This window comes from Adiantum capillus-veneris, chromosome 24 (assembly GCF_014529385.1).
Source record: "Adiantum capillus-veneris isolate H3 chromosome 24, ASM1452938v2, whole genome shotgun sequence".
NCBI lineage: Eukaryota > Viridiplantae > Streptophyta > Polypodiopsida > Polypodiales > Pteridaceae > Adiantum > Adiantum capillus-veneris.
In genome coordinates, this window is record NC_140954.1 from 14,179,551 (window position 1) to 14,251,639 (window position 72,089).

At 42.8% G+C, this 72,089-nt stretch overlaps 2 protein-coding genes across 4 annotated transcripts; one reads left to right on the forward strand and one right to left on the reverse strand.

Annotated features, from left to right (window-relative positions):
* The first annotated feature begins 20,206 nt into the window (after positions 1–20,206).
* On the forward strand, positions 20,207–22,433 carry LOC147425982 (uncharacterized). Of its 3 annotated transcripts, none has more exons than XM_086498526.1 (4): positions 20,207–20,596; positions 21,152–21,429; positions 21,536–21,599; positions 21,688–22,433. In XM_086498526.1, the coding sequence occupies exons 2-4, from the start codon at positions 21,236–21,238 to the stop codon at positions 22,033–22,035; spliced, it is 606 nt and encodes a 201-aa protein (XP_086354652.1). In that variant the 5' UTR covers positions 20,207–20,596; positions 21,152–21,235; the 3' UTR covers positions 22,036–22,433. The 3 variants fall into 3 exon arrangements, with proteins under 3 accessions (XP_086354652.1, XP_086354654.1, XP_086354653.1); XM_086498528.1 differs by lacking the exon at positions 20,207–20,596 and adding an exon at positions 20,683–20,821; XM_086498527.1 differs by lacking the exon at positions 20,207–20,596 and having other exon boundaries at positions 20,702–21,429.
* Positions 22,434–27,376: 4,943 nt separating this feature from the next.
* Positions 27,377–52,807, reverse strand: LOC147425983 (DNA-directed RNA polymerases II, IV and V subunit 9A). The gene is made up of 4 exons (XM_086498425.1): positions 52,631–52,807; positions 52,479–52,554; positions 28,386–28,544; positions 27,377–27,813 (listed from the first exon to the last, which is right to left on the reverse strand). Exons 1-4 carry the CDS (start codon positions 52,657–52,659, stop codon positions 27,733–27,735), a joined length of 345 nt encoding a protein of 114 aa, XP_086354551.1. The 5' UTR covers positions 52,660–52,807; the 3' UTR covers positions 27,377–27,732.
* Between the last annotated feature and the right edge of the window lie 19,282 nt (positions 52,808–72,089).

The following is a 72,089-nucleotide window of genomic DNA, read 5'->3' on the forward strand; positions in this document are numbered from 1 at the left end:
ACTTCAAACCTGTTTCCATGGGAGTGGCAATAGGTTTGCAATCCTCAAGTCCAAACTTACATAGCAATGTCTCTATGTAACTTTTCTGACACAAGGCAATACCACCATCACACTGCTTAAACTGTATACCCAAGTAATGATGCAACAGCCCCAAATCTTTCATCTTGAAAGTAGCATTCAAATCAGCCTTAAATTCAGCAATATGTCTCTCATTTGGTCCAGTGATCAACAAATCATCAACATAAAGAACCACAATGAGAAATACATCATCCTCACGCTTTACATACAATGTGCTTTCTGTTGGACTGTTACGAAAGCCTCGTTTAACCAAATGAGTGTCAGCTTTCTCATACCAAGCACGAGGAGATTGCTTCAACCCATACAAAGCCTTCTTACATTTGCACACTTTGTCCTCTTGTCCTTTTATAACAAAACCGCGAGGCTGCGTTACATAAACTTCCTCAAATATGTCACCATTCAAGAAAGCAGTAACAATGTCTGATTGATGTACATCCCAACCAAAATGAGCTGCCAATGCACATAGAAAACGCACAGTAGTCATACGACAAGTGGGAGCAAAAGTCTCTTCATAATCTATGCCTTTTTGTTGTGCATAACCCTTTGCAACAAGTCGAGCCTTATGGCGATCGATCTCACCATCCGGCTTGCGTTTCAACTTGTAAACCCACTTCGTACCAATGGCCTTTTTGCCAGGAGGCAATTCACATAAAGTCCATGTGTCATTCTCTATAAGTGCATCATATTCTGATTTCATGGCAGCAATCCAATTTTCTGAATTCTGTGCTTCATCAAAAGACAGAGGCTCCTCAACATCATGTAAACTAGACACAGCCAAAGCATAACAATCTGATGCATAAGATGCATGGCGAGAGCCTGAACGAGTACGACTAGATAAAGGTGCATCCAATTTACTGTCACGCAAAGTGTGCACCAGCCATTTTGGCATACCTCTAGCCTGCTCATTTTCAGCCCTTTCCTCATCAAGTACATCATGTACATCTGCATCAGTAATAGGCTGTTCTAAAACATTTTCAGAAACCCCCATAGGCTATACATTTGCCTCATTGGAACTTACATTCGTATTTCCACCACTGAAAAGAGGCAACAAAGTGTCATAAATGTCCTGTGAGCTTACATTATTGTCTCTAGTACATGACAGCAAGGGTTGAACAGAATCTTCCACAAACACTACATCCCGTGAAACCAAAATACGTTTTGTTTGCGGGTGATACAACCTGTAACCTTTGCTTTCAGCACTATAACCAACAAAAATACATTTGACAGCCTTATCATCCAATTTTCTGCGCTGCACTTGTGGCACCAAAGCATATGCCAAACAGCCAAAAACACGCATGTGCTCAATAGAAGGTTTTCTATCATGCCATGCTTCATATGGAGTAATAGACTGCAAAGCTTTCGTAGGACACCTGTTAAGTACATAAGTGGCACACATGATGGCCTCAAGCCAAAAAGAATGCGGTAAAGCTTGACTTTTGACCATACATCGTGCCATTTCCGTTAGTGACCTGTTTTTCCTCTCAGCAACACCATTTTGCTGAGGTGTATAAGGCACTGTACATTGGTGTTTTATCCCACGACTAGCCAGAAATGCATTAAATTCATGAGACATATACTCCCCCCCTCGATCGGAACGGAGGGTGCCCATAGTACATTTTGAGACATTTTCAGCCATAGCCAAAAATTGTTTGAAGCACATAAAAACTTCGGACTTTGCTTTAAGCGGAAATACCCATGCATGCCTGGAGTAATCATCAATGAAAGTCACGAAGTACAGGTAATTGCCCAAGGACGGAGTTTGCATGGGCCCACAAACATCACTATGCACAAGCTGCAACCTGCATGTGGCCCTAACTGAACCATCCTTTGGAAACTTAGAACGCTGCATTTTACCCAGAATACAGCCTTCACAAACATGTTTGATAGGTGCTTCAAGAGGCGGCAAAGAAGCAACCATATCAGATTTCTGCAAACGCAGCAAACTGGCAAAATTCAGATGACCAAAACGTGCATGCCAAAGTTTTGCATCTGAAATAGCCCTTGAATCTGCAACAGCATTTGCAAAATTTTGTCCACACTTGTCATACAAAGTGAGCTTATACAGCCCACGGCACAAAAGCCCAGATGCAACAATTTCATCACCAAAACTGAGATCATGAACTGTACATCTGTCATCCACAAATTTGACTACAAGTCCAAGTCTAGCAAGTGCGAATACAGACAATAGATTCTTCTTGATCCCAGGTACATAAAGTGCATCAACAAGTGTGAAGGAACTGCCATTAGCAGCAGTGAGCACAATCTTTCCAACTCCCTGAACTGGATAAGAGGCGTTGTTGGCACAAGTGACTGAATTCCCATGATGGACAGACTCGAGAGAGGTAAACAATTCACGATGTGAGGTAATGTGCTTTGTAGCACCACTGTCGAAATACCACACATGTGAATCTGCAGCAACTGACAAGCATGCATCATGGACAGCAGGATTGTAAGTGCACTCTGCGCTAAAAGCCCATTCTGCATCAACATCAGCATCAAAATCTCCTTTCACAGAAGACTCAACAATGGCTGCATTTGTAGTGGAACCAGCATTTGCAGTGGAACCACCCTCTTTCTTCTTAGCCTCTTTGGCCTTCAACTTAGGACACGACTTGATCAAGTGATCATTGGCTTTACAATAATGGCAACGCATCTTCTTTTTGCCCTTATCACCAGAATTTCCAGACGAAGTGCTGCCAGCAGAAGCATTAGGAACAGAATTTTTGCCACTCGCAGCAGAACCATAAGAAGTGGCTGCATTACTGTTACCACCCTTTCTTTGAGAAGCAATAAAAGCCTGTTCGACTGCACGCTGCCTAGTCCTGTTTTTTCTAGAAAGTGACTCTTGCAACAGCAATGTGCATAATGCATCAAACTTGACAACTTCAGGATTTCCTTGGGTCATCAGTCTCCAAGTACTAGCAAAAGTCTGGTAGGAATCTGGTAAGGCATCAAGAACAGTCTGCACAAGGGAACTGTCAGAAATGACTTCACCTGCAGAAATGAGTTGCTCATTGATATCCTTGACACTAGCAAGGAAAGTGTCCATATCATCCTCCTCATGCATAATCTTCGACTCTAGCTCTTTACGCAGCAAAGCAATTTTAGCCTCATTGCGGCTTGCATAAAGACCTGCTAGAATATCCCAAGCCTGTTTTGCAGATTTTGCTGAACGGATGTGAGGAATAATGGTGCGCTTCACAGACAACGCAATCAATGCATGAGCCTGCGCATCCTTAACATCCCAACGAGCTTGTTCTGCTGTAGGCAAAACAACTCTAACAGCTGCAATCCTTGCAGCAAGACCTGCAACATCCTCAATATCGCCTACATCTTCAGAACCAGGACGTACATCAATGCCCTGCACAATGTTCCAGACACCTTTTGACACAAGAACGTGTTGCATCATATAAGCCCACATAGGGTAGTTGTCCCCATCCAACCTGTCCTCAGCAGCAAACATCTTGAACACATCTGTGTTGTTGTTGTCAGCCATGGTAAATGCTGCACCTGATGTGAAAACTGCCCGAAAATAGGAGAAATGGAGCGGGAACAACTTGTGCTATATAGCACAAACCGTAGAAGACTATAAGGCACCTGTTATGCAGAAAACGGCACTGACAGAAAATCTGCACAAAATGACGAAATAGCCTGTGCAGTACTGCCCGTAGTGGAAACGGAGGCCGAAATGAGCCCAAATCAAAATTCTGAGCAGACCGAGCTCTTCGAGCTCACCCAAAATATTTGTCGACCTGCGAACGCTTGCCAAAGCTCACTGAAATCGGAGAAAGTGAGCAGGCGTGTGCTGGAGCAGCTGGCGACTAAGCCCGGGAGGACGTGACCTGCTCTGATACCAATTGTTGGAATTAGGGTTGCAGAGAAACACACACAGCTTGGAGAAGACGAAGGAAGCTCAAGGCACACAATAGAGAGTGTATTCCTTAGTGTGCAATGGAAAGATAGATAGCCCTAGAGTGATGGGCGTATATACAATGCACGGGGGAAAAAACCTCCTAAAGAGGGAAAAAATGCCCCGGCGGTCCTAGTGTGTTCACACACATCACTACCACATGTATATGGTAACAAAGAGAACCAGGGTGTTCTCAATTTTTTAGAATTCGTGCATGATTCTCCAATTCTCTTGTATGCCTTTCCAACAAGAGAGACGGAGTTGCCAAGATTTTTTCCAGCACTTTATCCTCAACATCCAGAACCAATTGATCCCCTTACATACTTCAAGATTATTGATGAGCTCTAGGATTGGTATGAGCGATCGACTGTGGAATGGAAAACTTGGCAAACACTGTTCAATGATGCTCTCCAACTCAATGATATTCATGCACTGAAATAAGAGATGCACAAGATCCGGATATGTATGTGTCAGTAGAAGATTTAGATCAGGGGCCTGACCAAGATCACTAATCAACTGCTGCAACTTACTGTCGAATATTCTAAATTGCCTGAAAAGGATATTGCAGCTAAGGCGGGCCTAGCACCACAGTACAAGGAGATGGCTGAGATTCTTTTCGAAGCTCGGGTCAAAACTAATCAGCCTCTTCCAGAAGGATGGATCCATACTGCTTCGCATTGTCATAAGCTGGCCAGAACCAGGATCACCAAAGGCAGGCGCACACTCTATGATCCTGACACCAAAACCTATCATTCACTCATGCCTTATGAAGTAGAGATGACCACAGAAAGGCGGGATCAGCTTGAGCAGGAGGCTATTTACCAACTGATTCAGAAGGAGAATGCTGGTAGTGGGACTTCTCAGACGCCATCCAGGTCAATGGGCAAACAAAAGATGGTTCAATGGAAGGATACTGGGTAGTTCCATCTCAGAATTCAGTGGCGACTTTTCTTCCTCAGTTGGAAGGTTGATATCCGTTTGTGTAGACGATGAGAGCTCTACCTTGGCCTTTTCAATTGCCTCTCGCAATCTTTGTATGGCCACTCTATCATTGGTCAAGTCCAATCCCCAACATCAGAACCAGACAGTGGATTTTCCAGTCTCAAATCAGAATCAGACAGGGGAATTTTTCAGAAATTTTGGACTCTTGCCAAAATTCAAGAAAGAAGGGAAGAATGTAGATGGCTGAGACAGTTTCACTAAGTGGGAACGTTCTCTTATGAGACGGGCAACGAATTAGTCAGTAATTACTATGGTAAACCCAAGGTGTATAAATAGGGCCCATTACATTGTAATCAGGTTGGCATTTGGGTTAGCATTTCGGTGGTATTTGTACTTGAGTTGTCAATCTTTGGCAGTTGTTGTCAGTTGTATTCTCTCTGTAAATCATATCATACTCACTGTAATCTTTTATCTGTAATCCCAATCACAGCAGATATTCCAGTCACACTTACTCTGTGTCCAGTACTCTGAATCTGAATCTGAATATTATTCTCAGTACATAGTCTGATTCTCATTCCAGTAGATAAATTCCAGTTCAGTTTCTCATTCTCTGTCCAGTCGACTGTCTAAACTAACACATCATCAGTAGCCGAAATCTTCTAACACTGGAATTAGCTATCTCAAGAGATCAGCTCCAATTCCAAGGGAAGCCACCTCTATCTAAGAGTATTATCCAAGTCAAGGGTGTCAACAAGAAAAAAACTGCGGTTTTTGGAATTTGACACACTTCTGTCAGTTATGACAATGGGGTTGTAGCTCAAGACTTATGCTTGTTGGAACTATGGAGGGTAATACAAACCTAGGACGCACGTGGATGATAGCCACCAATTGCACTATCGATTGGGGGATTGGGGATGTCACAACGCAGAAACCAACTCTTAGCCCTGCCACTCAAGCCATAGTCCCTAAGATATTGCCTCTTAAGGAAATAAAACCCAAAACATTGCATGTCCAAGAGGTTGAACCATATGGCCACATAGCCCAACTCTCTAGAGCTTCAACTGTTGTGGTTGAAATAAAGCTTGACACACACAAGACCCATCCTAGTATAACAAAGAAAACATACAAGTGGGTCCCTAAAGCTTCTTTAGCGACCATGGCTAGTGCTCAAAGATAGGAGCCTGGTAAGAGACGTCCACTCGCCTCAAGAAATGTAAAGAAACGTTGCGTTGAATTTCCAAAAAACTATTGGAAGCCCAAGGCTACTATGAAGGAAATAATCAAATATGGGTGCCAAAACGTAAATTGTGCTCTTACTTGTGACCCAACCCATGTGAGCCCAATCCTGTAGCTCCAAAATGAATTGACAATCACGGAAAGAAAAAATCACAAAATGCTACACACCGGCTCCAGAGCTAGTTTGGGTACCAAAGAAAGAACAATTTGTTCCACCTAGCTTAGGAATAGGGAAGTCAAATGAAGCTTCTTGCTCTTCATGTAGTTCCTATACAGAAAGCTTTGACACAACCTCCACCTACCATTGTACATATCCATACAAACGAGGAAGAGTTTGCATCTCCTATTATAAGTTCACCACCTACAACAACGTTGCAAATAAAATCATGGGAGAGTCCCTTACCACGCTTGCAACTAGATGAAACGCATAGGCGGTCAAAAAATATTGATTAAAGCCTTCACCCATAACAACTCAGAACATTTGGTTTCAAAAGGTGACGACATCATTCCAAAAGGTATGATCTACCCAAGGAAGGGGGGATTGTTTGCTGACATCCAGCATTCACTTGCTTCCCTCTCAACCTTCCTCCCTAACCTCTCAATCTCCAATCTTAGGGAATGTATATATAAAGCCTTATACTCATAAAAACAAGATAAAAAGGTAAAAGAGCAAGAGCCACCAAACAATAATTTGGAAACTTACAAGTTCTATACATAACACAAAATCATAAAAACACATTATGCACAAGGAAACGACCTTTTGACACGACCCTTATAATATTTGCACTCTAATCATCAACTATCTGTGTGTAGAGATATGGCTAGTATGCTAGAGTCATCCACTCCTGTCTTGGGTGAGAGGTACCCTCGTTACTTTTCACAAGTGTTTCACATGGTCTTTTTGGTGCTTGCCTGTGAATGGGAATTGGTAGGTGTGCTAGCATGTGAGAGGAATTTTGGCTGATACATCTCTTGACCATGACTAATCCATACTTAGTAGAGAGCATCTCTCCCATTGCACAAGACTACCATCTTGACCAAGATGACTATAGGCGTCTAGTGACCTTCTTAGTAAACATTGGTGTCTCTAATGGTGAAGACGATTTACATGATTACACGGATGGCACATATGGTCTCACGGGTGATGACGTCGTTTTTCTGACGACGAGGATAGGGGTTTAGCCTTAGGGTTTCCCCCCCATCTCTACAATATCCTATTCCCTTGACTCTCTAGGGGGAGTGCAAATAATTAGGTTAGGGTTCCTTATGTTGTTTAATTGTGTTCAATAAGGATTGATACCTCTTCCCATTGATGTGCCTCTGGAAGGTAGATGTTTGGTGGTGACTATTGTGCAGTTTGTGACTACATAAGGATGCCTTTGAAGGACAATGACAATGGATGTTTTACATGTTATAACGGATGTTCTCCATCATATCAGGTGTACTACTTCCTTTTATCTATGCTTTCCACAGTTACATGTTTGCATCTTGTCATTTGAGATTCTAACAATGCATAAAATTATGAAGATGTGACATTGCCAATTTAGATGCTATAATTTTTTCAAACTTTGAGTACCTTGTTCTTCTCTTTGAGTTTGGTCTATTAGTTGGCTTTAAGTAGGTGTCAGAACCTTAGCTAAACTAGGCCACTTAATTGTTGACTTTAATCCTAGATAGTCTATTAATTGTAGTAACTTTAGTAATGTTTTAGGCTATGACGATATAGTTCTCTCTAGCTTATTCCACCTAAGTGTGACTTGTGTTGTGGAAGTCCATGTGTTAAGCTGGTATTTGAGACCTCGAGTCTCTCGACTAGTTTATGCCCAAGCTAGTATTTGAGACATCGAGTGTCCTAGCTGCTGGTATTTGAGAACCTGAGTCCCCCAGCTACAACTGTGACACCAACAAAAAAAAAAAAGACAATAAAGAAAAAAAAATAAAGCAAATAGCACAAACTTCCTTGTATTTTATGTTGGTCACACTTAAGTGGTATAAGTGACAAGATCACTAGTCTTTAGACCCCGACGAGCATTCCTAGGGTTAACTACCTCTTTAGTCGCGACATTTTTTTATTAACATTGGTCAATCTTGTACTTACTTTAGCCCTAGCTCTTGTGTACTTCTCTTAGAGTCAACCTAATAGACCTTAACTCAATTGCATTTCATTCAGGTACTATGCTTGTTCTAGTTGGCAATGTTACAGTTCATGAATTTTTCTACATTTCCTAGAATATCATGTATGCATCTCACTTATTGCACGCCTGCACATGCTGCCTTTGAGCTTTCACAATGTTGTTTTTCTTTTGCTACAGGTACTCCTATCGTAGATCCCAATGTTGCACTATTATATTCGAGGGCAGAATCTACATCAAGAAGGGGGGCATGTTAACCACTGGCGTCCACTTCTAGTAGTCATGGGGCGGGCTTGTCGGTCCAATAGGAAAAGGGTAAGAGTGATCACCGATGAGAGACGCACTCTAACTGGAACATTCAGGGGTTAGTTGTCTAAGCATGGGCGCCCAAGTGTGAATGGACGAGCTCATATAAAAGTCACATAAACCTAAAAATCACTCATTCTCTCATTTGTGCAATTGAAGAGTGCTCTTGCTCCATCTCCATCTTCTTCTTCATCTCCTTGTGTGTGTGAGTGTATGCATGAGTGTGTGAGAGAGAGTGTGTGATCGAGATTACCTTATTTATCTATGTCACTGGCCATAAGGTATGACTTGGGTTCTTACAACTAACACACACACTAGGTCTATCTTGAGCTTCGAAGGTCCACATTGTTGTCATGCCAAGGGTAGGACTATAGGAGGACACGGACCTGGCCAAGGGCAGACGGATACACATGCGGTACAGGGGCTATATATAGCTAAGAGCCAGAGGGCCAAGGCCCTATATATGGGTATGGTTGGGTGGTTATTGGCATGTCTATCTCCCTATGGTATTTCACTGGTATCAGAGCTCAGGGGAGGGGAGAGCTATGGAGGAGGCGGAAGGACTCTCTCTCTTTGGAATTCAGTATGAGGCATGGCTCTCTCTCTCTCTCTCTCTCTCTCTCTCTCTCTCTCTCTCTCTCTCTCTCTCTCTCTCTCTCTCTCTCTCGCTTCGGAGCCACTCTTGCATGCTCATGCAAAACTAAGGGATTGGAGACGGGCATGGCCGCCTGCTAAGCGATGAAGCCGAAGACGTGGGTATGGTCTCCAAGGACTGAGGCATTCTCTACAATATGAAGCCTTAGCGTGGGCAGCAACCCTAAGGGGGGAGGAAGGCAGGTTTTCGGCTGGCACTAAACGGTGCGCATGCGGGCTCAGTAGAAGCACGAAGGGGAGCTGAGGAAAAACCATCACAAGGGCGGGTGCTTTCGAGCAACAAAGACAACTCTCTCTCTCTCTCTCTCTCTCTCTCTCTCTCTCTCTCTCTCTCTCTCTCTCTCTCTCTCTCTCTCTCTCTCTCTCTCTCTCTCTCTCTCTCTCGACGGCTCTGCCCGAAGCGCCATCGATCACAGTAAGTTGCAATTTTTTATTTTTTTATAAAACAATTGTCATTAAATATCTAATATCTAACCAACCCAAATGATTTTCTCATATTAAACTGATCATTTAATATGGGATAATAAACGGGAACAAGGATTAAAATATAGACATGTGCTTACGGATCTATCTCAACACGGGGCCAATGGTAAAGGGGCCCAAATGAGAGATGGTCTGTCAAAGAGCAAGGTTACCTAATGAAGCTTAAAAGTCCTTAGGGTTAGCTTCATTAAAGACCTCCAATGGTTAGTGTTAAAAGTCCTTTGACCTTAAGCAAATTAGGGCTGAGCTTGAGGTGGGAACCAAACCTAAACTTAAGCAAGCTAGTGTAAAGTGTGAGCTTTGTCCTAAGGTGTGAGTCAAGGAGAGGAGAGTGGATTTATCCCACATACTGTGGAGCAAGGCCGTAGAGCTACTTAAATCTCATTCCTTGAATGAATAAACAACAACTTCATTTTGCACTACATGCTTGTCCATGGTGAGCTTGTGCTAAGCTAAGTCAATACTCAAGATTGTGTTTATGAGTCCAAGCTAATTCTATCTTGGAACCTAATTCACTTGAGTGATAACCTTGCTTACACACACTCACACACTTGCACCATGTTTCTCTTTTATCCACCATAGCTAGCACGATCCAATTCCTAACATTTGGTATCAGAGCCATGGTGTGCTAGCTAGGATTGTTGTTATGCATTTGTGTGTTAGTACAATTAGCATTCATTGATCATCATTAGATAGATTCATTAGGTTTACTCTTTTATTGCATAATGCATGCTTAATTAGTATTCCATTGGCTAGCATAAGCATGTTCTTGAGCTAAAAAGACTCTTGAGCCACTACTCACTGGCTTATTGGAAGATTAATTAGCGTAAGATTTCATTAATTTGTCATTAGGAACTTGCATTTTGCATTCAAAATCTGCTCCTCATTTTAGTAAAATTGGCATTTATGATTGGTGTGTGTGTGTAGCCTGTCTCAAGAGCTCTCTACCGACTATTTCCATGCTCAAATCGCACTTCATATGCACATTCTAGAGCTTGATTAATTTCCTCTTGAACACTCTCACCCTCTCGATTTTCTGCGGAAAAACTCTCATTGGCTTTGTTTAGTGTGTGTGTGTGTATGTGTGTGTGGTGCATTTAATGCCAAAGAGGAATTTCCCTCTTCTTCTTTTGTCTTGAGGAAGCAAACCTGCCAAAAAAAAAAAAAGTGGGAACCTCCACTTTTTGAAGGCGGCCACACCCAACTTTGGGCGCCCACTGGGCGGATTTCAAATTTGGCGCTAAAACCGCTTTTCATACGATTGTCGCGTCTGCCACCGGGCTGGCTGTGAATCGGATTTACCATTCGGCGGCCCTTGACCAGCTGGACGCGGTCGTTGCTGCCCGCGCTTGTGCCCAACTTGCCCAAAGTTGCCCTGACTGCCTGATTGTGCCCGGCCTTGCCCGCCTTGCCCATTGGCACTAGCGCCGGTTCTCATGAAACGGTTGCACCGAGAGCACAAAGATAAGCCCCCTCTTGGGCCCCCCTTCCCACGGCGCTGCATCAAAAGCCTTTAAGCTCGTCTTGAGCACGGGTTCCCTCGCCGACTCCCGATCTCAAGTAAAACTTCAAGAAGCCGCCTTTCCCACAGCCTGCTGCTCCAAGGCAAACCTCCAAGAGACTTCAAAGCCTCCAAGAACTCTGTAAGGGCTTGCTCCCACCAAGTTGTAGCAAAGACCCTGCCAAGCTTCAAGAGCTTCCAAAGGCAAATAAACCAAAGTTTTCAAGGCCTTCCAAAAGGCATTCAAAGGCGGATCTCATCGCGCTTCAAAAGGCATTTCCAACCAATTTAAGGGAGGGTGAAACTTCAAAATTTTATCGAGCATCCAAGGGCTGCCAAAGGGGCCGTTCTCACCGACCACGGCATTACCAAGCTTCAAGGAGTTCTTTCGAGCATCAAAAGGAAAAACAAAGAATCATTTTCCCTATCTATGAAGAGGGGCTTCACCGACAGTGAAGAGGAGCTTCACATTGAAGGGAAAATCCAAAGTACAAATTAAAATCTTGCAGCCAAGCACAACAATTTCTTGCAATGTATGTAATTGTATTTGTCTACATGGATGACATTATATGCTTTTGTAATGGGATAGACATTGGCATTGGAGAGTCTCCATGTGTGAAGAATTTGTGACAAATTGTATGAGAAAATTCCGCATGCTTGGGCTCTCTGAGTATGACCAAGATGGAAGAGAGCATTAATTTTTGCATAAACCTTTTCATAAGATATTTTAGCATATTGTTGCATGTCATTATGACGCATGGAATAAAGCCTGATTGTACCACAACAAGGGGGACAGAAGTACTCGTTCGAGGTGAGGATACGAAGTCAGACCATGAAGCAGTTGAAAGCAATAGTAGAAGCAACAAAGGCAAGAGACCTGACAAAGGATCAGCTCACATAGTAGAAGACAAAAAGGACGGAGACGAGAGCAGCGTTTGGGAAGACCCATTTTGAAGATGCAGACTCTCTAGGGGAGGACTTTTTCCTGTGTGGATACCAGCTTATCCTCCTGTGTGGACATCACCATCCTTTGTGGATCTTTCTTGTGTGGATTTTACCATCCTGTGTGGATATCACCATCCTTTGTGGACTTTATTTTCCTATGTGGATATCACCATCCTATGTGGATTTTGTTAACCTATGTGGATCATGCATCTTCAGTATCTTGTCTTAGTCCAAACCTCAAGGGGAGGATTGTAAAGTGTGAGCTTTGTCCTAAGGTGTGAGTCAAGGAGAGGAGAGTGGATTTATCCCACATACTGTGGAGCAAGGCCGTAGAGCTACTTAAAGCTCATTTCTTGAATGAATAAACAACAACTTCATTTTGCACTACATGCTTGTCCATGGTGAGCTTGTGCTAAGCTAAGTCAATACTCAAGATTGTGTTTATTAGTCCAAGCTAATTCTATCTTGGAACCTAATTCACTTGAGTGGTAACCTTGCTTACCCACACTCACACACTTGCACCATGTTTCTCTTTCATCCACCATAGCTAGCACGATCCAATTCCTAACAGCTAGGGCTGTGCTTGAGGTGGGAACCTTAAGCAAGCTAGGGCTATGCTTGAGGTGGGAACCCGACCTAAACTTAAGCAAGCTAGGGCTGTGCTTGAGGTGGGAACTCCACCTAATGTGCTTGTCATGCTTGATGACTAAGGTACTCGAGGTACTTGTCACATTTAATGAGGAAGTTTCTTGAAAAGCTTCCTATGCATGGGGGGCAAGATACTTGAGTTAAAAAAAGAACCTACACACTTAATGAGGAAGTTTCTTGAGAAACTTCCTATGCATAAAAATCTCAAAGTTATGGGAATTCTAAAAGAGCACATGTGACACATGTCAGACTCTCACTAAGCTTAACCACATGGTGTGCTTGAATGCTATTGGTTGGGCTAAAGAGGGGTCCAATGAGCTTCTAGTTCCATCCAGCAAATATCTAGATATTTTCAAGCTCTCTCTCTCTCTAAGGGTTAAGAAGGACACTTGTCAAAAGACTACCCATGTACTTGATTGCATGATGCATGTAACTAGCTAGGGGCAGAAGGGTCCAATGAGCTTGCAACATGTGGAAAGGTTGCAACTCTCCCCAAGAAAGCAAGGGGGGTGCTAGGGGGATATACTCCACACACACACTCATTTGGAAGGCCATTCTCACTTGGTGAAAGTTGAGGAACACCACCTCCTTCTCCAAGCTTGTGAGAGTGAAAACCTACACCAACACTCTTGGCTATGGAATGCAAATCCAACCAAGAGTCATGCTTCAGTGCTTAAGCTTGCCATCTTTTCCATCTTCATTACTATGCTATTATGTATGCTAGCAAGAAGAGTAATGATAAGTGAGGGACTATTTCTTTCTCCTATGGAATGTTTCTTCTTCCTCTTCCCTATCCTCATTCCCCACTAGCTCTCTCGACCTTCGAAGGTGTTTAAGGCCTTAGGACTGAGGCTTGGGATAGTTAATGCTTTCTTCAAGTTTATGTTATGCTTGTGATGCATAAAGCTTTCCATCTTCATTGCATCACCTAAGTTACAAGGAACACAAACATTGTATTGTACCAAGTCTCTCTTGATGGGAGAAACTATAATACAAATGCCTATTGGAGGGGGGACCGGCTCCATATGAATCTGGTCCTCAACTATTGTCATGTTCTCTAAACTCTCTCTCTCTCTCTCTCTCTCTCTCTCTCTCTCTCTCTCTCGCAAAAGTATTGTTCATGCCAAGTTAACTAAGTACCATGTTTATGTTGCCACCATCGATTAAGTTCACCCGCTATGCTCACAAAGTAATCTCTCAAAGTGCTTCACCTAATTTCCTAATTCCGCTACTCTCAAAGTTCATAGGCCATTTCCATTACATAAATTTTGTTATGCTTTAGGGCACCCGCTTTTGGGTACCCTCCCCCTGCTAAGAGACGCGCCCCATGCGGTAGAGCAGTCGAGCCCCATGACGATTCTTGATTGCACCTTAATTGTTTCATACGATGGCAAGGCCAGTAGGCAGGAGAATTTCATAAGTTTCAAGGACGTTCAACGGAATTCATTACATGTTAAAGGCTATTTGAAGAGATCGGGACACCATTAAGAAGCCATGCAAAGTATTCTCAGTAAGGGCATCGCATGAACAGCCTTTATCAAATATTCCATCATGGATGATTATAAGGTTTGAGATTCACCTTCTTGTATTTTTCATCACTTTTATGTATATGATTGTATTGCAGGGAGCATGTACTTATTTTACTCTTGGCCATGGTGCCCTAAGAGACTCCCTACGGGTCAATTATGACCATGGTCAGTTCATTTCGTTCGATTAAGATGGTTGTTACCACAATTCGGACTAAGGAGCAAGGCTCCAACAAAGCTAACTCATACAAGGGCTTTATGGTGCTCCAACAAGGCAAGGTTGCCTAGCAATACAAGTAACATAGGCCATGTCGGCAAGGTCGATTCAAAAAGGGGTACCTGAATCATGTTTTACCCAGGGAGCAAGGCTCCGTCCACCAAGACTACCATGGACTACATTCCTATCTATATATGTCTTGGGTGCCTGATCACGCCCAAGAATCTATAGCCTGAAGGGACATGCAAAGTCCATAGCTATGAGCTAAATCCCACGTCAACAACCATACTATAGGATGCTATGACTTTCACTGCCAAGGGCAGTCAATAGGTACATGTTTGCTATGAGCATTCAATATCAGTTCTATCTCATCTTACTGATAGACTTCTAGGAAGCAAGGCTTTGCTCTCAAACATATTGCATAGCAGTTTCCAAAGTTCGGCATATGCTATCAGCATACGAATTTGGGAGTCTTTGCAACATGTCTGCAAGTTTTCTCAATAGGATCACACCAAACCAAGTCAAGATGGCATCTGCGGGACATCCCACACAACTCTCAAGTTATTCGCCTATATGGATATGAGCCGGATTCGCGCGAACTCTCAGAAACCTAGCCACAAGTGGCCGACAAGGTTAGTCAATTTTCAAGTTATGTTTGTTCTTGTTTATGTTTTACTTTTCATTTTGGAAAAGATCACTCTGCTGTGAAAAGAAAAGTGCTTGGGCAGACTACATAAGAAGCTACTATACAAAGCAAAGGAAGCACGGCTTCTCTTCTATACCACGTTATTATCAATTGATTGAGAATTGATGATAATGGCATACATCTTTGGTACTATGTGGATATAAGCTCATAGTACGTAACAACACACTATGATGTATCCATGATAATGTAATTGTGCAAGGCACATATACAACGACTCACATGGTTGAGATTGTTACTACAGCCAAGGGCTTATCCTTCCATTTTTTTTATATTTATGCATGGCATACTAGTACGATGGCCGTACAACACCCATCATTACATATGCTTCTGCTCTAGCACTAGCTACTCTGCCAAGGACAAGCTCATTTATTGATGTTTTCAAACATTTTTTATGTTTAATCACAGGCAAGGTGCCATACACATGCACCCAGATACAGTCATGTTCACATACACGGTAAGTCGGTCAAGATGAGCCTTATGATACCTCTCTCTCCGAGGGCGTGATATACATGCACTGTTGTACGCTTATAGGATAAGCTAAGACGCAGACATGGTCTGCACTGAGTTATCTGCACGAGACATACAACACATTCGAATAAGGAGTTTTCCTCAGCCTAGCATTCTCTCTCTCTCTCTCTCTCTCTCTCTCTCTCTCTCTCTCTCTCTCTCTCTCTCTCTCTCTCTCTTCCCAACTTCTATGCGGGAAAGGTGAAACTAGGCATGATATTTTTTTGAAATCTTTTTATGTCAATACGATAACAGGAAGGGCTACGAGACGACAGAAAGAGCTAAGAGCAAACAGAAAGGGCTAAGAGCAATCTATTTATGGTCCATCAATGATTGATTTCAAGATCTCACACTTCTATCTGGTTAAATACCCATCGATTATAATGGACAAGCAAGAGTCTTGCCATTAGTCATTTTTTGGGTATTAAGTTGAGCAGTTTTCCTGCAAAATTTAACCAAGGGGTTTGACAATGTTGATTTTAACCAAGGGGTCTAGATTGCAAAGGCAACACCCAAGGTTACATGTGCAATACTACTTGCATTTCACTAAATTTCACTTAATGTTCCTAGGCATTTGCATGCGGGAAATTTGAGGCAGGATGTGCAAACTATGTTCTCCTTCATTTTTGCTCTTAAGAGAAATGACCAGGTCATGTAGGAGCGAAGCAATTTGGGCTGTGACATCCAAAATAAGTTTCTGTATTATGCAGTTATAGACCCACTTGTAGGGTTTGTTTGGCACATGTTGTCACATGGGATACAATATGATCTATGAACTCAAGGAGTTCGGTTTAGCCAGTGTGGAGCATGGATAATGAGGGTCTCTCTCACTCACGTTGCATGCATGTTTTACAGTTACCTCCACACCCAAGTACATCTCGTACTTGAAGGACGTTTTTTCAAACATCCTTACCTGAGACATATTCCACATGTGGAGAATATGAGTCTCTGGGACAGACACTGGCGCTGCTACTTCAATTATGTGTCGCAACGATGTCCCTAGGTGCTGGTCAAATCTGTTTTCTAGACCATTTTCACACGATGTATCAGGAGCAATTTCAGTGGCCAAAAATTCTTGGATACTTAGAATGACTTGTTACGGTACAAGTGTTGGTAAACAACATTACAGATGGTTGTTTATACATATAGCAAGGCTATGAGTTGTTAATGAAAAATTTTCATTGTTTGTACCTAAGAGTGATTTCTGTTTCACCTTCTATTATGGTTCATAAATTTTAGCAAGGCTTGCAAATGATGACAGTAGAAAGTATTCAGTTTCTTCTTGCAACTATTTACACTCCTCTTCAATGTGTGCTAGGAGAATCACATTCACCATAAGTATTGGCACGAACGATTATGGATATACAGGTTCAGATCTGTTTTTTGCTAAATGCATGCACACTAGGTGTTATGGGCCCTAGTGTTTAGGAAAGGCTGATTTGGAACGACATGCGTATTCATCAAGTTGTTGCTTTTCAAGTATTTTTCACTCTATGTGCAAAATGCAGTATCTCTATGAGATTACTTTTGGGTCTACGAATGACCAATAGAGGTCATGGCTCGGTTTGGGTGCTTGTGGATTTTTAAAATTAACCACAATGGTTATTCAGGACATTGTTCATTCCTCAGCAATGTTGTACGATATTCTGATCCCTGTTTACCAGTCATATGGGAAGACTGTCTGTAAACCATGGGGGAAACACACCTCAGTACCGTCACTTATCCAAGGGGATAGGCAGATTACAAAGTGTAATCTTGTGCTAAAGGATATACAAAGTGCGTACATTAGCACCAAGCAATCCAATTAAGAAGCATTTATTGCTCTACTTGGAGTCTGCTTACCATCAAATAAAGCATGTTTGCGACTAGGTTTAGTCTCTTCATGTATAAGTTAGGTCCTCAACCTTGAACACTAGTTATGGTGCGGTTGTTTACTTATGGAATTTGAGAACAAACCAAGGACATACACTTGGATGATGAGTTATGTCAACAAGTTACCTTCATGGGATGTAAAAAGCGGTACTCTTTCAGGTACATCTTTGTTGTGACAACTCGTTTAGCATGCTCATGTGCGTTCTAAATGGAGTCTACACACTCTGATTGGATTGGAACCGGTAACACAAGATGGTTGCAAATGGACAACAATGTGCAAAATCAAGATGTTATTCTTGATTATATTGGACCTCTTATTGCACCATGTTTCGGTCAAACAAACGGCTGGATCCATCATGGATACCACTATGGCAAACATTAGTCTTCTTATGAAGATCCTACCACTTTTGTTTTCGCGGACGAAAATGCTTCTCTAAGGAGGGAGTCATGTCATGCCAAGGGTAGGACTATAGGAGGGCACGACCTTGGCCAAGGGCAGACGGATACACATGCGGTACAGGGGCTATATATAGCTTAGAGCCAGAGGGCCAAGGACCTATATATGGGTATGGTTGGGTGGTTATTGGCATGTCTATCTCCCTATGGTCTTTCAATTGCATATGTCAATCTAAAAAAATTCTCTCTCTCTCTCTCTCTCTCTCTCTCTCTCTCTCTCTCTCTCTCTGAATAGATCCTAAGCTCCATGGACATTCATACATGTGAATCAAGCTTCATAGATGCAAAGATTGAGCCATCACCTCTGACCATTGGATGGTGGTGGGTGCGTGCATGGAGAGAGAGAGAGAGAGAGAGAGAGAGAGAGAGAGAGAGAGAGAGAGAGAGAGCACGAGAGAGATGGGTAGAGCACTAGCTTGCAATCATTGTAGCTACTCTAGAAGTTCCTGATTCTCTTTGATGAAGAGGTGACTCAATAATGAGTGTTAGTATGTTAGTGGGTGGCTAGACATGGAATAGGGCAAATTGGCCATTTACCCAACATGAGTGGCCAATCGTCTCCCAAGCAGGTTGATCGTGATTAGACGCTCTAAGGTTCCGTGATGATCTTTCGCCTTTTTGTGCAAATCATGAGGACACAATACCTCTAAGTGGGGCTTACTACCTCAACCACCCAATGACCCTAGCCTAAGGCTGGGTTCACGCAAGGTGAAGGAAAACTAAATGGAAGGGGCGTGGGGGTGTGGTGACTTTCATACGCTGGACAAGAAAAAAGAGAAGGCTTTTGAGCCTACCACAAGAGTGAGTGATTTTCCTGCTTTGGGAACTTGAGTATTCCACTTACCTAATGCAAGTGCCATGGTTTGAAGCTGGGAAACGATTAGACAAGAGCCACTCACCTTATCATAAAGGTAACTTGTATTGGCTAATATATTGTTTGCAAAATCTGTACAAGTCTTTGTTGCCAACTGCTGTGAGTGCACGATGTGGAGGCAATAGACATGCCTCAACTCTATTTAACATTGAATGGGATTGGGGGCTCGCATGCAAAGTGAATCGGGCACGTTTATTACCGGCCCTGTCAAGAGCTCATTTGGGCACTAGAGAATTATGCTGATGACCTCTAGAGTTTATAGATCTAGAGATTGGTGATCTGAATCGCATTATGTGAAGGCTCAACATTTCCCACCCTTGATCCCATTTCAAGGGTAGCGTGCCAATTAGCGCCGAGGGTAGAAAGGGAGCTGACGCCCGGTCTCAACAAGAGGTGGCCGTATAACATGTGGCCCATCACAAGAAGATTTATAAATTTTCTCATGTAGGAAAACGGAGTCTTTTTCAGTGTTTTTCATACAATGCATTACATCATGTGCTTCTGCTTGGGATGCACCGCATACCTAGCTAGGTACGATTGGGGGCCACCGGGCCGGCGGTCCTCTGCCCCCAATCGTACCTAGCTAGGTATGTTGTGCCTCCCTCAAAGGGTGCGCACGTGTACTCTGAGTGCAGTGCTGCCTGGAAATAAGGAAGCTGTCGCATAGGCCTCTTTGCGCACACAAGCTTCCTCTCTGCAGGGAAATCCGCTTTCTCACCCTCAAGCTTTGCCCTAAAATTCAGGCCGCAGCGTCCAACTATGTACAAAGCCCTACTATTACGCATTTGCTCCAACGGTTTGCCACATCAGGTTCTCCCGCTGCGGTGAGGTTTTAGCTGTGAGCATGAGGCAAAGGGAGGGGGCACAATATGCAGCTTTTTGGGGATTATGAAATCTTCTTTAGGGGTATAGGTAGTGAGAAAGCAAGATCCAAAGCAACGAAAAGGCAATGGGCCAGCTTTTTGAAGAGCAAATTGTGAGCTAAGGCTGAGCTGGTGGCTACTGGATTTTAACTCAGGTAGCCGAAAGCCTCACCAGGGTTAAGTCAAGGCGTAGTGGGTGGTTAGTAAGTTGCTAGTCTCTCTACAGAGGGAGGTTGACCCACCAACGACTCTTCTCTCTCCTCCCGATTTTGCTGTGTCAAAGGTCGCCATAGCCACCACAAACGAGAGGCTATTTCAAAAAAACACACACACACACACACTCATTCCACGCCCTCTCTCCCACGCGCTTCGCCATTTCTAACCTACTACTACATTTTCTTTTGTGTGTGTATTTTGTTGCGGTTCTCTCTCTCTCTCTCTCTCTCTCTCTCTCTCTCTCTATAGACTCTCTCTCTCTCACACACACACAAGTACAAAGACGCAGCATCATTTTGTATTTTCCCCTTGTCTGCTTTCTCCCCTTTCAAGCACGCCGGCCCCTCCCAGTGCCGTCAGGTCCCTGCACAGAAGATTGGCCAGAAAAGCGAGGCATTTCTAGCCTTTCCTGTCTTGTCATGGTCCGCCCCCTCCTTACCTCCCTTCTCGTCTTGTCCTCGTCGCCATTACCGCAGCTGCAAACATCTCTTACTGCACAATCGGCTCCTCTTCATGATCGACAGGTGCGTTCCCCATTTCGCACCTTCCAAGGTCTTTGCGTGCGTGCTTTCGTGGATCTTTAGTCTTTATCCAGCCATTTGTTTGGCAGGTCCTCTGTATGTGTGGAAGGTAGCTCATCTGTAGAATAGGCTTGTTTGCGCTGGTCTTCTTTTGCCATTCTTACAAGTGTTGGAGGAAGCTCTATGAAAGGGTTGCGTCCCTTCAACAGAGGCAGCTGACGGTGCAGCGTATGTGGATGTGTAGTCGCACGCGTGCTTTCCTACCTCGTGCGAAGATCGTAGTGTGTTGATGTGGCTTACCGGCACTGGTTGTGTTTGTGTGTTCACAGTGTGCACCATCCCAGGCATTCTCAGGATTTCCTCCTTACATTGTGTGTCTGAGAGAGAGAGAGAGAGAGAGAGAGAGAGAGAGAGAGAGAGAGAGAGAGAGAGAGAGTTGTGAACGGTCTCAAGAACACTTTGAATTTCCTGCTGACATTGATATTTCTTGGGTGGTGGTCGCAAATATACTCAGAATTTCCCACTTACATTGATATTTTTGGGTGATGCACGATGCAGGCGCCTAGCTTTGAGAAGTGATTTGTATATATAAGTGGATTGTTAAGTCACGAACTTCTCAAGCTGGATTCTTGCGTCAGAAGAATGGGTCTTGTGCAGAAGATGGCAGTGTTGAGCCCAAGGGAGTTGCGACCGGAGGTGTTGGAGGCCTCAAATTTTAGATCGGTCTGCCCTGGAGAGCGAATAGAAGACAAAGTTTTGTGCCCGAAGCCCCGACGAGTTACTGCACTCTCATTCTCATCTGGGGAGCCTGTTAAGCCGTTTTGGCTTCGGCGAAGGTAATACCCGTAGAGGGCTAATTGTGCGTTCCTTGCTCTTGCCCACTGAAATGGTGCTGATTTCTGATTTGAATTTTGCTTCTCTGTTGCAACCCTCATGGTGCAGTGTGCCACCATCCTCTCTAGATTGTGAGACCAATCTTGAACTTATGGAGATTCTCCGCAGTAAGGTACCCAAATGCCTCCATGTTCCATCAAAACCGATGACTTTCTGCTCTTTCATTCATATGTGCTGATTGTCCTTTGTGAATTTTGCAGAATTCCTCTCTTAATCCTCCAAATTTTGGATCATCACCGCCTTTCTTTTCCGGATCACCCCCTTGCCGAGCCGGCAACCCCATGGTACATGATGTGGAGTTCATTCAGCAGAGGCAAACGCGTTTACCACGTGCAAGTACGCCGGCTAACCCTACTGTACAAGGTGTAGAGTTTACCCACAAGAGACTAGATTCACCCTCACCAACGATTGTCCAATCTAAGCCGACGGCTTCAGCACCAATTTATAGAGCTAACCCTCGAGTTCGTGTAGAGGGATTTGATTGTCCCACGCGTGGATTTGATTGTGCAAGCCGTGACACGAGACGCCATGTGCCTGCAATAGCATAGCAAGCCTCCCCCACTAACATTACTTTACCCGGGGGCCATTTTGGTAAATTGTGCAGCTTATCTACCATGGCTTCCCTGTAGATGTTTGTATGTAGGATAGCAATTTCTTTTACCCCTTTCTTGTCAATCTTTACAAGTTGGGTCACTCTTAGCTGTGTATTTGTGAGAGGCTAGCTTATCGAATTTTGAGAGGCCTGGGTCAGTCGCAATGAAATCTTGATCAAACCAGCCACGATCAGATGGGCTCCGGATCGGTTTTTGTTTGAAGAGAATATATATCAAGAAGTGTTTGATACGGACCCCAAATCTCCCTGTCATACCACCCCTATTTTTGTACAAATCTGAAGCTATTGTAATTCTATCATTGAAGGCGAGCTCATTTTTGCATTCTTAGGTCATCATGACTTGCAACAGTGGCTCAGGCTTTTTGTGACCTCACATGTTTTGGTTCTATAGTTGGTTGCTAATTTGGACTGGCTCAATTGTTATTTGACAAGTGTATGATGGTGTACCTGTAGATTGTATGATAATGTATTTGTAGCAAAGGATTTTGACTACAGAATGGACTCTGTCTCATATTCTCTCCGGACTGTATTCACAACTGGGTCGGTTACCCATTCCCTGGCCGTGTGTGTCCGCAGGTTTTACTTTTGGCTACACCTTGAGGGCTTCCCACCATATAATGGCCATCTTGTGCCACATTGAGATCATTCCTTGGCTTTGTCCTCACCATGAGATCTCTTATTGGGGATCCATGGTTGATATTAGGTGGTGAGTGTGACGAGTCTTGGCCGTCTGCTTGATTGAAAGTTAGGGTTACATGGTTTGATGTGGCTGATGAGCCTCATTGTGGCCTGTGACTGTGACTGTGACTGTGACCTCGATTTGATTTGATGCGTGGTCGAGACCGATCACGTCACATGTCCCTTTTTCTCAACCTTGAGCTTCCTCAACCTTCCTGAGCTTGTAGGATGGGGAGTGTGGGATGGTGGGGAAAGCTAGCCGGATGGCTTTGGAAATTAGCCCAGCATTTCACTGGATGGTTGGCCAGCTGAGAATAGGAGATCTGCCCTTGTGTGGCCTGTTGCAATTTTTGTAGGAAGAATTTATCTCTTAGTTGTTGAGAATGTATAGGCTCCTGAGACTTGTGCTTTAATCTTAACTGCTTGGAGATTTGCTCTCTCCACGGATTTGAAGAGAGGAAATGGAAAGAGTCAATGATTGTGCTTGAATAGTTGTTTGGAAATTTGGATTATTGTGCGCCTTTGTATAATGTCAAGCATGACATCAAAATTGCTTGCACCTTGTGCGTACAAGCTTCATCATGTACAAAGTCAGTTTAATGCAAAGTTACATGTTCTTTGATCTCCTCCATAGTCATAGTTTCTTTAAGGTAGTTACTACCTTGTTAGTTGCCAAAAAGAAAGGCAAATTAGCATTTTTCACTATTATTATTTACGCTCTAATTAATAGGCTTAATCTTCCACAATTTCCTAGGATAGATTTTTCTTAAGGCTTGGTTTTGCTTTGCTATCGATGTTATTGAATCAGACATTTCAGTTGCACGTAGTTTGACATAAAAATGTATGCAACAACACCAATAGCAAGACAAACTCTTAAGCAGTTAGCAATAATAGAGAAGACGAGAAGAACAGAGATTCTATGAGGGTTGGATTGATTGAGACCAGATGATTAGTAGTCATCGCAGTTATATGCTAGCGAATATGGAATGGATAAATATTGTAAGAGAAACAAAGCTGCTCCAATGAAGGAGGGAATAACTTCTATATTATCTTAAACATATTCTAAGAGCTTAGGTGATGCTTCCTCAACCCACACACACAGCAAACCTGGGAGAGAGCACACTATTGTCTATTTTGCCCAGTATAACTTAACTTTCTTTCTTCTCACTTATGGGGTAAACCAAAATTAAGTATCCATTCACCAGCCCATGATACCATGCTCTGGAGTACAGCCCTGGTTTGGTCTAAAAAATTATTGTAAAATCCAAATGAAATTTTCCAAGCTTCAATGGATATTTGTAAGACTTTTAGAATAAATCTAAACTCAACATCACCGCTTTGGCCATCGATCACCGCTCGCAAAGACAGTCACATTTCGAGGCCCTTTTTTTGGGCCTTTCTAGTCTTGTAATAGCTTGTTGAAACTCTCAAAAATTATTTTATATATTTTGAATCTTCCACAACCTATTTAGCATCACTAACTTATGGCTTGGCCATTATTGCTAATTGTAGCCTAGTTAGATGCAATTTTTAATCATCTTTCGTCTCTAGCCAAGCGAAAGAAATGCATTGTTTTAGTATCATTCTTACATTTTGATCTTAATTGCCATGGAATGATATCAATATAGTTAATTAAAGCTCTTGGGACTTCTTTTCTTTAGTAGATAATCCATTTGATGACACTTTTGTTCATAGGTGATATTTGCTTCAAGCTTGCCAACTCATTTATATCATGGTTGAGCAAGAAGCATCCTATTGTGGCTACTTCCAATTATGATGTGAAAATTCATACCTATGGTTGATTGTGTTTGGCTCGGTTTCCTTATGGATCATTTTGGGCGCTAGATCACAATTTGCAACTAGTGTCTTCATTGAAGTCAAAGCGCATTTTTGGCAACAAACGCTCGCTAAGTTGAATGTCAGTTTAAATATGAGTAATGGTGATCACCTAGAGATGGATGGTCTAACAAAAAGAGTGAACCAAATTTTAGAAGATATGTTAAGAGCCTATGGGTCTGATAGAATTGGGGTACATATCTTCCTTTGATAGAATTTACATATGATAGTCAACTATCGAACTACTCGATCTACACCGTTTGAAATGAATTATGGTATGACCCTTCAACTCCAGGAAGATTAGGTTCTTAGAGTAGTTGCCCTACTTCGACAAGCTTTCTTGCCAAGATGCAACGCATACCAACTTTAGCAAGGAGAAGTACTCAACAAGTAGTTGATAGGGCTAAAAATTATGTAGAGCATAAAAGATCCTTTAGAGCCTTTGAAGAAGGAAACACAGTGTTTCTCCAAGTCCACTTCTTTGTCGATAGGGCTTTCTCCAAGGTATTGTGGGTCCTTGAAAGATAATTGAAAAGTTTACTAGCATAGCTTATCGAATGGCTATAGTGTCGAGTTCATTTAAAGTTTTATGTTGGTGAATGGAAAAGGTTTATTTCTAAAGATGAGAACGTATGTGATGGGACTATTCTTCTATACGAATCGACAAAGTATGACCATAGTCCAAACAATATAGTTAATATGAGAGAGAAACTATTGAGAAACCATATCCTCCAAAAAAATATAGTTGCTTGGAAAGGTCTTCCTCTCATTAGTGCTATTTAGAGACAAGAGGACTTCATTTGTCAACACTTCCTTACATTGCTCATTGAGAACACCGATGCGGATCACACGTTTAGGGCTAGCCGAGTTGGCCGAGAAGCCTGAAAAGGACGAGGCATGTCGAGCTCAAGGCGTCAAGACCAACATTTATCTCGGGGGATGATTTCCAGGGAGGTAATTCCAATGGGCCAAGTCGAGGGGAGTTGATGGGAACAAGGCCCATGATAAAATCCCAAAGAAAGTCAGAAGGATGGGTGATGAGTTAATTGACATGCCATTGAGTGGTTTCTTTTGAACGAGCGTGGAAAAGTGGGGAAGAGAATGGAAGAGAGGGAGAAGAAGGCGAGAGAAAGAGAGAGCCAAGTAAGGGAGGAGCAATGGAGGTTAGCTCCTCACAATATTCATAGAACAAAAAAAGTTTTATTTGAGCAATGATTGCCATGTTTGCTACCTCCAAATTTAATGAATGATCAAAGATACACAACGCCTTCATATTTTTTGAAGTGGCAAGCGCGGTAGAAATGGAAGGTGAGCATGAATTTCATTTCAAAAGTTGATCACTGGATTTTCTTGCTCCTTTTCATATGCACTTGATAAGGAAAATGATAAAAATTTTGGAAGTGGAAGAGTTTTTGTTGGTTCTGGAAAACAACATTCAATTTGGGAGTCAATTCAATGCCATAGCCTTATGCTTAAAGAAGAGATTTAGATGGCAGCTAAGGAGTAATGGCCAGCAGGGGAGTCGAAGCACGGTTCTCGAGGCAAATGGAGGGTCTTTCGACTAAGAGCTCCTCCCATCAAATTCTGCACCTTATGATTAGTCTGAAAAAACACTTTCAGCTACACATTTTGTTTAACCACGAGCTGGAATGTCGTTATTTTGAAATAATGTAATAATCCGCTTAATTTAGGGGCATTCTTAGCTATCACTCACTTGTACTGATTGTCATCTCTGGATTGGTGGAGTTCAAAGGAGCCATGACAACCTCGCCTTTGGAATTTCACTGCAAGGTCACCTGAGAGCCTTCAAAATCTATAACCCAATCTGATTCATGACTATTGTTAAGCTTTTTCATTTGTGCCATTGCAATGCCCTTGTTTTTCGCTTACTAGAAGGAGCCTTAGTGAAGGAGTGAGTGAGTTGTATATTATCAATTTGTATACTTATGGACCTACCTGTGCGTGTGAAGTTTCTCTATCTGGTGGTTCGTAAATGGCTCCCTTCATTTCAAAGCCTCGCATGGCTTCCTTTCACTCTTCATGTTTAAGAATGTCAATGTGAGTCTTTACCTTGTTTTCTTTACATGATTTGTGTCTTTGCACTACGCAATAATATCTTCTCAAGGCATCCCAAGTTCACTTTGGTTAGTAAGTCTCCCTTTACTGAATACTTGACTTGCTAATACTTCATTTTGACAACATCCAACCATGCAACTACGACGCTTTCCCTTGCTATATTGTCGCCATTGCTATTTTCAAAATGTTTTGCGGATGAGAAAACTAGTCTAATACATGCTGGAAATTGTCCTAGGTGGTGGTACTAGATTGCATTGCATGCTTGTATTAGCCCTGCATATGCATTTTAGCCCATTTACAGCCTAAGTAGGCTGGGTACCCATACTACCCCCAGCTCAGACCGAGCGCCCATAATTTTGGTCCTGCATCAAGTGTCAATCTCACGGTCATCTGTCCTGGCCTCACTTTATATTGTCTCTCTTTCATTCTAGAATTATTGCTCTTCTGTGTGCCTTCCTCTATGTCTGTCGACATATCTTATGTTCCTCCCCTCTCCATCTTGGTACCAGTTGCCTTGAGCCTTGCACATCACAAGTTTTGAACCATAACCTCTTATTGGTTAAATGTTTGCATTGAAGTCTTCAGAGGCTAAAGACAGCTCTGAAATTCTACAATGAACCATTTCTGTTGCACTCAGAAAAAACCATGCAAGAACAGACATCCAAATTATATTGACTTGAAAAGGCAAACATAAAAACGAAAATTTACTGGTTAGTAACTTAGTTCATGTTTTTTGTAAGAATTTCAAAAAGGGTGCGGCATATATGAAGCACAAATTTGCCTTTTTCATTTGACAATCGGAAACATCGGCATCCAAAAGCATTGCTTCGGAGTATCCGAACATAATTGAGTTAGACCAGTTAAATATTCTTGTTAGAGTTTTCTTCACAAAATGTTAGAACTGAAGTTACAGACAGTATGCACTGAAACCTCTTGTTACCAACCGGACCTTTACATTTCAAAGCCTCAATGAGATGTCCAACATTCTGACAGCGTGTGATGGAGTGTACTTTTATTTGTCAAATCAACCTTAAGCGACTCTTCAATCCCTCCAGCGATGGCCACAATTTGGATTGCAACATACAAAGAACAGAGTCATACCCTCTTCCCCTCTTGCAGTGGCCTGCAGAAACAATAAATAAGTTCTCTCTCTCTCTCTCTCTCTCTCTCTCTCTCTCGGACAACACCCGATGCCAGGCATCCTCGGGCACTGATGATGATGATGATGATTTTAGTCTTTCACTTTACTTCACTTTATTTTTATTTTTGTACCTAGACATTGGATTAGATCCACCAAGATTGTATCAGTTTGGTCTCATGGGTCATTTTGGCCTTTGAAGACGTTTAATATAACATTTCATTTCATCTCTCTCTCTCTCTCTCTCTCTCTCTCTCTCTCTCTCTCTCTTATTTTCGTTGATATCCAAAGGACACTACTGAAGAACTGGAAACAAGAGCTATCCAAAGTAGATGAAGTGAGGAAGTAAGGGAAGGGTGGCCGAAGTACATGAAGTGAAGAAGGAAAATGGGCAGTCTGGCAATGTCGTCGAGCCATTATTGATCATACCCTTAACTCCATCTTCCCTCAATAAAAATAAATGAACAACACCACAAGAAACTTTTTCCACAATATACGGAGAAGAATAGAACTAGTATGATGATGCTGCAAATCTGGCAAAGATACTGCTCACCAACCTGGAAAAATACTGCCTCCCCATGATTGCAAACAGCACAACGTACAGCTTTCGTGCGAGGCAGTGTAGGATCTGATGCAACATCTTGTAAAACTTGCGTGCGCTCACCAGCAGCATGCTGAATTTCATTTCTGTAAACACAATTGTTTTCGGCCACTTCCTACAGACAATCAAATGGCCATGTAATCAATAACACTGATTGAGGGCTGGTTATTGTGGCAATGGCAATTCATCCATCTTTCCTCCCAAACAGTTCAGGCAAAAAAACATTCGGTAAAAGTTTTAAGATGCACATTTATTCTACAAGGAAAACATTCAGCATAACTTCTTCAGATCACCATACTTCTACTGGTTATTGGTTTTTTCCCCAAAAGAAGGGTCTCGAAGTAGAGCTTAGGACAGGGTCAGAGTAGATCCAGGGCTTCTATGGCTATGTTCCCTTAGGACTAGCTGCCCCAGCCTCTATGTACACAGTACTGAATAATTTCTTTCTCATCCCAAGTGGAGGCCAGTTATCCTTGTCCAACCCCGTTGTACAAGATCTGCCAGATTATTGACCCTCGATACGTATTTTTTGAGGGGATTCCCTGTTCATCCTTGCAACTCTCTCTCTCTCTCTCTCTCTCTCTCTCTCTCTCTCTCTCTCTCTCTCTCTCTCTCTCTCTCTCTCTCTCTCTCTCTCTCTCTCTCTCTCTCTCTCTCTCTCTCTCTCTCTGACGCGTCTGCTGCCTGCTGCTGCTGACGCGCACGCAGGTCAGGCCCTTCTCCCTCAGGCGCAGGCCAATGCCTGCTGCATTGGCCTGCTGCTCTCTCTCTCTCCGACTGCTGCTGACGCGTACGCAGGTCAGGCCCTCCTCCCTCAGGCGCAGGCCAATGCCTGCTGCTCGCGCGCAGGCTGTCTCAGTCTCATTTTCAATAATAGAGCATCCCTCTCTTCATGTATGAGTGAGGCTGTCAATCTGCGAGTCTCAAGAAGTGGCCTATCAGTACGATCATCACCAATACGCACAATGACGAACACGAAAGAAAAACTAGCTACTCCACCCAAAACAGAAACAGGTACAGGTACAACTACAGGTACAGGGAAAAACACAGGTACAATCACAAGAATGGACGGTCCGGTTGTATGCTCTATGCAAGACTTCTGGGGTCTCATTACATCTATGCAAGAAATGATGATGAGGCAGAGTGAGGACATTAAGAAACTTGCTCTCAAAAACCAGGAGTTAGAGCACACAATCAAGATGCAGGACCTGAAAATCACGCAACAAGAAGAGAAATTTCAAGCATTACAAGACACTTTAAACAAGCAGGTAACTACCCAAGAGGAGAAGCTTGCAAATGTATGCGACACACAACAAAATGTACTTGGGCATGCAAACTCATGGGCAAATGTAGTAAGGAATAGCCATGCAAATTCACATGCTATATCACATGCGACAGATAGGTATGTAAATGTGGATGAGACAGAATACCATGAACGCGAGAAACGCAATATGAACATTGTGATTCGTGGCGTACCCGAATCTGACAATGAAAAACTGCTCACATTGAACACGGATGTAAAAGATATCATCACAGACAAGTTTGGAATGCAAGACGTGGTTGTATACGGGGCACACCATGTGGGCCAAAAAAGAGACAAGGGCAATCGTGCGATTGTATGCACATTGTTAGATGCACGCAAACGAGCCATCATCCTTGAGAATGCACGGATTTTCCTGAAAGATAGCACAATCTACATTAGTGAGGACAGGACGCCCATGCAACAAAAAAAACGGAGACAGGCATATGAAGAACGCATCCCCTAATACGGGGACATCACAGGAGGCATGACAGGTAGGGACCCATGGGATCACAGATATACACGTAACAAGTTGGAATTGTCGGGGTTTCCCCTGGCACAAAGGAGATGGTCTGCAAGAAGTTTTGCCTAAAGCAGATGTACTTTTTTTGCTTGAAACATGGGAACATGATGCATGCCGTATCCCTTGCATTGAGGGATATATGACACAATCCATATGGATGCCAAGTATGAAAATGAGGGGTCAAGGCAGGGTTGCAGTGATGTACAAGGAGGAATTGCACAAGGTGATCAAAATAAGCAAGGTTGATGAATATAAAAGATATATCTGGATCAAAATTGAGAAAAAGGATAAGCCAATATTCCTTGCTGGATGCTACATACCGCATAGAGAGTCGTCATTCTATAATGCCTTCAAAATAGACAAAGGAGATCCTTTTGGAGAATTGTATGCAGATATTGAAACCTACACACAAGAGGGCATAGTCATGCTTATGGGAGACTTGAATGCTCGTATAGCACACACTCAAATGCAAGTTGTGGATTTCACACTACATCCTGCCAATAAGGAGGGATATGACACCCCCGATCCTATGTGGGAGAGGTGCTCTCATGACCAAATAACAAATCCACAAGGATCGACCTTGATTAGCATGATGAACTCCATGCAAATGTTAGTCATAAATGGATCACGGAAATTTGCAAACTCGGGTAAATACACATGCTACACGGCCAATAAAGGGATGAGCACCATTGACTACATGTTGGTTAGTTACGATGGATCACACATAATACATGATTTTGCGGTGGGAGAACGATCCCCAAACTCGGACCACACACCCATTCACGTATGGTTACGAGTGCCCACACAAAGGAAGGAAAAGATAGCAGCAGAGCCGACTTGGTCATACAAAATGCAAATAGAAAAGAAAAAGGAATATGCGACTTTTCTTGATAGCATACTCATGGTACATGACATGCCCTGCAATGTTGAAGACACGTGGCTAATTTTCAAACAAGCAATGATCACAACCCTTGAAGTTGTAATGGGTAGAGCTCGCAAACAGAAGAAAGATGCAAAAGGCATGCCACATAATTCATGGTTTGATGAAGAATGTAAGGCAACCAAGCACAGGTTGAGAATGACGCTCAAGTCAGAGGAGGAATGGACACCTTTAGTCAAAGAATATAATGCACTCCTACGAAAGAAAAGAAGAAGATATGAGCTGGAAAAAGAACAAAAAGAGATCAAGCATTTCAAAGAGAACCCGAAAGGGGCATGGCGGAAAAGGAGAGGGAAACGACAGGATATCATGGGAGACATCAGCCAAGAAGACATGTATGCTTATGTGGAACAACTTTATGCACACAAAGATGCTAAGGAAATGATTGGAAATCAACCCGAGTTGCAAACGAAAGAACCTTTGACTATGAAGGCAACTCTGAAAGGTATACAAAAGCTTGAGAATGGGAAAGCACTAGACACCAATAACATGAGCTCGGAAATGCTGAAATGGTCAGGCAAGGTGGCCAAGGAATGGATCCATAGACTCCTAAATCAAGCAGCCACGCAAGATCTACCCGCAAATTGGCAAGGAAACTGGATTAAGGCCTTATTCAAAAGTGGGGACAGAAATCAGCCAGAAAACTATCGCACTATTATGGTTGGTTCATGCATGGCAAAACTCTTGGGTAGCATTTTGGAAAAAGAGATCAGTGTATAGGCTGAATGTTAGATCACCTCATGTCGCTCAGAGTATTGATGGAAGAAAGCCGATTGAAGGGCAAAACTTTGTATTGTTGTTTTGTGGACTTCAAAAAAGCGTTCGACACAGTTTGCAGAAATGGTTTGTGGAAAAGAATGGAAAACATTGGAGTACCGATACACCTTAGAGCGGCGGTGGCTCGTCTCTACAAAAAGGTGAGATGCATGTTGAAAATGCAAACGGGTTTCTCCCAAGAGTTCGAAAGTAACATGGGAGTGAAACAAGGCTGCCCTCTATCCCCAACACTTTTTGGATTACGCATAGATCAACTTGAGGACTTCATACAACAAGCACTTGCACAAGAAGAAGATAGACCAAGTATTGGAGCTTTCATACTTTGACTTCTCATATATGCGGATGATGTAGTCCTTTTTGCATATAACCTCAGGTCATTACAAAGATCAATGGATGCCGTGCATGCTTTCTGTGAAGCTACGGGCTTAGCTGTCAATGTGAAAAAGACAAAGATTATGTCCATAAGAAGACACAAAATAGAAAATCAGCCCAAGGTGATGTACCTAGACCAAGCAATCGAAGTGGTGGATAGTTTTAAATATTTGGGAGTGGATATTCCTTCCAATCATGCATGGGGAAGTTGTGTAAGAAGCAGACTTGATGCGGGCAAGGCCAAATACTACCAAATTGAGAATATGTGTACACAAAGCAATATCCGAAGATGGGAGATCAAAGCAATGGTATTTGAAACATGCGTAGTACAGACCATACTATACGGGGTGGAAGTTTGGGGTGCTAGCATATCGGCCAGTACATGGAACAAAATAGAAAAGATACAAAAGGAGTTCTTATGTAGACATCTTGGGGTCAAAACGACGACACCATACTCCGTGATGATGTTGGAAACGGGCAACAGGCCATTAGAAATGAAAGCATTGCAGAGAATGTACAAATACATTATGAAAGTGAAGAAGATGTCTCCCAATAGAATACCACAAGTGGTATGGGGAGTCGGTTGTGCACCACAAAAAACCAACAAGAGCCAAGTCTGGTACAAGACATCAAGAGATGGTTTGCAAGATGGAATGTGGAAGCATATGTAGACATGCCTATCGAAGAAGGAAAAGAAGGAGATTATATGCTGAATTTTGAGCTGACAGCGCTAGACAGTCTCCACAACAAATGGAAGACGGCTACACACAAATATAAATTTGAATACTACTGCAAACATGTACACACAAAGTATTGGGAGGCATACAAAATGTCAGAAACACAAGTTCACATAAGAACTCCTATGTGTCACCGAGCAAGAAGAGCCATCACTATGATGCGTATGAGAGCTCACAGGCTGAAAGTAGAGACAGGAGGATGGCTGAAAATTGATGCAAGCCAAAGAGAATGCACCCAATGCATTTACAAAAGATTGAGGATGAGACACATGTGACTCTAGAATGCCCCGCATACACCGACATACGCGCTGATTTTCAGCAGCTTACAAGGGGATGCACTACTCTTGAGGAATTGCTCTCTAAAACCGACCCATCTCCTACAGCTCTAGGCATATACCTAGCCAGTATTCTACAACATCACACACTACTCATGGAAAAGGCAAAGGGTGCTACACACCACACACCCCTGCAAGGGGAGTTTGCTTAGAGTTTTCGAGGGTCCCATGGGTCATTTTGGCCCCCCGAGGACGTAAATATCAAATCAAATCAAATCTCTTTGCCATTTCCCCCTTGAATAACAGGTCTTGAGTTCAACTCTCCTCATCGAATAGATCTTTAAGGTCTCTTGGAATAGTTTCCTACGACATTAAAATTCTCTTCTTTTTCTTCCTCTCTCTCTCTCTCTCTCTCTCTCTCTCTCTCTCTCTCTCTCTCTCTCTCCGTGTGTGCGTGTCAAAAACTCCTAACGTGTCAAGCCACTGAAGACCTAAGCTGACTTGCAGATTCCAGCCGAGGGGCCTAAACCCTAAGAAGAAACAGAAGCAGCAAACTCGGCTAAATACGGCGTATCAACTTACCTTTTACTTTCCTTTCCTTGTGAGCCAGTATTTGTTCTGGAATGAGAATCTCCTTTGTCTCTTCCACCTCAAGTTGCTCCCCCCAGGCTCCCTATCCATTGGCAAATCACCTTTGAAAGGTTTCAACAGACTCACATGAAATGCATTGTCAATCTTCCAAGTATCCGGTAAGTTTAGTCTGAAGGATACATCATTTATCTTTTCTTAAATCTCGAAAGAAGCATAGTATCTCATACTCAAATTTGGAAAAAGTCGCTCCTTACCCTTTTGTTTCCGAAGGCGTGCCTTCTCAAACCATAGAAACACCCAATCATCTTGCAAAAGTCACGTCGATGCTTGTTGGCTGCCTTCTTATGCCTTGCTTGAGACTTCTCAAGAGCCTCGCACACTACTGCAAAAGCAGTCTCTAGCTCCTGAACATACTGATCTACTTCAAAGATCTTATCCTTGGTGCTTAGAATAGGTGGAACCTTCTTAGCACCCTCAATGATCCCAAATGGTGCCTTCCTTGTAGACATATGCACTGTGTTGTTGTAGGAAAACTCCACCAAGGGTAAAAACTTCTCCCACTAAGCTTTCTGATCAGAGATGTAAGACTTCAACAAGTCCAGAACCACTGAATTTGCAATCTCCGATTGCCCATCAGTTTGCGGGTGGAAAGAGGACGAGAATTGTAACCAAATACCAATATTCTCCCAGATTGCCCTCCAAAACAAACTAGTAAAACGGTGATCACTATCTGGAACTATAGAGTAAGGCATGCCATGAAGTCGAAATATCTGCGAGACAAACAGTTTAGCCAAATGATCCAGCTTAACCGTCTTCTTGACTGGAAAAAGTGAGCTTGCTTGCTAAATCTGTCGATGACTATCCAAATGCCATCATGCCCACTCTGAGTCTTGGGAAGATCAAAAATAAAATCCATTGCTATGCTTTCCCAAGGTCGGCTAGGTGGTATAGGTAAAGGTTGCAAAAACCCTAGTGCCTTATGCCTGTCGAACTTGACCTTTTGGCATATCAAACAATTGCAAACAAACTCATCCACATCCTTTTTGAGCCTCAGCCAATAGAAAACCGTTCCACACCTTTCAAGGTGGTCTCTATGCCGCGATGACGTGAAAAAGGTGGACAATGGCACTCTGTCAAAACCTTATTTCTTAGTGCTTGTGTAACACACAACAAGTTCTTCCGCATCAAATAGCCTTCCTTGAGCGAATAGCTCGTAACTACTTCTCCACTCTGCAGTCGGTCAAAGATGTTTGCAAAATCGGGATCTATGGCTAACTGATCCACCATATCCTCGAAACTGTGATGATGAATTGCCGAAATAGCCAAAACCAAAGGCTTACGAGACAGTGCATCCGCCACACATTGGGGCAAGTCAGAAAAGTGGACAAAATGCTCTCTTATCTGGCAGCACTTCTCTAGTTAGTGCCTCCTTCATAAGCCAGCAAGTAAAAGCATAGGTGGAGCAGATTCAGGATGCAAAAAGAGATGCATTAAGCTGTGAATGTTGTGCAAGGCTTCAGTTCTTGCACTTCGCTGTACATAGAGGGTAGGCAAGCACACAATAGCTTTGGTACCTACAACAATCCACCATACGGCTGAAAAATGCAGCCCACGTTTTATTTTAATGCTTCTCTCTCTCTTAAGTTGGAAAATGCCCAAAAATGTGCCAAGTGGCACTCATGCATTAATTCCCCGCTTTGGACCTTCTGGTCTAAAAATATCTCAACCGGTTGCTCAGTTGACTTAGCGGCAGAGTAATGAAATGTACCTCTTGTCATTCCGGAGCTAATGACGCGAGCAGATTTCATGGCCCACAATAGTAGTTCTCTAAATTTTAGGAGATGCTTCCATTGGACTCTCACTGGTCATCTGACTATCTTTCACCACTGGGACCACATCCAAAATGCAATGTAGCCCAGTTCTCGGGTGATTTTCTCTAGGTGACCCCACCTTGTCATTGTGCCTCTATGGAGTTAATTTCCTAGTATCCACCAACTTATTAAGTGCGGCGAGGGGACCTAGATGACTTTGAACTGAGCCTAAACACCCTTTTACTACTGGAATTCCAGTGCCGACCAACTTCTCGTCTGCGGGTGAAACTATTGTTTCACACTGGCCATACAATGTCCGACCATTTGCAACTTCAAAAAGAGGGTCTCAAAAATTAAACAAAAATCATCGAAAAGAAACCAACAACTATGGTTAGCAGTTGCCACGTTCCCGTGACAGTAATTAGCCATTGCCACGTCCTCGTGACACATTCCCACCCGCCCCTGGGAAAGCATTGCTATGGATTTCATCTTTGATCTCCCGAAGACTCAAAGTGGGCACGATGGCATTTGGATTTTGCATACGGCGAGGCTAAGGGCCGATCTGAAAACATTGATCCTTTGGGCTGAAAAACGCTGATCTTAATGGCTGAAAATGCTGATGCTTTGCGGCAAAAACGCTGATCTTGCTATTGAGAAAACGCTGGCGAGGCTGAAACCGGCCTGTTCAATCCAAAAAGGGTGGTAGACTTTACTTCAAACCTTGATTTAGCTTTCACCCATTATTAGTCGTCTATTTTACCTGTACTTTCAAGACACAACAAAGGGGAGAGGGATACAGGTTGCTAGATTGCACCTGTATGAGTAGACGGACACCAGATTGGCCCCTAACTTAGGCGCCCCTTTCGGTATTTCTTTATTGTTCAAAAGAGGGAAATAAACATTGTGGTTCCCTACAAGCTGCCCCGCACAAACTCGGCTGAATTTCCACTGTTCCATCCCGATTTCGGCAACATAACTATACTAGAACCCTTCACAGTCAGTATTCCCACGCATTGAATGACTTTCCCGACGCATACGGGCACTTTGCAAAACCTGGCGAGAATCTGCAGCACGCTGAATTCTCTGTTTTCAGCCCTGAAAATGCGCCAGATCACTTGTACAACGGTCCCCTTGCGTCCCCAAACCTCCTGGGGGTATTAGGGTCCGTTTAGGGCCAAAACCCTAAACCTGCAAAAATACACAGCAGGCTGTAATTCACTGTTTCAGGCTCCGTTTCACGTGCCGGTCGCATCCGTAGCAAGTCCTCGAGCTCCCACACCTGTAGGGCTACTTGCCCTTTGAATCGGACGAGATTTCTGATGTGAAACCTCTCCGAATTCACCTGTACCTGCGGGGGGATTAGCCGCTAGCTAATCCAGTACCTGTACAAGAGGCTCTTGCCTCGGCAATCGCGCATGAACCCACACAACTGTACATTGGTCAAATGAAGAGCCCACTAGTGGGGCATAACATACTGCCAAAGGGGAGAGAGAGGGCAGTGCGTAGCGTGCAGGGCATCACTCCTAGCACCGCACTGAGCATAAGAGGGAAAGCAAGCACTCCATAGCTCTTAACCAGTGACAAATCTGAAAATGAGGCTCTCCCCCTCCTAAATTCAGCGCCACTTGGCACATTTATAAGGATTTTCCCGTTTCGGGGTTGCCGTCTAAAAATATCCCAACCGGTTGCCCAGTTGACTTCACGACAGAGTAAGAAAATGTTCCCCTTGTCATTACCTCCGGAATGACGTCAACACATTTTCAGGTCCCAAAATAGCAGTTCCCTAAATTTTAGGAGATGCTGCCATTGTATCTTTCTAGGTCATCCGACCCTCTTTGTACACTGCGGCCACATCCAGAACTGAAATGTAGCCTCTGTAGCAAAGGATTCCACTTTGGCTAGTCAATGACCCCACTTGGCTAACCATAGTCCTTGTCCAACCTTAGTGCTCTCTTGCCCTCAGGCCTGGACTCCCTCTGGACAGTTCCACACTAGCTATGCAATGCAGGGCAGTTAGATTTCCCGAGGGGTGTTTCCAAAAAGTGAAAGTAAATAGATAATAAGAAAGAAATCAACAAAAAGGATAGATAGTAGTCACACGCTGGTGACAGAGGCTGCTATCTGCTGGGCACTGTGCTCTTCCTTTGAGTCTTCTGCTTCTTCTCAGCAACCTATGGCCACATATATAGCCCCCATAATCTGGGTCGAGCAGTACAATCCCAGCCCCCATGGTTTGGATTATTAAAAAGTCACTTTAATTTTTAAATGACATAAGATGTCGTCGCAAAAATGGGTTCATGAACTCGAAAATGCTCATGTTGGGTAATGAATGAATGAAATGCTAGTGATCATGGTTGTGCAATCAGAGGGTATGCAGCTACTCTAAGTGCCTCGACATGCACAACCCGCGTACAGGCTCACAAGGGTGCCAGAACACTTCCTAGGCTACCTAAACCCTAGAAGTAGGAATAGCTTGTCCACATGCACATAAGGTTAGATGTGCACGTGACAGTTATTGTTGTTCGTATCTTGCCCGGTCCGAGCTATATGACCAAACTATCTATGGGGTATGTAAGAGTACCCCCATGCATTGCAAACCCTTGCTTTGCATGCCCCATCAATTGTTGCATGGACTCGGACTTCTACAACAGACAATAATTTCAATTTAGGTAGACCGCAACAAAATAGCTCTATCTGTTGCTTGAACGTAATTTTCTTGAAAGAAGAGGCTGGTAAGAAAACGTCCCAAAATCTCTGCCATTAAGTATCAAGAGTGTCTTCCTTGGTTATCCTCAGATGATTCCAAGCTGTAATCACATCACGTTCGTATTCTTGAGTGAGCCATGAGGAAGTAAATACTCTTTTGAATTGAAGCCACTTGGTTGATGCCTCCCTCCGTAGAAGCGGAGTGGACCACCAAGTTTGTGCGTTCCCCTTGAGGTAGGATGCCGCCCTCCGGACTTTGGAGTGCTCTGAATAGCGCCCTCCGGAGTATGCAATATCAAACTGTTGAATAAAAAAAAAGGGCCTTGTGAGTATCCTTAAAGCCAAAAAAAGTGTCACAAGGTTGGATCAAAACGTACGTACGGATCAATTCCGTACCATACGGACGTTTTGTACGGATCCATACCGTACAAAATGATCCGTACGCCGTTTTTTTTTTTTTTTTGGGGTGTGGGAAGCCCGTACAGTGCTGATTTAAAATAAAAAGCTAAGTCCCTTGCAGTAGTTACACAATATATGGTTGTCTTGTAAAACGTGTCTTTGAATGTCTCTATATGTTGTTGGCTTCTCTCTTGTTTTTTTTTGAAATGTCCTAGAAAATTTAGTACTTTGCGGTTTTTTTACAAGAGTACGTATTTTTACGTACATAAAATTTTTTCCTATACGGAACAACGTACAATACGTACATATACGCCACGTACAGTACGTTTGGTACCACCTTGAAGTGTCAAACTTTATTGCTTGCCCACCCTCCTTAAAATCTTTGGGTTTCTTCTTCCTGTCCTCGAGAAAATCATACTCGTTGGCTCTATAAAAATGCTTCCTCTTTGCGAACATCGGCTCATCAGACTCTGAATTGTCCGAAGAAGACGAATCCTCCTCTGAATCATCAAAATACTTGCGAGATCTTATATGGGATCGACTCTTCTTTACCTTCTTCTTGCCTCTGTTGTGTCTCTAGATCTTTCTCCTCTTCTTGCCCTTTCTTTCCTCGTCTCTGGACTCGGAGGTCGAAGAATTATCAAAGCTTTCAAAAGAAGACGAGGACGAACTAGAAACACCCTCAAATCTAACTCGTTTCTTGCCTTCTTGGTATTTTCAAAAGTAGATCTTTGACCCAAGTAGCCTGGATAGTCTGCTGCTCGACTCTGCTTTCCGAGCCAATTCTTGGTCTTCATGAGTCTGCTAACACGTCGTTCTACTGTTTCCTTAAACTAATCCTCTCCATACACCTTTTGAGCAGGAGTCGTATGCTTCGTCAATGCTGACTTCACATGTGATCTAATGACGAAGCGCCATCATCTCGTCAAGCGGATACTTAGCCGAAAATTTCGCATATTGTGGATCCTTGGAGTATTGAAGCATCTGCTAGGCACAAGCGTCAACCTGTTGTTGCCGCTGCATCTCCATCCTTTCGTACTCAGTAGGAGGAGATGGCTCGTACTATTTGGAATCTAAAAAGATGGACGATGTCCATTGGAATCTTCATTGTTCTCGCTCGAACCGGAATGGTCGGGCACCACGGTTTCCTCCAAGCCGGATTCGTCGACCAAATCCATGTGTGTTGTGAGTAAAGGGATTGGATCCTTCATAGAAGAAGAATCAATTGAGCTTTGATACCATTGTAACAGACTTGGACACTCACAGACAAGTGAACAAACCGAAAGAACTGAACAAAACTGAGAGAGATGACACGGCACAGCAAAGTTCCGCGCCCAGAGAGATTGGCCCCAAAGACTGGCACCCCTTTTGGTATTTCTTTATTATTAATGCTTCACAAAGTACAAAGTCCGAGGGTCCTCGTGCTCCCAAGCGTATCTGCCCGAGACTAAGGCCTTGGCATTTTATTCATAGTGCCCTTGACCTTCCAAAAGCAGTGTACATGAAAAGCTTCAAGTCTAAAAGCATCTAGGTCCCAAAAGCTAGCGCCCCAACAGCCAGCGCAAATCAGGGAATTCCGTACAGGTGCCACGTCAACAACGTAAATCGTGGAAGTCCGTAAGATCAGCCACGTTAGCGACGCAATTTGCGTGTCCGTACAGCTGCCACATGATCAGCCCTTTACGCGTTTCTTTTCAGCCTTTAGTCCCTTTGGACCCCATTGGACAGGACCCCATACGTTGATACAACTTATAAAAATTGGTGTCCTTTTATTTTTAACCTCTCAGATTGGTTCTGCAAGTTGTTACAACTTCTTTTGCATCTTTTAGCGAGCCTCTAACCTCTTTCTATCCGGAGTCTGTCCTTTAGGTCATTCCACATCATCACTTTGTGCCAGACTCCCTCCATCACGCATCGGGCGCGCTCCTGTCTTCATTGCTCTTTCTTACGGGCATAAGCCATAAAGAACCCACGACCACATAGGGTTCATGGATTCGGCAGATTACCTTCAGATTCTCCTCGACGAGCTTCGTGACATTCTTTCGCGGCATCCTCAACACAATCTTTCAATGCTGCAAAGTTTTCAACAGTTTCTGGATTACATATTACCCCCTCTGATGCTTCAGGAGGTGGTACCTCTTCCTCTGGCACTGTTGCTAAATTGGCTTTATCTTACAGAAAAATAATTCTAAATGAATTATTGGATTTATAAGTGAGAGGGTTTTCTCGCTTGGAACACCAAGGAAAAATAATTATAAATGAATTATTGGAATTTTAAGTGAGAGGGCTTTTCTCACTGGAGACATCCAAGTACAGAGTATTCCTAGTGCATCATTTAAAGTAATAACGGGAACACTGAGAACGGAAATATCTATAAGGCCACCACGAACGGATACTTCTGATGCGTCACATCGGATGGGTAACAGGGAGCATCCGAAAGAAGTATCCGACCATCCGGGAACGGACATCTCTGATGCGTCATAGGATGGGTGACAAAGAGCATCGTGAAGGAGATTGTACTGTAAGTTTGGTAGGAAAGGACTAGGTGATGGGTATTCCTGATGTGTCACAAGGTGGATGACGAGTGCATCGGAAAGGGAATATCCATAGTCGGGAGGAAATTCTGAACTGTGTTAGAATTGTGCACCAGGAAAAAGCAAGCACTTGAATGAAGATGGGTTCAAAGGAAACTTTGAGGAAAAACAGATGCTTTTTGAGAAAGCGGGATTGCCTTTCGGGAAAGCAGATGCTTTCTCGCGAGGAAGTCTATGTCTGCATTGCAACTGTGCATGTGATTGCATCCAGGGACGCCTGGGAAGTACTGTCAAAGCATTGTTTTTAACTTATAAGGTTTTATTGAGTTTTTGGACAGATTCAGACCATTTTTTTGGGTGACCGACCGCCCACTTAATAAGTGAGCAGCCACTTAATAAGTGGGCAGCCATTTGATAAATAAGGCATCAGATCAGCCAGCGTTTTCTCTCTCTTTTTCTGGCAGAGCAGCAAAAAAAAAAAAAAAATCAAAAAAAAAAAAAAACGGCCGCGATCTCTACGCGAGCAGCTATTCGTGCCCGTAGCTAGGAGCTATAAAAGCATCACATGCCCTTACACAGAGAGGAGGACCAATCTTTGCAAGGAGGAGATGCTGCTGCAAATTTCAGCCGTAAAGAAGACGTTGCAGGTGACGCCCATGGCTGCCCCAAGTGTACCAGATGTCGCCAAGACCTAGTGCGCGAGTTCCCTCACGAAGAAGTGCCTACGGAGCGTGTTTCCATCGCGACAAGCTGCTGTTTTTCTCTGATTTCAGCCCCTAAACGTCGTAGACAGGGCTGATTTATGAGAAGGAACCGCAGAACACACCTCTTTTGTGTGTAGGATTGGAAGAGAGGATTTTCTATGGAGAGATCTCTTCCGGGGAATTGCTTTTCGAGAACGGAGTTGCGTTTCGAGCGTCAAGACTTTGAAGGTAACGATTTTCATGTTATGAACTCTGAGTATTTGTTTGCAGGTGTACTTCCTCTTAGTGAGGGAGTAGGAGCAGAGGAAGGCATGAGCCTCTGCAGGAGAAAAGCACTCTGAGGAACTAGAGCCAGATCAGCCCAAGGGTTTCGTACCCGAGTTTGGGAAGTAGATCCACGGATCGGAGAGAGGTAGTCTCTCAAGTTGTGATCCGGAAGTTGGGATTCCCAAGTAAGGACTTCATGTCCGGGAAAGCAGAGTTGTTCTGCGGGAAGAGGACTCTGGAAATAGAGTTCTAAAAGAGAGTTGCAGGGATGTCATGCCCTGAGTCTGGAAGGTGAGATCCAGAGGCGAGAACCTTGATTCTCGAGGAATTGGAATAAGGAACGGAAGTTCCTTGGAATAGGGTTTTGCCCTAGGAATCGGAAGCTGAGGCTTCCGGGAACCATCAAGTCTTATTCTAGAACGAACGTGGTAATACGTTCGGTTCAAGTGCTTGTATAGACTTCTCCTCAGTAATAAAGATACTATTACGGGGGGGGACCAACCCATCTTCTGGTCCCCAGTACTGTGTCGATCTTCTCACTTTATCTCTCTCTCTCTATCTATCTATTTCTCTCTATATCCTCTGGCTTCAATATTAAGTGATAAATTTTATTTATCCGAGTATATTTTATATTGCTATGCGCTCCCGTTTGTGACAGTGATATCAGAGCATGGTCTCCTCTCTTTATCTGTAAAGGAGGACGACTCTGGGAAGATACGGAAAGAAGCCATGACAAGCCAAGAGAGAAGTAAGCAGGCGGAAACCTAAGTCCTGCAAGAAAAGCTCGCAGAGTTGGAAAAAAAAATTCTCTCTGCAAGAAGTCGACACAAGACTTGGGATTCTCTGAGAAGGCGACAAGAGCATGATGCTCAAGAACCTAGAGAATCCAAGGAGTGGAATGCTCAAGATCCTTCAGAATCCAGAAAATATCCAGAACTATAGCCATGAAATCCCGTCATTTCAAGAAGGATATGAAGAAGGTCTCTAGACCTAGGAACGCTTCCAATCAAGTTTGATACTTTTGACGGAAGGGAAGATGCCCCAAGAGCTACCACTTTGATTCGACAAGTTTGAAGTTGCCTTTGCAAACGGCAATTTCTGAAAAAGCGTCGAAGATGAGGCATGTGATTAAACACCTCAAGGGGATTGCAAGTACTTGGTGGTATACCAAAGCTCTGCAAGGAACTTACAACAAGACTTGGATTCAATTCAAGGCTGAATTTTTCGACAAATTTTTTTTCCTCTGCACTTTGAGGAAGGCATCCAAGAAGATTGGGATGGGTTTGCCCAATAGGAACACGAGTGAGTCAAAGCAAGTAGTGGTTCACTCTTGCCAAGGTAGCTCCACTCTCGATCCTCTCTGAGGAAGGAAAGATGAAGAAATTCAACAAAGGACTTTTGCCCGAATTTTGTAGACGCATCTGCAAAATACTTTGCAGCAGATGGTAGAGTCAGCAATAAAAGCTGAAAGTGTACACCTTAGTGTACATAGAATCCAATCCCCGTAGTGAAACGGGAATCATTGAACATAGAAAGTTCGGAGTAAGGGAATTCAATCTAACTCCTGAGTTCTTGAATAGAAGACCCTCGAACTTTAAGTGAGAGGGCAGGTTTTCAATCAAAGTTACATCTTTGAGGAAATCATAAAGTGCATTGTGCTTGTTTGCTCTTTGGCACAAGATATGGTTGTCTAACCGGGACTACCACTCTCGAGTGTTTATGAGAGCAGGATCAAACCGAAACATTGTTTTCTGAGATGAATTGGTTTGCTTAACTAGCCGGAAGGTCAACTATTGATCTGGTATCCGGTAATTCTCGAACAGATTACCTGCTACTGCAGGTAGGAAATTATGAAGGAACCATTCTCAGCTTTCAAGCAAAGAAAAGCTTTCATGAAGCTTGAGTACTCTTTAAGCCCACACCCCCTACTCGGTAAGGGAAGATATGGTAGTGCTTTTTGCACAAGTGAATAAACACTCTCTTTATGAGGGAAGAAACAAGCGACAACTACGGCCTGTGCTTGAGGAATCCAAGGATTAAAATCCTAGATTATTTGATGAGCGGGTTTTGCTCTAAGATCAAGCCAAGGGATCGTCAAGTTGAGCATCTTCGCTCTAAGGATCTTACGAAGGGAAGGTAATTTCCCAGGTTCACCGAAACTTTAACACAGCTTAAGAATTATGTATACTTTTGAGTACATGGATAACACACGAAGATACAAACCTATGCCAAGGAACTGGACGAGAGTTTGTTATACTCTCTTGAGCGCCTTTTTGCGCGCAAGAATATTCCGACACGAGAATCTCTATTTGAGATGTGTTTGGTAGAAGGAATTTGAGTTTCTCTACGGAGAAGAGGTTTTCTGATGGTCGTTGATCATTGAGTACGCTATGTGCTTTTACCATTACAGAGCAACTTTTGGTTGCGGTATAGGTTTCTCCATGAGCACGTCAAGTAGCATTTACACGCTGCTGGAATAAATTCGAACTATTATGTTCGTAAGAATATAGTTCACCAACCATTTCAAAATGGTAAGAATTACATATGGGAGAACATCCCTGAGAATCAAAGAGGGTTCGCTCTATTGTGAACTGGGTTTGAACGTACGTTCAGAAAATGCTATGGCTAGAATCCTATCTGCCTGAGATTTTGCAATTCGTCATTGATGCTTGCAAGGTGAATCATTTTTTTATGATTTTGTAAGGAAGAGACGCTAATGGGCATCGGGAAATCACTGCTGGTGGTAATAACTCCCAGGAGGAAACGATTGGAAAGAAGTGCTATCGTGCACAAGGAATCTTCGGACTGGAACCGTCCGCCTACGTTGAGCGATGGCCTGGAACAAGAACCTTCTTTAAGGTGATCGCAAATTGTGGAAGAAAGACATCGAACTCAATGCTCTATGACTTGGGCATTCCCTATGTGGGAGGACACAAGAGGTTTAATACCCTCTGGACTAACAGCGTAGGATTATGCGCAAGGACAAATACCTAGATTGATTTCTAGGAAGATTATTCTTCTCGAATTTGAGAAGACATAATCAAGTTAACAGAGTCTTAGATAAGGAAACTTTGGATCAGAACAATTGGCCTACCCAAAGCAAAGGCCCGGAATAAGAACTTACTTTGGTAAGATGACACACTTGTTCTGCCATAGGAAGATTCACATGAGCTTAATGCTCTCGACATGCCCTATGCGGGGACACAAGAGGTTTAATATCCTCAGGACTAATAGCGCAAGGTTATGCGCAAGGACATAGACCTAAATTGATTTTTAGGAGGATTATTCTTCTCGGGATTGAGAAGGTGGAATTGAGTTCACAGATTCTCGGAAAGACGCGAATGACGAGTTCTTACATGGCTCGTAGCTTTGATGAATGGTGAAGGATATCCTCGAGGTACTAGAGGAAGCATATGAACTGGTAAGTTAAGTATTGAATTATGAAATTTTTTGGTTTAATTTACTTTTTACGTTCTCTTTTGAGAAAGGACTAGCTCAACTCACCATTGAGCAAGATTTGGAATCTTTCCAGTTTCTCCCCGGCAGTTCAGTTGGACCTCTACAGTTGAGGACGACTGTTTATAAGTGAGAGGGATGTTGCTAAATTGGCTTTATCTTACAGAAAAATAATTCTAAATGAATTATTGGATTTATAAGTGAGTGTTTTCTCGCTTGGAACACCAAGGAAAAATAATTCTAAATGAATTAATGGAAGTTTAAGTGAGAGGGCTTTTCTCACTGGAGACATCCGAGTACAGAGTATTCCTAGTGCAAGTAATGACGGGAACACTGAGTACGGGAATATCTGTAAGGCCACCCGGAACGGATACTTCTGATGCGTCACATCGGATGGGTGACAGGGAGCATCGGAAAGAAGTATCCGACCATCCGGGAACGGACATCTCGGATGCGTCATAGGATGGGTGACACAGAGCATCGTGAAGGAGATTGTACCGTAAGTTCGGTAGGAAAGGACTACGTGATGGGTATTCCTGATGCGTCACAAGGTGGGTGACAGGTGCATCGGAAAGGGAATATCCATAGTTAGGAGGAAATTCCGAACTGTGTTAGAATTGTGCACAAGGAAAAAGCAAGCACTTGAATGAAGATGGGTTCAGAGGAAACTTAGAGGAAAAACAGATGCTTTTTGAGAAAGCGAGATTGCCTTTCGGGAAAGCAGATGCTTTCTCGCGAGGAAGTCTATGTCTGCATTGCAACTGTGCATGCGATTGCATCCAGGGACGCCTGGGAAGTGCTGTGAAAGCATTGTTTTTAACTTATAAGGTTTTATTGAGTTTTTGGACAGATTCAGACCATTTTTAAAGGTGACTGACCGCCCACTTAATAAGTGGGCAGCCATCTGATAAATAAGGCAACAGATCAGCCAACGTTTTCTCTCTCTCTTTTTCTGGCAGGACCAATCTTTGCAAGGAGGAGATGCTGCTGCAAATTTCAGCCGTAAAGAAGACGTTGCAGGTGATGCCCATGGCTGCCCTAAGTGTACCAGAGGTCGCCAAGACCTAGTGCGCGAGTTCCCTCGCGAAGAAGTGCCTACGGAGCGTGTTTCCATCGCGACAAGCTGTTGTTTCTCTCTGATTTCAGCCCCTAAACGTCGTAGACGGGGCTGATTTATGAGAAGGAACCGCAGAACACACCTCTTTTGTGTGTAGGATTGGAAGAGAGGATTTTCTATGGAGAGATCTCTTCCGGGGAATTGCTTTTCGAGAACGGAGTTGCGTTTCGAGCGTCTAGACTTTGAAGGTAACGATTTTCATGTTATGAACTCTGAGTATTTGTTTGCAGGTGTACTTCCTCTTAGTGAGGAAGTAGGAGCAGAGGAAGGCATGAGCCTCTGCAGGAGAAAAGCGCTTTGAGGAACTAGAGCTAGATCAGCCCAAGGGTTTCGTACCCGAGTTTGGGAAGTAGATCCACGGATCGGAGAGAGGTAGTCTCTCAAGTTGTGATCCGGAAGTTGGGATTCCCAAGTAAGGACTTCATGTCCGGGAAAGCAGAGTTGTTCTGCGGGAAGAGGACTCTGGAAATAGAGTTCTAAAAGAGAGTTGCAGGGATGTCATGCCCTGAGTCTGGAAGGTGAGATCCAGAGGCGAGAACCTTGATTCTCGAGGAATTGGAATAAGGAACGGAAGTTCCTTGGAATAGGGTTTTGCCCTAGGAATCGGAAGCTGAGGCTTCCGGGAACCATCAAGTCTTATTCTAGAACGAACGTGGTAATACGTTCAGTTCAAGTGCTTGTATAGACTTCTCCTCAATAATAAAGATACTATTACAGGGGGGGGACCAGCCCATCTTCTGGTCCCCAGTACTGTGTCGATCTTCTCACTTTATCTCTCTCTCTCTCTCTGTCTATTTCTCTCTATATCCTCTGGCTTCAATATTAAGTGATAAATTTTATTTATCCGAGTATATTTTATATTGCTATACGCTCTCGTTTGTGACAGGCACCAAAAAGTACGAGAGCTTCCAACCGACAACCTTTCGAGCCGTCTGTTCCGATCGGGGGAGTCTTCAGGAATATGATACAGCCATCTGATCCTGATCCAGTGCAACCGCCTCTGCCATCGACATTGCCCCCAAAGACGGCGGCACGACAATCAAATTCTTCACCTTTTTCCACGGTGAGATCGGAAGAAAGAATTGCACTTCCTACAACAATTCAACAACATCTATGCTTTACGGAACTACACACAAGCATCTAAGAGTTCTCGAGCAACGGGATTTCTTAATGATAATGCTATGCAGTGGTGGAGTTCAATCGCGACAACATCTATGCTTTAGGGAACTATACAACAGAATCTAAGATTTCTCGAGAAGCGGGATTTCTTAATGATAATGCTATGCAGTGGTGGAGTTCAATCGCGACACAACCGCATGCTCCAAGGACCTGGCAAGCCTTCAAGATAATATTTGCACGCAGTTATATGACTTCTCTCTTTGAAGTACAAATCTCGTAGGAATGGGGCAACTTCAAAATACTTGCCACAGAGACCATGGACGACTATAACCAAAGGTTTCTCAACGTCTACCTCTCAGTGTCTTTCTTTAAGTTTAATCCCTTGGAGGACCAATGCGAGCAATACACTATTGGACTACCATCACCATTGCAGGAATCTTGTCTCCCTAAGCAAGCCTCAAGCAAGAGCTTATGGATCGATTGCATGAGTATGTAATTTTAGTGCATCAAGACACCCGTTACAGATCGACAAGGTCTGGGTGTGATGGCTAATTTTGCTACGCCGAAATATCAAGAGCTTCAATCTGGAATGAGAATATACTCCTTATTGGATAAGATTTTTCCGGAAAGCCAACGACCCAGGATATCAAGAGCTCCAATCAAGAATGAGAAAACTGATTGGCCCTCGCAATGTCCCTCGGAATGACCCTCGGAAATTTTCGAGCTAACTTGAGTTGTTTTGCAAATACACTGTAATCGCAGACAATTACTCTCTTTCAAGAAGGGGGATGTCACAAACTGCTGACGTTGAAGACCTGAGCCGACTTGCAGATCTGAGCCGAGGGGCCCAAACTGTTGCTAATTGGACTATTTTCTTATTTTTAATGATTAATCTCTTTTTTAGGATATTTTATTGTGTGCACTAAGAGCTGTTGAAAGATTGTAGCTACAGGAACTGCCATCAAGAACGGACAACTCTGATGTGTCATTTGATGGGTGACGGTAAACATCGCGAAGGAGTTTCCGTAAGTTCGGTGGAAAGGGCCGGGTTACGAATACCCCTGATGCGTCACATGATGGGTGACGGGTGCATCAGTAAGGGGGCATTTCGTAGGCTAAGGAGGAAATCCGAACTGAGTAAGAAAATACGCGTAAGAACGCAAGCACAAGAATAAAGATGGGTTCAATGAAGCTTTTTACGAAAAACAGGAACATTTGCGGGAGGGCAGATATTTTCCCGCGAGGAGTCTGTGTCTGCATTGCATCTGTGCCGTGTCTTGCACCCGGGGACGCCTGGAATGTGTTCGTGTAGCATTGTTTTCACTAACTGAGTGAGTTTTTAAAGTTTGAACAGGTTCACACTTTATTTTATTAAGTGGCAGGTCACTTTTAAGTGACCAGCCCTTTTATTAATAAAATAAAGCAAGGCTCTTCTTTAAAAAAAGCCAGCGCTAAAAAGCTACGAAGGGGGCTGAATCAGCGATCTCTCTCTCTCCTCTCTCTAGGGGGGCGCCAGGGTCTTGCTTTTCGGCTCTATTCCCGCCGAGTGCCAGGCCCTATAAAGTAGTAGCCAGCGTTCCAGTTTTAACACGCCGGAAGCAGCAGAGGAAGCTAGCGCTAGGATTCTAGAGCAGAGGTTGGCGACGGAAATTGCAAGTGTTCGTGTGACGACTGAGTACGGAGGTCGCTTTTCCGAGCAAGGAGCGACAGGTATAAGGTGTTGATACGCATTGAGAATTGTTGCTTTGTATGGTTTGTTTTGCAGGAATCTCCCGTCTTACGGGAAAGCCCCTCACGGGAAGTACGGCTTCACGCCTAAGTCCCTTACGGGAAAGTACGGCTTTGCGCCTAAGTCCCTTACGGGAAGGAACGGCCTTGTGCCCAAGCCCTTTACGGGAAAGCACGACCTTCGGGTCTAAGATTACAGAACGGAGGGGTTTCCTCGGGTTCTCGTGCTTGTATAAGAATTCTCCCTGAATAAAGAATACTCTTAACGGGGAGGGGGACCAGCCCATCTTCTGGTCCCCAATACTGTGTCGATCTTCTCCCTTCTCTCATGTTTGCAAAGTATTATATTTTTCAGATTTCTAAGTGCTCATGTACGCTCGCGTTTTGTGACAGAAACCCTAATAAGAAGCAATAGAAGAAGCAACAGAAGAGTTCCCACCAACTTATGGGACCTCGTCCGATGGGGCCAAGTGACACAAAGGATATTAAAATAAAGCAAGAACACACTCACAAAGGACTAGCATAAAAGATGATGACGGCAACTATACGGATGCCTGTGAATCCCGCTGCAACTACTGTGACGTGGCCGGCATACGGAATTTTGCATTTTACATTGATGATGTGACAGTCGTACGGATTTCAATGAAACGCGCTGGCAGCTTTAGCGTCAGCTTTTGGGACCCGATGCTTTTAGAACTTGAGCCTTGATGCTAACTCTGCCTTGCAAGCGAGTACTACCACCTGAATAAACCTGTCGTGAAAACATTACGGGTGAAGACGGAAGGTAAGGGTGCTTGGAGGAATACCCAATATCCAAGTACTCAAAGCATGGTCATCATCCAAAGCGGAATGGATACTTTGAGTGAAGGTGATAAGTCTGAAGTTGGAGAAGATGTCCCCAAGAACCATTAAATCCTCCTTTGTTCCCATCTACGCCACGGATTGCACCAAATTCTATGAAGGCTTTGATAAAGTCCATGATGGAGACGATGCTACGATAGGAGGCTCAACAGGCCGAAGTCAAAAGGGAAAAGGAGGCTCAACGGGCCGCAATCAAAAGGAAAACACACGGCTCTCAAGAGGGAACGCGAAGTTCAAAATATAGCTGCTGAAGAAAGAAGGATAGCTATGGAGCTAGAGTGTGAGCAGGCCCGTGAAGCTCAACACATAGCGGCCGAAGAAAAGAGGGCAGCTATAGAGCTCAAGCGTGAGGCGTTGCGAGACCAACACATGCAAGACTCAGTCCTACATGTGCTATCCTCGAAGAGCAATCCAACCAAGGATGTCGGTGAGTCATCGGGTAGACTAGGTAGAGACGACAACTACAACAATCCAATCACTGATGATTTTCAATAAATATGATGGTAGGATGGATGCATCAATGATTTATTCTTGGTTACACCAATTTAACACTTATTTTGCTACTAACAAGAAAAACAATAACAGTAAAGTTTTGAAAGTTGCCATGTACCTGTCCAGTGATGCCATTAATTGGTATCAAACGAACCTTTGTCTTACAATTTGATCGACTTCCAAGACAAGCTCAAGGCTCTTTTTATTGAAGCTACTTGAAATCATGAAACACACAAGTTTTGAGTTGTGTTTGGCCTTGTGTATAAGTGGGGCTTCAATAGTTGAATTGAAGGTGTTCTTCCTTCTTTTTCTCTCTCAAATAAATGGTGTTTGTTATTGATTAATCCACGAGCTCCCACAGTCAGAGGCCTTGCGGCCTTCCTAGCTGTACTGCGAACATCTTGACAAACAGTCCACCGACGATGTCAATAATAAAAACATAAGAACTCCCGAGTCCCAGCCATACCGCAAACATCTTCTCAAAGTGTCCATCGAGGACGTCATAAATGAAAATAAGCCAAAAGAAACTTCTCTTAGAGGCACCCACAAGCTTGCCGATTTGGCGGTAAAAACCACGAGGCTATTGCATTCAAAGATAGCACATAGGCCACACTCCACATGGGTAATATCCCTCTAGTTTACCTTCCACACCTTGCAAGAATGGTCTAGTAGTAGTCATGTGAATGCTACAAGCAAAGGTCTTGTCAAGGTCCACAAGCAGGGTTGTGCATAGCCCTTGGTAACAAGTCAAGCTCCATTTCTTAAGCGGAGCAAAGCTCAACCGTCTTATTGCTGAATGTAGCCCAGCTCTGCATGTATAGCACACCACCAAGGCTAATGTTGTGGAGCCTCATCCATCAAAGCGGGTTGTACACATCTGCCGTGGCATAAGAACACGATTCACAAGCTCATTTTCCTCATGTATCTGGATTCTGTTGCATAATTCTGGAGTCACCCCGAGAGGTGAGCCTAAGCTGGCCAACAATGGGTATTGGCACTCCTTATAACCCTTTATCTTCCTCTCACCAAAAATGTGTGTGTGTGTGTGTGTGTGTGTGTGTGTGTGTGTGTGTGTGCGTGTGTGTGTATTCCATCCATACACAGCTATTGTACATATATACACGTACAGACATGCATACATAAACATACGACATACATATACCCATGTATATACGCGTACAGACATGCATACAAAAACATACAACATAAATATACCCAGATTTTTCTTACTGGTGGCTATCAAATGTTCAACATTCTATTCTAAAACCCGCTGACAAAATGGCATATTCCACAGGCCAGAGTTTGTTGTTAAAAGGGCTTCAGGCTGAAAAAAGACATACCTGATGCTCACAATTCCTGCATGCATAAAGAAGAATTTTTTCGTTCCTGTCCTCACGTGGATACAGGATGTTGTTGCTGCACGGCAAAGAGAAAGAGAACTGTTAAAATAATAGCAGCAGTACAGGAAAAAGCTTGCTGGTAGTTGTATTACCATTCGCGGCAAAATTTCATGGTACTCATGGCTGCTGTCCTGGGTTTTTCTTTGCTCCAAGGTGGGGGGGAGAGAGAGAGAGAGAGAGAGAGAGAGAGCGAGAGCGAGTGAGGCTCAGATTACCATTTGAATGGGAACTTCAAAAAAGAAAAGGAGAGAATTTTGAACTTCGACAGAGAGAACGCCACTGTACTTTAGTAAATTGATCATAACTTTTCCGCAAGTATAATTAGGTCTCCCCAATCTCAAAAAGATAAAAATAAAAATTCTTTCAAAACATATTAAGTGCATAAATAAAGGGTGAGTTTAGGAAATGAAAAAATAGATGAAGGTTAAAAGTCAAAAGACCTTTTGTGTTTATATGAACAGGTGTTTTTTTTTTCTTTTATTTTTCGTTTAGCGTTTTCTTCTCTTTAAAGTGTCCTTGTACCAGTGTTCACAAAAAATATGTAAACAATTATAATGCACCTGCTAGGTTTTGGTTTTTACCTGTGAAATAAAAATTTACAATTTGGAAAAACCATAAAAAGAGTTCTAGTTTAGTTATAATTTTCAAAAAAACTTGTAAATTTCAAAAGCCCAATTTTTTCTATTTGTTTGGAAAAAGGTTCTTTGGGAACACTGCCTTGTTTTCTTTCTCTCTCTCTCTCTCTCTCTCTCTCTCTCTCTCTCTCTCTATGTTTATATATATGTTGTATTTGTCCTTCCCAACTAATATTGTTACAAATCTACGTGTTTCGTCATTGTCCGTTATTACGTGCTATAGACTAGCGCATTGTTTTTGTTGTTTTTGAGGGAATCTGTGAATTACGAATACCTTTTAATTTTTTTGAAGCCATTAGGAATACCTTTCAAAACATATTAAGTGCATAAGTGAAGGGTGAGTTTGGGAAATGGAAAAACAGACGGAAGTGAGAGGTCAAAAGACTTTTTGTGCCCATATTAATAGAGATGGTCGAGTATATCTTAATACATTTGTGTTTTTCTTTGTTTATTTTCTCTTTAGGGTTTTCTTCTCTTTAGATTTGTTTAGAGTGTCCTTGCACTATGTAAGTATTAAATATATATTTTTGAAGCCATTAGAAGAGCCATATGTGACCACTATTTTGTGAAATTCACATTAATAGGAATCTTATGAGGATCCCTTATCGCCGCCTCTTATCAAATGCGGAGAGTAAAGCCGTCTACGGGTGTCGCACGAGGGGGGAGGGGCAACAACTTCGTGTGCTTGCCTAAGTGGTTACGAGAACCGCCTCAAAGCTTTGAACACGCAATGACATGAGTTCGAATCTAATTCTATTTATTTTAAATGCTATGGTGAGCCTTAGAAGGAAATTATGGGAATCTGACTAAGTAATGAATAATATAATAAAAATTTTAGTAGGGGGCACCAGTTGAATTTTATTTGAAAATGTGAAGAGTGAGGACAGCTTGAGGTATTGCACTGGTGTGAATCAAGTGATATGTGAAGAGTGAGGACAACTTGAGGTATTGCACTAAGCAAGGGAAAGAGCAACACGGGGTGCACAAACTCCACGGATCGAGGGCCGCACGTACGGCACGTCCACTGCCAGCCGGGTGCCTTCGAGTGCTTGTGGAGTTGACACACGCAGAGTTTGAGGATTTTCTTTTTAAAGTTCATGGATGGATGTCACTTGCAACTTGACGTGCTAACGCATGTGGTTACGAGAGTGATTTGAAGGTTGTGCACGCTCAGGGTTTGAGTTTGAATCTATTCCAACCCTTTTACAAGGTAAGTGGAATGATAAGGTCCTCCTTGGGGAGAGGGATGGGATTCAAAGGAATCTTGTGTAGAAATGAATATAATAAACAAATAAGCTAGTAAGAGCCAATAGAGTTTAGAAGTATGTATGCCTCACAGCAAAGAAAATAAAAATTGAAGATGCTTGTGTAGATTATGTGTGTGTGTGTGTGTGTGTGTGTGTGTGTGTGTGTGTGTGTGTGTGTGTGTGTGTGTGTGTCAATTGGAGGCTTGGAGCCTCTCCCCCTTTTCTATTCTACATTGTCATTCTGAAACAATGAAATGGAAGGGAGTCGTATGAAGTGTTTAAATGAAAGGACCTTTTACCTTTGTTTATAGTACCGTTTTAAGCTATTCTAGAAAACTAAATTGTTCACATGCCACTAATCAAAGTGGACCACGTGGATAACCAAAACCTTCTTGCTTCGAAAGGTATTGTTGAAAGGGTGGCATGGGGAGATGTCAATGTAGGAATTTGGGCAGAGATTCTTAGGTCTTGTGTTCAGTCGTCTGCAAAGTTTTTTCACTCTGGGTAAGCTTTAATGTGCTTGTAAGTTATGGGATTGCCAAGCCTCACTATTTGCTATTTGACTATTGTTTGTGTTTTGAGTGAAGTATTCGTGGGATGCCAAGTAGTAACTATTCTTGTTTAATGGCAATTAGACGTGCTCTACCTTTGCTACTTATTGATGAAGAGCATCTCATCACTAAGATGAATTGATTGCAAGAAAGTAATTGATGAGCATCCTCTCCTGGATGCCATCTCTTGAAGCGGTGTGGATTATAGATATGCCCTACCTGGTTGCGACAAGGAAGTTGAAGGATGTTCTTACCATATGTGAATGAAAGGGCTTTTTCTAAACTGTACATCAAGAACAACTCTAGAGGTGGAGATTCAACCTCATTGATCTCCTCTATCTTTACACTGCTCTTTAGAGTGTCAGACTTCACAATAGCTTTGCCTTTTCACACTAGAAAGCATGACAATCTCTCTTTAAATGACCTTTCTTACTACAATGATATCATTCTACATTTCTCAAGTCAGGGCCTTGACTCTTGCTACAATTCTGGTGATCCTTACAATCTTGTGAACGACCGCAGCTGTCACCTCTTTGCCTATCGCAATTATGGCCCCTTGCCATATATGCATCTCCATGCCCACTACTATCAAGAGATTGACATCTAATCTCCTCATGAGCAATGCACTAGTAACATCACACTAAATTTCAATTTACCGCATGGTGCAGAGCTACTAATCGCAATATTGAACGTATCCCAAGAAGACGGCAAAGAGCATAGCAAGAAAATGGCCTTCATTTCATTATCAAAATCCAGCCCTTTTGATGTCAGCTGAGAAAAGATGCTATTGAACTCATTCAAGTGTGCACTAGCACTGCTACCTTCTTTCATATTCAAGCACATAAGTTTCTTCATCAAGAACACTTTGTTAGAAGCACTTTTTCAATCCCAAGCTATGCATAGAGAGTCCCGAAGCTCTCGTTGTAGTCTTGTCCATAATCGTGAAGAATATGGTCTCACCAAGATGTAATCTAATTGGGTACATGGCATGAGCATCCAACTCTTCCCACTGATCATCAGTATAAGCATTCTCTCTACGCTCTTTCAATAGCACTTCCAGGCCCTTGTTGACCAAGACATTTAGCATACATTACTTCCAAATTGTAAAGTTTGTGCCATCAAACTTCTTTATGTAGTAGTACTCCCTTTCCGAAGCACTACTAGTAGCCATAACTCAAGAGAATGTGACCAAAGATTTATGGCAAAAAAAATTGGGAGAATTTTGACAGGGTTTTCCCTAAAATAGGAGCATAAACTCAAGACAATATGTAGCAAAATCATTGGCTGCCTGCAAGCAGTCAAGTGTGCCAAGAATGCATATGGTCGACTCGCGGGAAATAGTAGAGTCTCCTATGTACGAGGAGCAAAATCTCAAACCTAAGAGGAAAAAATCAATGCATAAACTAATGGGCATAAGACTGACGTAAAATGCTCACACAAATTGTCGTGTGACTGCCAACTCGACGTCAAATGCAAAAATGTCCGACCAAATACATAGCCTATAGTGAGGATATTGATAGAGGGGAACTCCAGCAACCTGTGTCACCAAAAGTGTCTCAACATTCAAAAACACCCTAGCTCAAGAAAACCTCATGCAAATGATCCTCCAAAGGCTAAGCAGACTGAAGACTAGCCACGGTCTTAGAAAGGGCTCTTCTAGTCTGAGCCTCAAAAATCACCGGTAAATACCAAAAATCAAGCCAAATTCGCTCCAAAGACAATGTACATAGGTAGTAACCGCAACTCAACATGCCATAAAATCTAATATCTAACCAATCCAAATGATTTTCTCATATTAAATTGATCATTTAATGTGGGATAATAAACGGGAACAAGGGTTAGAATATAGACATGTGCTTCTAGACCTATCTCAACACGGGACTAAACGGAGAGATAGTTGCATCTCAATAGGGGTCCAAAAGGAAATGGTCTATCAAAGAGCAATGTGAAATAAGTGCTTCTAGACTTACCTCAATAGGGGACGAAGAGGAGAGATGGTTACATCTCAATAGGGGTCCAAAAGGAGGTAGTCTATCAAAGCGCAACGTGCATCCAATGGAGCTTAAAAGACCTTAGGGTTAGCTTCATTAAAGACCTCCAATGGTTAGTGTTAAAAGTCCTTTGACCTTCGGCAAGCTAGGGCTGAGCTTGAGGTGGGAACCCAACCTAAGCTTGAGGTGCTTGATGACTAAGGTGCTTGTCGTGCTTCATGACTAAGTTGCTTGAGATGCTTGTCGTGCTTGATGACTAAGGTGCTTGAAGTCCTTGTCATGCTTGATGACTAAGGTGCTTGTCATGCTTAATGAGGAAGGTGCTTGAGAAGCTTCCCATGCATGAGGGGTAAGGTGCTTGAGTAGAAAATAGACCCTACAAACTCAATAAGGAACATGCTTGAGAAGCTTCCCATGCATGAGGGGTAAGGTGCTTGATTCAAAAAGAGAACCTACAAACTTAATGAGGAAGGTGCTTGAGAAGCTCCCTATGCATGGGGGGTAAGGTGCTTGAGTCAAAAAAAGAACCTACAAACTTAAAGAGGGAGGTGCTTGAGAAGCTGCATGTGCATAGGGGGTAAGGTGCTTGAGTAAAAAAGAGACCCTACAAAGGAGGGGGAAAGTCCCAAAGTTAGGAAAATCTTTGACTTAACCTTCCACTCAACCAAAGGGCACCCCTTTTCTCAAGGGGCAAATGGGACACATGTCAGACTCTCCCTATGCTTAGCCACATGGTGTGCTTGAATGCTATTGGTTGGGCTAAAGAGGGGTCCAATGAGCTTCTAGTTCCATCCAAATAATATATAGATATTTTCAAGCTCTCTTTCTCTAAGGTAAGGAGGACACTTGTCCAAAGACTACCCATGTACTTGAATGCATGTTGCATGTGATTGGCTAGGGGGAGAGGGGTCCAATGAGCTTGAAGCATGTGGAAAACCTAGAACTCGCCCCAAGCAAGCAAGGGGGGTGTTGGGGGGGTATACACCACACACACACTCATTTTGTGGATGATTCTCACTTGGTGAAAGTAGAGGAACTCCACCTCCTTCTCCAAGCTCGTGAGAAGTGAGAGTCTACACCAACACTCTTGGCTATGGAATGCAAATCCAACCAAGAGCCATGCTTCAATGCTTAAGCTTGCCATCTTCTACATCTTCATTACTATGATGTTATGTATGCTAGCAAGAAGAGTGATGATAAGTGAGGAACTATTTCTTTTTCCTATGGAATGTTTCTTCTTCCTCTTCCCTATCCTCATTCCCCGCTAGCTCTCTCCACCTTCGAAGGTGTTTGAGGCCTTGGGACTGAGGCTTGGGATAGTCAATGCTTTCTACCAAGTTTATGTTATGCTTGCGATGCATGAAGCTTTCCATCTTCATTGCATCACCTAGGTCACAAGGAACACAAAGATTTTATTGTACCAAGTCTCTCTTGATGGGAGAAACTATAATACAAATGCCTATTGGAGGGGGGACCGTGGAGGGGGGACCGTCTCCGTATGAATCCGGTCCTCAACTATTGTCATGTTCTTTAAACTCTCTCTCTCTTGCAAAAGTATTGTTCATGCCAAGTTAACTAAGTACCATGTTTATGTTGCTACCATCAATTGAGTTCACCTGCTATGCTCACAACGTAACCTCACAAAAGTGCTTCACCTAATTTCCTAATTCCGCTACTCTCAAAGTTCATAGGCCATTTCCATTACATTGGTATCAAAGCATTTGGTTTCTCTTTTCTTGCTTATGAATAGAGGTCCTTAAGTAGCCTATTAATGGTTGATTTTGTTAATTAGATTAGGGTAAGTGGGACTGGGATCTATTATCGGTTTTGTTGAGCCCACTATGTGGGATATGTTGCACACCTCGGGAGCTTTGGTCTTAATAATGGAGTCTTTTTAGACTTGCCTACGTCTTTACCATTATTGAGCCATAAGAAGTTCGAAAGGAGCTATCCCTCGGCAACTTCGCTATATTAGACTCACTCCACTACTCTCTATAATTAACCAATTTGAGCCCTGGGTGTAGATACTTAAGTGCCTATTTTCAAAGGCTAAGAGGAGGAGCAACTAAGGTTTTGAATTGCCAAAGCATACACTAAGTAAACACATAAGTTTAATTAACATGGCTGAAAATAACCAAGAGAGTAAAATGAACATTGATAACTTTGATTTTGCATGTGAAGGTGCTAATGATGATGCCCCCATGTTTATTAATTATCTTGTTACTAGGTTGCAACAAGCTATGGGCAACCCCGCTTTGCAAGCCAATGTTACTCAACAACTTCGTGCTTATGGGATTTCCTTTCCTCTCCAAGAGGAGAGAGAGCTTAGGAGGCCTCTTGATGAGACCCCCAAAAGAAGACTCTCTCCCATACGGGAGGAGGAATCCAAAGATCAAGAAAGTAATGAATCCCTAAATTCCTTCGAAGATGTGGCTCCACAAAGACGGCGGTCTAAACGATTGCCAACTCCTCCCGAGAGGAAACGATTAACCCACAGTCCTTCTCCTCATCACTTCAAAAAGGGAAGAGAGGAAACAAAGGAAGAAAAGGACAAGAAAGAGGTCACCCTCTTCTACTTCTTCTTCACCTTCCTCCTCTTCTAACGAAAACAATAGTTATTATCCTAGAGAATACAAGAGGGGAGGATGTCGCAAATCTTACCCTGCATGGCGAAGGTCACAAAAGCTCAAGAAGTTTAAAGAGGGAGGAAAGGGTATCCCTTTCCTTACCTATGATGGCACCTTTGGTGCTACCAACAAAGTACTGGCCTTCATCCAAAAATTTGATGCGGCCTTTGGAGATGAGGGCTTCACGGAGTCCTCCAAGCTATGCTATGTAGCTATGCATTTCCAAAAATTGGCTCGTCAATGGTGGGCTAGCCTTTGTGGCAATGGCGAAGCCCCAAAGACGTGGAAAAATCTACGAGTTTCCATCATGAAGCAATTCCTTGCAAGCGATGCAACGGACAAAGTGCTCACCAAATGGCGGAGTTTGAGGCTTCTCTCTCATGAATCTATCCACAAATATGTGGACAAGTTTTCGGATTTACATCTCAAGGCTACTGTCTTTCAAAAGATAGACTTTTTGCCGAGCAAAAGTAACAATTCTGTGCGGGATTATCCAAAGAGATGACCGAGTATGTCAACTCTCAACGGCCTGGTTCTATCACTGAAGTAATCCACCACACCATGGTTGCTTTGCGTATCAATCTCCAACAAGGGGCTAGATGGAATGTCAAGCCCATGGAAAATAAAGACAAAAGTAATCCCAAGAGGGAAACCAATGCCCAAAATTCTTACCAAGGCTATAGGACCACAAATGTTTTAAGTGCGAAGAGAAAGGCCATGGTTATCGTCCTTGCCCCAAGAGAATTGCCCGCAATGAGACTTCTAGAGCCTCTATGTTTGAAGCTCCAAAAGGGGATGCTCATTGCCAAGGATTTCTCCTTTCCTATGCTTGGGGAAAGATGGAAGAGCATGATGCCTTTATTTTGTTTGACCCTGGTTCAACTCACAAATTCATATACACGGATTTGACCACTAAGCTAGGCATACAAGCCCATGAGATGGGAGATGCATTGAAAGCCAATGGAGCTATCAAGGGACAAGACGTCTCAGTTACTTCCTTAATTGGAAAATTTTGGCTTTATGTCCAAAACTATGTGGACAAAAAGGATTTCTTCATCTCCCCTTTCAAACATGAGAATGTTATTGTTGGGGCACCATGGTTTAACCGCATGGCTTCCAACATAAAGTTCCATGAAAGGAGAATCTACTTCACCTACAGGGAAGAGAGCATGTACATAGATGCTCATGAGTCGGGGAACACCATATCCTTGCAATAAAGGGAATTGAGAGGAATTAGAGTTGTCTAATTTCCTAAATGGATCCCAAGATGTTTTCATTGATGACTTCCCTAGTGAGCTACCTCTAAAATGAGGGATGATGACCGTGCAATTGAGCTCCAACCAGGAAGCTCAGTGCCTAACAACCCTCCTTATCGAGTTTCACAAGCTCAACAAGAGGAGATCATGAGGCACATGCATGAATTGGTGGAAAAAGGGACGGTGAGGTCTAGCTCCTCTCCATTTTGTTCACCATTTCTTTTAGTGCAAAAGAAAGACGACACATATAACATGCGTGTTGACTATAGAGCACTAAATACGATCACTATCAAAAATAGATTTCCCGTGCCACGGGTAGAAGATCTATTTGATAATTTACAAGTTTTGGCCTGACAAATGCTCCAGACGCATTCAAAATCATGATGGACAAAAATCTTCACGCCATTCAAATTCTCTTGAGGAGTACAAGCGACACCTCCAAATAATCCTTCAAGTTGTGAGAGAGAATAAGATTTTCATTAATAAAATAAAAAGTGAGTTTTTCCTACAAGAGATTCAATATTTAGGTCATATTATCTCTAAAGATGGCACCCGTATGGATCCAACAAAGTTAGAGATAATAAAAGGATGGCCTAATCCAAGGAATCTACAGAAGGTACAAAGCTTCATAGGTATGTGTGCATACTATAGATGCTTCATTAAAAAAAAATCCCCTAAAAGCAAGCCCATTACATACATAACAAAAAAATAATGTTAAGTATTCATGGACTGCAAAAGTGCAAGAAGCTTTTGAAGAACCTTAAGGAGAAGCTTATATCTCAACGTGTGCTCACACTACTAGATCTCTCAAAGCCATTTGAGGTCCAATGTGATGCTTGTGGTAATTGCCTTGGAGCTATTTTGCTTCAAGAAGGGCATGCCATAGCATATGAGAGTGAAAAACTCAACTTTGATAAGTGAGTATTGGGCAAATATGAAAAAGAGCTACTAGTTATTCTATATGCCTAAACACGTGGAAACACTATCTCTTGGGGACTCCATTCATCCTACAAATGGATCATAAAGCCTCAAGAACTTCATGACACAAACCAAGCTCTTCAACAGACAAATGAGGTGGGCAAATTTTCTTATGCAATTTAAATTTCTTATTGCTCACATTGTTGGCAAGCACAATCAAGTGGTCGAGGCACTTTCACAACGACCAAGGGTAAATGTGGTGTCTATAGCAACTCACAATGATCTATCTTTTATGATAGATGAGTATGCTACTGACCGAGACTTTAAGTATGTAATTACAGCCGTTGCATTAGGGAAGAAAAAAGAACCATTCACCTTGAAGGATGGGTATCTTCCAAACGGCAATAGGCTATGTGTTACTCACCCATACAGTAAGAAAGTCATGTATGAATCCCATACTTCTCCTTATGCGGGGCAAAAAGGGAATCCATAATCTACTCTTCAAGGAGTAGAAATGTATTTCTGTTGGTCTACCATGAAAAGTAAACATACAAGAGTATGTTTCAAAATGCGTATACCAAAAGTTGAAATTTGATCAATGGAAGCAACTTGGATTGTTTCAGGCGACATGCTTAACAAAAAAACACACTCTATGCTTGTCAAAAAGACTATTAAGGCGCAACCCTCTTCGGTTCTCAAACATCCATAGTGTTGGACAAAGATCCTAGAATGACCAGTAATTTCTAGAAGGGTCTCTTTGAGAATCTAGGAAGTAGATTAAATTTCTCTTTCGGCCTATCATCCACAAACGGATGACCAAAGTGAAATAACTAATCTAACGATTCTTGATCTACTAAAAGCTTATGTCATGGAAGTAGATCAACGTTCTCAATGAGAGAAAAACCTACCTCTTATAGAGTATGTGTACAATGACATTGTACATACTTCTTTGGGGAAAGCACCTATCGAAGTTCAAGAAGAAAGATCCAAAAGTCCCTTACTACCTAAAGTACATGGGAAGATCTTCACCTGCTGATGAATAAAGCCGAGACTCACAAGAATCTTTTTCAAAGATTAAAGAGGTTATATCCATCTCAAAGCAAAGGCAAAAAGGGATGCTGCTAATAAGCATAGAAGAACCTTAGCCTTTAAGAAAAATGATTGGGTCTTGCTAAGTTTCTCAAGGCTCATCTAAGGCATGCTACGAGCAAGAATCCTTCGGGCCACCAAGAGTATTATGCTAAACTAGCAAAAAGATACTATGGTCCTTTTTAAATCCTTAAGCCAATCAATGAGATGGCTTATCAATTAAAGTTTCCCAACCATTGGCTCATGCACCGTGTTTTCCATGAGAGCCTACGTAAGCCTTACAAAGGAGCACCATCAAAAGAAGCAATAGTTGCAGACCCTCCAAAGATCAAAGATCACAAAGAAGTACTTCAATCTGAGTCTATCCTATGACATGAAGACAATGTATCAAGAAATGGTAAGATTATCTGACGATATCTTATTAAGTTAAAGAATTATCCTTTTAAAGATGCTAAATGGATGCCAGGAACCTAGCTTAAGGATAGTATGAACCTTGTCAATGCTTACAATGTTGCACTAGAGTAAGCAAATGAAAATGCATTTTAAATGAAAAATGTTTTTGTCTTATAAGACTATTTCTCTTTTTATTGTGCACAAATTTAAGTAGTATGCATGCTTAGAATCATGTTTGTGGTGACGACGTCTCCCAAACACCAAGTAGAACTTGTCACTCTACTTTGGAAGTATGATATGGACAAAAGAGCAGACATGCTTGCGGCAGCTATGTCTCCCAGGCACCAAATGGATTAGCCATCCATCTTGGAATGATGTCGTAGGGTAAAAAGGGATCCTCTACCCGCTAAGACAAATTGACTAATGACTATGGCTTTATCTCTTTTACCTCATAGTCGAGGATGACTATGATTTCAAGAGAGAGGTAATGTCATAAAATCTAATATCTAGCCAATCCAAATAATTTTCTCATATTAAATTGATAATTTATTGTGTGATAATATACGAGAACAAGGGTTAGAATATAGACATATGTTTCTAGACCTATCTCAACACGGGACTAAAAGGAGAGATGGTTGCATCTCAATAGGGGTCCAAAAGGAGATGGTCTATCAAAGAGCAATGTGAAATAAGTGCTTCTAGACTTACCTCAATAGGGGACCAAGAGGAGAGATGGTTACATCTCAATAGGGGTCCAAAAGGAGGTAGTCTATCAAAGAGAAACGTGCATCTAATGGAGCTTAAAAGACCTTAGGGTTAGCTTCATTAAAGACCTCCGATGGTTAGTGTTAAAAGTCCTTTGACCTTAGGCAACCTTAGGCAAGCTAGGGTTGAGCTTGAGGTGGGAACCCAACCTAAGCTTGAGATGCTTGTCGCGCTTGATGACTAAGCTGCTTGAGGTCCTTGTCATGCTTGATGACTAAGGTGCTTGAGGTGATTGTCATGCTTAATGAGGAAGGTGCTTGAGAAGCTTCCCATGCATGAGGGGTAAGGTGCTGGAGTCAAAAAGAGACCCTACAAACTTAATGAGGAAGGTTCTTGAGAAGCTTCCCATGCATGAGGGGTAAGGTGCTTGATTAAAAAAGAGAACCTACAAACTTAATGAGGAAGGTGCTTGAGAAGCTTCCTATGCATGGGGGGTAAGGTGCTTGAGTAAAAAAAAGAACCTACAAACTTAATGAGGAAGGTGATTGAGAAGCTTCCTATGCATAGGGGTAAGGTGCTTGAGTCAAAAAGAGACCCTACAAAGGAGGGGGAAAGTCCCAAAGTTAGGAGAGTCTTTGACTTAACCTTCCACTCACCCAAAGGACACCCCTTTTCTCAAGGATGGTACACATGTCAGACTCTCCCTATGCTTAGCCACATGGTGTGCTTGAATGCTATTGGTTGGGCTAAAGAGGGGTCCAACGAGCTTCTAGTTCCATGCAACAAATATCTAGATATTTTCAAGCTCTCTCTCTCTAAGGGGTAAGGAGGACAATTGTCCAAAGACTACCCATGTACTTGAATGCATGTTGCATGTGATTGGCTAGGGGGAGAGGCGTCCAATGAGCTTGAAGCATGTGGAAAAGCTAGAACTCACCCCAAGCAAGCAAGGGGGTGCTAGGGGGGTATACACCACACACACACACTCATTTTGTGGATGATTCTCACTTGGTGAAAGTAGAGGAACTCCACCTCCTTCTCCAAGCTTGTGAGAAGTGAGAGCCTACACCAACACTCTTAGCTATGGAATGCAAATCCAACCAAGAGCCATGCTTAAATGATTAAGCTTGCCATCTTCTCCATCTTCATTACTATGCTATTATGTATGCTAGCAAGAAGAGTGATGATAAGTGAGGAACTATTTCTTTCTCCTATGGAATGTTTCTTCTTCCTCTTCCCTATCCTCATTCCCCGCTAGCTCTCTCCACCTTTGAAGGTGTTTGAGGCCTTAGGACTGAGGCTTGGGATAGTCAATGCTTTCTACCAAGTTTATGTTATGCTTGTGATGCTCTTTCCATCTTCATTGTATCACCTAGGTCACAAGGAACACAAAGATTGTATTGTACCAAGTCTCTCTTGATGGGAGAAACTATAATACGAATGCCTATTGGAGGGGGGACTAGCTCCGTATGAATCCGGTCCTCAACTATTGTCATGTTCTCTAAACTCTCTCTCTCTTGCAAAAGTATTGTTCATGCCAAGTTAACTAAGTACCATGTTTATGTTGCTACCATCAATTAAGTTCACCCGCTATGCTCATAAAGTACTCTCACAAAAGTGCTTCACCTAATTTCCTAACTCCGCTACTCTCAAAGTTCATAGGCCATTTCCATTACTCAACATACATAAGTAATCACGCATAAACATACGGCAAGAAATACTGCATGTAGTAAACAAAGTCCCTGCAGGGATACACTCTCAAAAGAGGTCACAGCTGTATGCGTATGTTGTCAAAAAACGCATAAATCTGATATGCAAAACTTCCACTGAAACTGAGCAGTAATGCAACTTGTAGAAAACTCCACCTATAATGTTGATGCAGAATGCTATGCCTCAATCGGAAAACGATCTACAATCAGATCTCCAACGCTCACTCCACCTGTAGTGTCGATGCTGAATCTATGCCTCCAAGAAGTGTGCACGTCTCTTGAAAGACCGCTAGCACAAAGAGTAGCTACTCTATGTGTCCCACTAATCAAGAAAATGTATGTCTCGCAATGGGAATTGTGGACTCGCGAAGTATCCACAGGTGTATACATCAACAATCCACAAAAGACCATACATCCAATCTCTGTCTGTATCTGAGTGTGATGTCGATGCCCAAAAAATGATGTCGAAGATGTCAAAGCTGGAGAGGATGATGCCAATCTCAGATTCGGAGCCATAGATAACAAAGATCGGGGATGTGCACACACACTATGTGTGTCAATGTCAAAATTGAGAAAGTCGGAGTGGAAATCAGAGAAAACCAAAGATGATGTCGGAGAAGCCAGAGATACTGGAGAAGCCAGAGATGCACACACGCTATGTGTGTTGATGTCTCTCTCTCTCTCTCCCCCCTTGCTAGCTTTTTGTAGCGCTCCAAACCTAAAGCTCAAAAAAAAAAACGCTACCTTATTCTTTCTTAGTGCTATGGAGCAAAAGCTACCACCGTCAAAAAATTCCAATGCTATTGGTGAGATGAAGCTCAGATCGACAATAGACTATGTGCAGTCTTGCATTGGCTTGGATTAACCTTAGCACATTGAGATCCTTTATGCAAGAGACCATATCTTTACACTGTAAAGCTTCACACACATTGAAAGCTTTCCACAAGATTCAAAGTAAGCAAGCTAAGGCCATCAGCATGTTCTCCTCAAGAGTTGAAGCACACACAGCTCAAGGTGTCACATACTCCCAAACCAAAGCTCATGCACACATTGATGGGAGAGGATCGAGAAGGCACCCTGCTTTGATATCACTTGTGAGGCAAGCAAGAGCGTGCGTGAGTGCGAGTGCAGAGGCAAGAGCGCAATAGTGTATGTGGAGCTCAAAAAGGATCATAATCCACAACCTATTTGTGCACTAAATGTTCATTTTGCATCTACACCAACATCACAATCTCCATTAACATTGTAATAGATACATTGCTAGAATATATGGCCTCTTTCTTCTTGACTTCTTTGGCCTTCAACTTAGGACATTGCTTGATCAAGTAATCATTAGCCTTGCAATAATGTCAACACATCTTCTTCTTGCCTTTTTCACCAAAATTCCCAAACAAGTTGCCACTAGTAGAAGCACTAGATACAAGTGATGTGCTACTAGTAGAAGCTTTAGATACAAGTGAAGTGCTACTCATAAAAAGAACCTCAAGAAGCGGCTGCATTATAGATACCACTTTCTCTTTGAGCAGCAACAAAAACCTATTCATCTGTTCTTTCTTGAAAGGGACTCCTTTAATAGCAATGTGTCCAATGCATCAAACTTGACATCTTGAAGGTTTCCTTGGGTCATAAATTTCCAAGTACTAGTCTGGAAACACATCGACACCAATTTTTACAAGAGAACTGTCAATAATAACTTCACTTGAAAAAATGGGTTGCTCATTGACATCCTTAATACCATCAAGAAAAGCGTCAATGTCATCTTCCTCTTGCATAATCTTTTGACTCCACCTCTTTATGCAACAATGCAACTTTAGCCTCATTACGACTTGCATAAAGACTAGTTAGAGTATTTCAAGCCTATTTTGGTGATTTTGTTGAGCAAATGTGAGGAGTAATGGCGTGCTTCACAAGTAATGCAATTAATGCATGAGCCTATGCATCTCCTACATCCCAACAAGATTTCTCAACTATAGGCAACACAACTCTAGCAGCAACATATGTGCTAGAACCTGCAGCATCCTCAATAGAGCGTGTATTCACAAAAGGTGGAAGCACATCATTGCCTTGCATAACATTCCAGATGCCATTTGACACAAGAACATGCATCATCATGTATGTCATAAAATCTAATATCTAACCAACCCAAACGATTTTCTCATATTAAACTGACCATTTAATGTGGGAGAATAAACGGGAACAAGGCTTAAGATATAAACATGTGCTTATAGATCTATCTCAACACGGGGCCAATGGTAAAGGGGCCCAAATGAGAGATGGTCTATCAAAGAGCAAGGCTAACCAATGGAGCATAAGACCTTAGGGTTAGCTTCATTGAAGACGTCCAATAATTAGTGTAAAAGTCCTTTGACCTTAGGTAAGCTAGAGCTGAGCTTGAGATGGGAACCCGGCCCAAGCTTAAGGTGCTTGTCGTGCTTGATGACTAAGGTGCTTGAGGTTCCTGATGACTGAGACAATTGAGGTGATTGATGATTGAGATGCTTGAGGTGCTTGTCATGCTAGGACTGTACTTGAGGTGAGAACCAGAACCCAGCCCAAGCTAGAGGAGCTTAAGGGCCAAGCTTGTGGTGAGAACCAGACCCAAGGTTGAGTGGCTTGAGGTGTGAAAAAGTCAATCCCAATCCCTACAAGGAGGAGGTGAGCCCTACAAGAGGGGGGAAGAGAGAGAACACACACTCACACACTCACACAAGGCATGCTTGGTACAAAGAAAGCAAAAGGGACACTTGTCAAGTTCCTCCTCATGTTGCCATGCCTATTGCAGATTGGCCACCCAAGGGGTCCAATGATAATTTAGATATTTAATTAATTGATTTATCAAGTCCTCTCTCTCAAAGGAGAAAGGGGGACACTTGTCCCAAGACTACCCTTGTTGCTTGGTATGACTCCTGCTTATGATTGGCTAGGCCTGGAGGGGTCCGATGAGCTTCAAGCATGAGCTACAAGGGGGGTCGACCAAAGAAAGTAGGGGGCTTGCTTAGGGGGTATACTCTCCCACACACACTCACACACACTCTCATTGTGTGAAGTGCTCCCTCTCCTTCTCCAAGCAAGTAGAGAGGTTGAGAGCCTACACCAACACTCTTGGCTATGGAGTGCAAATCCAACCAAGAGCCATGCTTCAATGCTTAAGCTTGCCATCTTCTCCATCTTCATTATTATGCTATTATATATGCTAGCAAGAAGAATGATAAGTGAGGAACTAATTCTTTCTCCTATGAAATGTTTCTTCTTCCTCTTCCCTACCCTCATCCCCTGCTACCTCTTTCCACCTTCGAAGGTGTTTGAGGTCTTGGGACTGAGGCTTGGGATAGTTAATGCTTTCCTCAAAGTTTATGTTATGCTTGTGATGCATGAATCTTTCTATCTTCATTGCATCACCTAGGTCACAAGGAACACAAAGATTGTATTGTATCAATTCTCTCTTGATGGGATAAATTATAATACAAGTGCCTATTGGAGGGGGGACCGGCTCCACATAAATCCGGTCTCAACTGTTGTTATGTTTTCTAAATTCTCTCTCTTGCAAAAGTATTATTCATGCCAAGTTAACTAAACTCTATGTTTATGTTGCTACCATCAATTATGTTTACACGCTATGCGCACAAAGTAATTTCACAAAAGTACTCTCTTTAACTTACGCTAGTCTCAAGTTAATAGGCCAATTCCATTACATTGGTATCAGAGCATTTGGTTTCTCTTTCTTGCTTAGGAGAGGTCCTTACATAGACTATAAATGGTTCATGTTGTTAATTATATTAGGGTAAGTGGAACTTGGATCTATTATCAGTTTTGTTGAGCCCACTATGTGGGATATGGTGCACACCTCGGGAGCTTTGGACTTAATGATGGAGTCTTTTTAGACTTGCCTACAACTTTATCATTATTGAGCCATAAGAAGACCAAAAGGAGCTAGCCCTCTGCAACCTGCTATGTTAGGCCTACTCCGCTACTCTCTATAATTAACCACTTCGAGCCGTGGATGTAGATACTTAAGAGGCAATTCTCAAAGGCTAAGAGGAGTGGCAAGTGAGGTTTTGAATTGCCAAAGCATACACTAAATACGTACATAAATTTTGTTAACATGTTTGACAATAGAATGAACATAGATAGCTTTGATTTTGGACATGAAGGTGCTAATGATGATGTCCCCATGTTTGTCAATTATCTCATTACCAGGTTGCAGCAAGCTATGGGCAACCCTGCTTTGCAAGCCAAAGTTACTCAACAACTTCGCGCTTATGGAATTTCCCTTCCTCTCCAAGAGGAGAGAGAGAGCTTAGGAGGCCTCTTGAAGAGACCCCCAAAAGAAGACTCTCTCCCATTCGAGACGAGGAATCCAAAGAGCAAGAAAGCAATGAAACTTTAAGTTCCTCTGAAGATGTGGCTCCATGAAGATGGCGGTTTAGACGATAGAGCTTAGGAGGCATCTTGAAGAGACCCCCAAAAGAAGACTCTCTCCCATTTGAGATGAGGAATCCAAAGAGCAAGAAAGCAATGAAACTTTAAGTTCCTCTGAAGATGTGGCTCCACGAAGACGGCGGTCTAGACAATCGTCCACTCCTCCCAAGAGGAAAGGATCAACACACAGTCCTTCTCATCGTCACTCCAAAAGGGAAGAGAGGAAACAAAGGAAGAAAAGGGCAAGAAAGAGGTCACCCTCTTCTCCTTCTTCTTCACCTTCCTCCTCTTCCGACAAAAGCTATGGCTATTCTCCTAGAGAATACAGGAGGGAGGACATCGTAAATCATACCGTGCATGGCGAAGGTCACAAAAGCTAAAGAAGTTCAAGGAGGGAGGAAAGAGTATCTCTTTTCTCACCTATGATGACACCTTTGGTACTACCGACAAAGTGTTGGCCTTCATCCAACAATTTGATGTGGCCTTTGGAGACGAGGTCTTCAAAGAGTCCTCCAAGCTACACCATGTATCTATGCACTTCCAAAAATCAGCTCGCCAATGGTGGGCTAGCCTTCGTGGCAATGGCGAAGCCCCAAAGACATGGAAAACTCTACAAGTCTCCATCATGAAGCAATTCCTTGCAAGCGATGCAAAGGACAAAGTGCTTACCAAATGGCGCAACTTAAAGCTTCTCTCTCATGAGTCTATCCACAAGTATGTAGACAAGTTTTGGGATTTACATCTCAAGGCTACTGTCTTTCAAAAGATAGACTTTGCTGAGCAAAAGCAACAATTTTGTGCGGCACTACCCGAAGAGATGGCCGAATACATTAAATTTCAACGGCCTGGTTCTATCATCGAAGTAATCCATCACACCATGGTTGCTTCACGCATAAATTTCCATCAAGGGGCTAGACGGAATGTCAAGCCCATGGAAAACAAAGACAAAAATGATGCAAAGGGGACAACCAATGCTCAAAATTCTTCCCAAGGAACTTCCAACAACAATAACAACAATCGGTCCAAGGAGAAGGGCGTTTACAAAGGAAAAAACAAACTCTCTTGTGAAGAGCTTGAAGCTTTTTGCAAGGACCACAAGTGTTTCAAGTGTGGGGAGCAAGGACATGGCTATTGTTCTTGCCCCAAGAAGAATGCTCGCAATGAGACTCCTAGGGCTTCCACCATCGAAGCTCCAAAAGAGGATGTTCATTGCAAAGGATCATCACTTTCCTATGCTTGGGAAAAGGTAAGAGAACATGATGCCTTCATCTTGTTTGACCCTGGATCTAATCACAACTTCATATCAACGGAGTTGGCCACCAAGTTGGGCATTCAAGCTTTCGAGATGGGAGATATGGTAATGGCTGACACAACTTTCAAGGGACAGCAAGCCTCCGTCACTCCCCTGATTGGGAAGTTGAGGCTTCATGTCCAAAGCTATGTTGACAAAGAAGACTTTTTCATCTCTCCTCTCCAACATGAGGATGCTATCCTAGGGGTGCCATGGTTTGATCGCATGGCTACCAATATGAAGTTTCCTAAAAGGAGAATCTACTTCACCTACAAGGGAAAGAACATGTATATAGATGCTAGTGAGCATGGTCGCACTATTCCACTTGTAAATCCTCCTGCTTTTGATAAATCTATGAAGAGCTCAGTTTCTGCGTACATGATTTTTGTCAAAGAGTCTCTAAAAGATCCTAATGTTTCATCAAATGTAAATGGTAGGAATCAAGAAGAGTTAGACTTGTCTAGTTTTCTAAAAGGATTCCAAGATGTTTCATTGGATGATATCCCTATGGACTTACCTCCAAAACGAGGGGATGAAAACCATCGCATTGAGCTCCTTCCAGAAGCCCACCGCCTAACAAGCCTCTTTATCGAGTCTCACAAGCTCAACAAGAGGAGATCATGAGGCAAGTACATGAATTGGTAGACAAAGGGATGGTGAGGCCTAGTTCCTCTCCCTTTTGTTCCACATTCCTTTTAGTGCAAAAGAAAGATGATACAT

Coding starts and splice junctions, on each gene's coding strand:
- LOC147425982 (XM_086498526.1), top strand. CDS start 21,236: ATGGGTCTTGTGCAGAAGATGGCAGTGTTGAGCCCAAGGGAGTTGCGA. Junction 21,430..21,535: donor CCGTTTTGGCTTCGGCGAAG/GTAATACCCGTA, acceptor CTCATGGTGCAG/TGTGCCACCATCCTCTCTAG. Junction 21,600..21,687: donor TGGAGATTCTCCGCAGTAAG/GTACCCAAATGC, acceptor TGAATTTTGCAG/AATTCCTCTCTTAATCCTCC.
- LOC147425983 (XM_086498425.1), bottom strand. CDS start 52,659: ATGAGTACCATGAAATTTTGCCGCGAATG. Junction 52,555..52,630: donor ATGAAATTTTGCCGCGAATG/GTAATACAACTA, acceptor TTTGCCGTGCAG/CAACAACATCCTGTATCCAC. Junction 27,814..28,385: donor GGGAGGCAGTATTTTTCCAG/GTTGGTGAGCAG, acceptor TTGTTTCTGCAG/GCCACTGCAAGAGGGGAAGA.